At 45.5% G+C, this 72,089-nt stretch overlaps 1 long non-coding RNA gene across 1 annotated transcript; it reads left to right on the forward strand.

Annotated features, from left to right (window-relative positions):
- The first annotated feature begins 17,655 nt into the window (after positions 1-17,655).
- LOC128342535 (uncharacterized) lies at positions 17,656-47,923 on the forward strand. Its single transcript, XR_008315055.1, has 6 exons — positions 17,656-17,903; positions 19,005-19,150; positions 41,826-41,938; positions 45,984-46,096; positions 46,653-46,683; positions 47,573-47,923. It is a non-coding gene; the product is annotated as an uncharacterized LOC128342535 (long non-coding RNA).
- The last annotated feature ends 24,166 nt before the right edge of the window (positions 47,924-72,089 follow it).

The raw sequence follows: 72,089 nt of genomic DNA on the forward strand, positions 1-72,089 counted from the left end.
GATTCAGACCCACCTGGTGGCAATTCTCAAGCAGTCACCTTGGAAACATGCAGGCTAATGCTGGGGTTGCAGTTAGTCATGCTCACACAGAAGCGTCACAACAAGGCTATTCACATGACAATTTATACACACAGCTGCCTGAAAACATTTTTAGGTGAATGACTGTACATGCCATCATTTTACAAATCAACAACAGATCTGGACCCCTTGAAAATGAAGAATAACCGACTGTGTGCACTAAGCATCAGATATGCATGTGTGTACATATATAGATCAACATGTACACTGGACACACATTCTACATGTGTCGAACATTATTTATTTATTTATTTATTTTATTAAAACTTTTATACCGCCCTTCCAAAAGGCTCAGGGCGGTTTACATTAAAGCACCATTAAAATCAATTAATAATTAAACAAAAATTATAAAACATAAAACAATGATTAACAATTAAAAACATCATAAAATAACAATTAAATAATCAGAACAATTTAAAACAAGTTTTAAAAAGCTGAGAAAGCCTGGTTGAAGAGATGTGTTTTCAGGTGTTTTCTGAAAATTGCCAGAGATGGGGAGGATCGTATCTCAGCAGGGAGCGCATTCCACAATCAACCTGAGAAACCACCTCAACCTGAGAAACCAAGGAGAGACGTTGATCCAGAAGTACTCCCAGACATAATGGATTGGATTCTGAGGTCTGTATGTGTAAGTGAAATGAAGGCATTTCTGTTTGCATATGGTGTGTGTGTGTGTGTGTGTGTATGTATACACAATCCCTCTTCTCTCTGAAACCCCCTGCACCTTCCCCCCAAATCTGTTCCTGAGGACTGGGGCCCCTTTCTTCTCAGGATGGCATGTGGCATGGGAAGATGCAGCAGATAGGAAGGTTTGGCTAAAATTGTCCTTTCCCCTTTGGATAAATAATAGTGCCTACTGTTTGTGGAACAAATACTTAACATCCAACCTGGGGGTAGGCAACCTTGGCTCTCCAGCTGTTGTTGAACCACAACCCCCATCATCCCTAGACAAAAGAAATTGTAACTGGGGATGATGGAAGTTATAGTTCAACAGCTGGAGAGTCAAGGTTGCCTACTCCTGACCCAAAGTGAGGACAGGGCTATTTTATGGGCTGATGCCTCTGTGTGGGTAGTGGTCACAGATTCTACCATGTTGGTAACCCTAAAAAGCACACTAAGGCACTTCACTTTTATAGCACATAATCAGTGGGAACCACCAGATGGGGTTAGGTGGGGAGAGCGGGCTTAGCCGGCTCCCCCTGCAGACGAGAGCCCACAGAGCCCTGGGAGGCTGGATCAGGGGCCATACATCCCCCGGAAGTTCCAGCATGCCCTGCGTGAGTGCTGGGAGGCTGCTTTTTAGCCTCCTGGTTGGGGGTCTACTCATGAGTTGCTGCAGCACGGAGCCACACCATGGCAACACATGATCCGGAAGTCCGGGTTAGCGGAGCGCTCGCTCCTCTAATCTGGCCTTAGGGGAGGGTAACCTTAGTGGGTTACCCGCTTTGGTGAGACCGGGCTCGGCTGCGAGCCCAGTGATTCTCACACACGGGCAAAATCGGGCAAGGCTCCCTTAGCCCGATTTCGCCCGATCGTGAGAATTGCCTCGATGAGGTGATTATCATGATTACCAGGGTGTGTGGACAGGTAGGTGGGTGTGGGGCAGGCAGGGTCAACCTTCCCTTCCCCAGAGATGAGCAAGGGGGAGTTGGTGGGAGAGTGCCCTGTGCTCCCACACGGGCAGCCCCGATCCATGAAGCTCCATGTAGCACGGAGCAGGGCAGAGGGATCATGGCCTGGAACTTGTTCTGGCTCTGGACATCCCACAATACACTGTGCGGCACTCACAGTGCAAGGGGGATTCCCGCGTCAGATGGGCGCTCTATGCACATGTCACTGTCTCTCCTTGGGCTGAACTCAGGGTTAAGGGTAAGAGAGCATCCTGAACATCAGCTAACCCCCGGGGTATTTAGGAGGGTTAGGTAGGCGAGACGTGGATCCACAAGGATCCCACTGCATCTCATGACCAGTCTAACCCAGGCTGGATTAGGCTGGTCATGAGAACGGTCTCAATGAAGTTTTCCGTGATCATTCTTCATAAGGCAATTACTAATAAGGATCTGTACTGGGACTTTAGACAGCAGGTGGGGCAGCACATATCTGAATATTCTCTCTTGTTTAAAAGAAAAAGAAAAAAACACCCCTCAAAACTCCCTAGCATACCAAGGGAAGAATCTAAACCCCTCCCCAACACCACCACCACCACCATATTTAGTAGGTGATTGGGATTCTCTCTCTCTCTCTCTCTCTCTCTCTCTCTCTCTCTCTCTCTCTCTCTCTCTCTCTCTCTCTCTCCCCTTCCATAGTGTACAGACATGCAATTTTCCACCTGCAGCCTGATTTCGGAGAGTCCAGGCGGGGCTTTACCCCTTGACTCTGCTGGCCCCCACGTGAATACATGGGAGAGAAGCGCTGCTGCTACAATCTGCCTGCAATATTAGGAACAGGTTTCCTCGGGCAGTGGCAGAGTGTGGTGTCCAGAGCAAAACAGCCAGTTTGAATACACATAAGGCTACATTAATTCTGTGTTGTTGACACAAAAGTAACATTGAAAGGCTGAGGTCAGTCTTGTTAACCAAATGAGCCCGAGATTGTGGTATCGTTCCCTTCCAATGGTGTTTGCATCGCCCCCAAGGGGAAACGGTGCTTGCCGGTTGTTTATCTGTATTCTATGATGCCGTGTCCTGCAGGGCATATTAAAGCCCATGAAATAATGATGAAGCAGAGGGGTAATTAAAAGCCACAGTGACATTGATCTGCTGAAATTTCAGAGGGAGATCAGGGCACACAGGGAGACTATCCATCTTACCTCATGCAGGGCCAGCTTGATTGGCCTACTGAGTATTGAAGATGGCTAAGTTCCTCACCTGTGGCCAAGAGGGCTCCCAGTGCAGCAGACCTACTGGTTTAAGAGCTTTGCAAAACAGGAGGTTTAGGGACCTAGTGTGGCCACAGCTGTTTCTCTCTGTCCTGGCAGATCAGGGAAAACCATTTAAAGGCACAGAACTTTTTCAGTGTGCACACAAGAAACTAATGGGAAATGGCATGGGCTGAGATGATGCACAGCTGTATGCTGCCGTTGTGACCATCTCAGGGCTGTTGGGGACTCATAAGACAGCCCTGATTGCTTGTGCAATCAGCGCTACCACCGTTATTTCCATTCGCAACAATGGGAATAACTGGCTGCGCTGACTGCGCAACTGCTTGTTTTCAGCAGCACTGACTTATGAGTCTGCCTTACGAGTCTGCCACAGCCCAGCGTGATGTGCAGACATACCATGCCATAGGAAGCTGCCTTATATTGAGTCAGACCATTGGCCCATCTAGTTCAGTATTGTCTACACCAGGGATACTCAATGTTGGGTCCCCAGATGTTGTTGGACTTCAGCTCCCATAATCCCCCAGCCCCAGTGGCCTTTGGTTAGGGATTATGGGAGTTGAAGTCCAATAACATCTGGGGACCCAATGCTGAGAATCCCTGGTCTACACAGACTGGCAGCAGTATCTCCAAGGTTACAAGCAGGAGTCTCTCTCAGCCCTATCTTGGAGATGCCAGGGAGGCAACCTTCTGCATGCAAGTGTGCAGGTGCTCTTCCTGAGGCAGGGGTGGGCAAACATGACCCTCCAGCTGTTTTTGGACTACAACTTCCATACTCCCTAGCCACAGTGGCTTATGGGAATCATAGTTCAGCAACAGCTGGAGAGCCAAGTTTGCCTAGCCCTGCCCTAAGGGGAATATCTTACAGGCTCACACATGTAGTCTCCTATTCAAATGCAAACCAGGGTGGACCCCACTTAGCAAAGGGGACAATTCATGCTTGCTACCATGGGAAATGACTTGACTAGCAAGCCAGAAGTTGCTGGTTCGAATCCCCGCTGGTATGTTTCCCAGACTATGGGAAACACCTATATCGGGCAGTAGCGATGTAGGAAGATGCTGAAAGGCATCATCTCATACTGCGTGGGAGATGGCAATGGCAAACCCCTCCTGTACTCTACCAAAGACAACCACGGGGATCTGTGGTTGCCAGGAGTTGTCACCAACTTGACGGCACACTTTACCTTGATCACAAGACCAGCTCTCTCCCCCCCCCCCCCGCCCACTGTACATCATGTTAGCCATTATATCTTCTAGTCAGATCTATCTATCCAGCTCACACTTATAGGCAAATGTGGCAGAATTGGTCACTGAATGTGCATCAGCCTAAAGGCCAGTGCTGCTCCATTCATAGGAACCCTGTTTCCTAGGAAGTAATAGTACTGATATAATCAACATGCTGTTGGTGCAAGTCTCCCATGATGGCAACTCTCCCGTGACTATCTTGGAAATATACAGGGCAGCTACTGAGTTCCTGGTCAGGCTCTGCTCACAGGAATGAATGTGTCATTTGTGTGACTAGCATTTTCTAGGACATGCTTTGTTATTAGTGGTATTACTAGACACTTGAGCCTGATTCAGACATTATGCTGTACGAGTGTACAGATGTCTGTACACTTGTACATATGTTTGTGTGAATGACTAAACCTGTGTTGATTTAAAAAGTGAACCTGGATACAGACCCTTCAAATGCATGGTTCAGATAGGCCCCATACTTCTGTACCTCTGATCAGCATAATCATGTGAATGACTGTATCTGTGTACATATCTGTTCTTGTGTACACTGTACACTCAAGCTTATGTGCACTTGTCCAAAAATATGTGAGGTCTATCAATGGATACTAGTCGGAGGGCTATAGGCCACCTCCAGCCTCAAAGGCAGGATGCCTCTGAGTACCAGTTGCAGGGGAGTAACAGCAGGAGATCGAGCATGCCCTCAACTCCTGCCTGTAGGCTTCCAGCAGCATCTGGTGGGCCACTATGTGAAACAGGATGCTGGACTAGATGGGCCTTGGGCCCGATCCAGCAGGGCTGTTCTTATGTTCTTAAGTGAATGCAATGGTGTAGAGAGGGCAGTGGTGGCCTGTGTTTGAGCCACCCTCCAGCTCTCACTCCCTGCCCACCAGGCAGAAACCCAGTGGCACCCCTTCTTCGCCACCCCATGCATGTGTGTGGCAGCATCCTCATTGACTGAGCAGCCCAGTGTAGGCTACCCTGCCCCCGCCACTCAGCTAGCCACTATGCATGTTCGTTGGCCATTTGAGTGGTCAGCAATGCAGTTGAGTGCCATGCTGACCACTCAGCTGGCCGCCGCACGTGCTCAGTGGCCCGGTGGCAGTGGGGGAAGGGTAGCCTACTCCAGATTGCTCTGTCAGGGAGGCTGTCACTGCTGGTGCATGGGGGAGGGGCACCATTGGGTGACAGGGGCAGGGGAGAAGGGGCACCATGTGGCAACCCCACTGGCAGCTATGCATGGGTTCTTGGAATTATTACAATTATAGCTCCACCCCTGTGTGAGTAGGTCTTTAGTTGCTTTTGCTTGTATACTTATTTGAAAATATGCGACACTTTTTTTTTTTAAGGAGAGGGCAAAGGGAGAAGGATCACAATTTGCTTTATGAAGAAACACATATTACAGATAGTAGGTAGCTGACCACCAGCACGGTCAACAGCAGAGCAATGAGGGAGTAATAGACCTTCCTTTTGTGTGTGTGGGGCGGGTGTGTGTGTGATACTTTTTTTTAAAATGTCATTTCCCTTACTTACAGGGCAGCCCAAGAAGTCAAATGCTCTCTGCTCCCCAATCACCCCTTTCTCACCTGCCCCCCACCACCTAACTTGGTGGCAGTGCATGAAGGGCCGTTCCATTATTGGAAAAGTGGGGAGTGGGAGCGGAAATGTGGAGGAGAAGGCTGCCATGGGCTAGAAGATCTCCTCAGTTGGGATACCCTCTTCTCCACACTCTTCCACTCTGTTAGCCCTCCTTTTCAGATTCAATGCTCTAAGAATGGAGTAGCAGCACGGCATCGCCGTGACAATGTCAGGGCAGTTGAGCGAGGCAACAGCTCCCCACCCCTGGTAATCCACTGCCTGAGAAAACCACCTTGGTCCAACTCCTTATAAAAATAGGCCTTACGTATACATTATTTAATGATATAACTGATATATGTAGCATGTACCCATTCTGTTGCAATGGCCTAAGGCAGATTATAACTATTAAAAGGTGACTGTGGGGGGGGGGGACCCTACAAATTAGGGGTTTGAGCAAACTGAGCAAAGAGGCATCCTTTAAAGTGGTGATTCTCTTAGCAGGAAAAGAGCAACTGTTCCAGTGGCTGTTGCTGGTGTGATTTTATGTTTCTTTTTCAATTGTGCGCCCTCTTGGGACAGGGAACCAACCTTCCTTCCTTCCTTCCTTCCTTCCTATTGTTGCAATTGAAAACTTCAGTTGAAAAGCAATACGTTGATATTCGCAACAGTAGTATCTTTCACAGTCAGTCTGATTTGCCATGTGAATCCTACTGACAGAGTCTAACCTTGGTCATTGCTGGAACGTATGAGGGGTGCATGAGGAGAGAGGGTAGACATATTGCCTTTTCAATCACTTAAGTGTCTTGGGCCCAAGTTGTTAGAAGTCTGATAAGTTTGCTTACATTGTGTCCAGAAGGTAATAGGTAGTTAATGCAGATGCTGGGACACAGCTGTAGTGTCCCTGAGAATATGAAGACATGAATAGGAGAGCATTAGGGGTTGACAGGCCACAGTCTGGACTTCCTGGCAGTTTCTCTAAAGCCCCGTTCGGAATAACAAGGTTTGAGTTTGAGTTTGTGATCATATGAAAGAATAAAACTCCAGTTTCATCATCCAACTGTGGCTCCATTTTCACTCCCAAGCCTGAATTTCATCCCTCGGTTTGTAGTGAGTTTCACTGCTGAAACCTGAGGTTGGGAAGCATGTGTCATCTGAATTCTGCCGCACACTAGAACCTGGGTTTGGGGTGCAAGCTCCTGCCACCACCATGAGAGTCCGGCTCAGAGCCGATGCCCTGCCCTCTGCCATTCCCTTGCTCCTTCTGCTGCTGCTTGGCAACAGTGATGCCGTGTCCCTGAAATGCCTCCATTTAAAGGGATGGAACGGCATTGGGGAAAGCACACTGTAAATAAAAGGATAATAGACATACATGCAGGGAGTCCTTTCACTGACCTAATACCTGATCTAGCCCCATTCCTGAGACTCTCAGATTTTATCAATGGAGTGCAGTTGATTTGGTCTTAATGTACAAAAATTGGGTGGGGTAGGGGAACCAGACTGAGGGACATGCCTGAGAATCCCCAGGGAAGATACCGGATGCCAGACCATGGAATGGCTGGGGCTGCTTGTCTGATACTCCAGGAACAGATCTTATGAGTTTCCTGGGAGCCGGACATGTATATTAAGGCAGAATGGATCCTGGGGTTTGGTTCACTTCAACCAAGGGCACCAGCAGGCTTGCAAACCTGCACAGAGAAAGAGCCAACACACTCTTGTCCTCGTGCCAGCCTGCCGGCCAGGGGAGTTAACCTTCTCATAAGAAGGCAAGTCCACATGGAGAAAACAGAAACATGAACGCGTTTCAGCTCTCCATTTGACTTCACTTTCATGAGGCAAACATTCCAACTGGGCGGGGGGCATGTTGTGGGCCTCCCAGCACCACCGATTAACAATAGAACTCAATAGAACTCATACTCTGCACCTTCCCCCTTGCACCCAATCCTTCTAGACTTAAAGGTAGGGCCAATTAGGGTGTTCAAGTGGTTCCAGGTTGAATGGGCAAACAAGGAGAGCCCGGGGATGAATCCTACATCCCAGGCTAATCAGTAGTGGCTGGGCCTAACGGTGAGTGAATGCAAACCAACCACTGTGGGGCACCCTGGGACGGGACACCCATGGATTAGAATGGTCCCTGGCTAGCCTAGTGACTCTGAGCAGTAAAACCAAGCCTGGAGATGTGTTGCAGGGAGACCAGGCTTTTTAAAGGGGCACTGATATTCTCAGTTCCTAGCAGCCACCGGGACCGGGAAGGATGTTGCCGAGGAACCCTTCCTGGGGCTTTGGTGTAACTGTCAACCAGGGCCGGGCAATAAAAGCCCTCTAGCCTGCATGTGTGTCTCTTTGAGCAGGCTCTCTCATGAGAGAGTGGTCCACTCTGGAGCAGGATCCATCTTTATTGCACAAGAAGAATTTAATCCTCCTCTAGATGGATGGTTCTTCTCATGAGGATTGACCAAGACCAAGCATGTTTGTACTATGTCTGTGCAAACAGGATCAACTTCAAACCTGAGACTGCTGGAAATCGTTCAAGATTACTTAGGATTTGCTCCTTCAATTTTTGGTAGTATTGCTCTATTTTTTGTACAAGTTGATACGGGAAGAGGGGCTCAGCCCCTTGTACTGGGTGCAAACTAGGGGTGTGCACAGAACCGGCTGGTCTGGTTCGAATCAAAACTGGGCCCGGACCAGGCCAGTTCGGTCCGACACCCCCTCAACCTGGGGGGTTGCAAGCTTATTTTATTTTTTCAAACTTACCCCCTCCTGGGGAATTATTGGAGGTGGTGTTGGGGGCTGCCACACTGGGGGGAAAGGCCCAAATGGGCCGAAGAATGGCAGAATGGGCCGGTTTTGGAACTAAGGGAAGCTGGCAGGGGGAGGGGGATTTTTTTTTAAAGCTCACAACCTCTCCCCCCGACTGAACCGAACTGGGGGAGGGTCGAGGGGGTGCCAGACTGAACTGGCTTGGCCGGGTTCGGTTTGGATTTGAACCAAACCTGACCAGCCGGTTCCGTGCACACCCCTAGTTTGCACCCAGGAGAAGGGGCTGAGCCCCTCTTCTCCTATCAACTTGTACAAAAAAATAGAGCAATACTTCCAAAAATGGAAGGGGCAAATCCTAAGTAATCTCGAACTATTTTTAGTAGTCTCATCCTATCCATCCATATATAAGCATTCATGCACTGGATGGGCGTCTGGCAGGAGGAGAAATATAGAAATCCCTGGAGAAATGGGGAGGGAGGGAGGTAAATCTCCTGATGTATCTGCTGGAAAATAGGCTGCCCTGGGAGTGCCACAAATGGCCATTGCTGGTAACAAAACTCACTCTGTGAACATATGAGAAAGATTAGAGGGAATCCGTGTGCAGCCTATCTTTAACCATACAAATGGGAAGAGAGGGGCCCAATTCTCTCTTCCTGGGGGAGAGAATAAGGGGGCCAGAGGACCCTTCCTCTCCAAATGAAGTAGTGCGAATTGGGTAAGGAGAGTCTCTGCCCTGCCGAGGGCGGGCAAAATGTCTCTGCCCTGCAGAGAGTGGGCAAACACTATCAAAAAGGCATGATCATGCTGATCATTCCCCCTCTAACATCACAGCCAATGGTTGCAGCTTCACTCGCGTGCTGACGCCTTGCTCACAGTCTGGCGACAAGACAGAAATGGAGTTTGCTGGGATGCAGCTTGGGATGCAGCCTGTGCAGACTATGAAGAGAGAGGGGGCCCTATGCCCTGAAAACGGAGGTTGCCAAATGTAAATCAATCAGTAAATCATCTGTGGTAGGGTTGCACATTTTGTATTTTTTGTTTCGATTTGTACCAAATCCGAATCAACCCCATTTTGTATTTTGTCCGAAATTAAGCCTTCTGACTCACCCCAGGTTTGTTTTGTATCTGAATTAATCTGAATCTGAATCCGAATTAATTCCAATTTTAAAAATGGGTCACATGGTCAAAAGAGTGGTGGGGGTTATAGTATTTGGCAAAGGGCTGGTTTTTAAAGAATTAATGAAGTTATGCGTCTTTCAGATTTTCCTCGTAGGGTATAATGGAGGTTTCTGCAGTCCCATAACTCCACTTGAGGGGCACTGGGGTGGCCCAGAGCAAGTGGCGGTGTAGTGCACATAGGGCGCCAACCACCCACATGGGTTGCCAACCCATGAAGTACAGGGTTTTGTTGTTCTAGAGGTGTTCTGAGAGTAGATTCTCTAGTAGCATATGAGAGTGGATTCATGGTTTTTCATTAAAAATCTCATTTGCTACCAGAGAATCTAAACTCAACACCTCAGAAACAACAAAGCCCAGTACCCCAATGGGTTAGCAATCCAGGGGGGTGGTTGGCACCCTCTGTGCACTACACCACCATTCGCTTTGGGCCATCCCAGTGTCTCCCAGGTGGAGTTATGGGGCTGCTGAAACCTCCATTATTCCCTATGGGGAAAAAATCTTAAAGACATGTAATCCTCAAAAATTCCTAAGAAATCAGGCCTTTGCCCTATTTGGAATCTGGGTGCACCACCCTTGGGGCACTGCCACTCAACCCACTGTTTTGCCCCTGAAGCCCCACATAAACAAGTTGAAAGAGTGAAGAGAATGATGAACAATGACACTTAATTTTTGGGTACAGTTATTTGAGAATTTTGCAGCAGGTGTGAGCCTTTCCCTGTGGTGCTAGCACAGCAGCACAACCCATTTGTGGATTCAAGCAATCTTTCAATAAAAACACTCCCTCCCCATGGAACAGTGAACACAGGTCATTTGTGATAGCAAGGCAGACCAATGAGCCAGAGTGGTGTAGTGGTTAGAGTGCTGGACTAGGACTGAGGAGACCCAAGTTCAAATCCCCATTCAGCCACGGTACTAGCTGGGTGACTCTGGGCCAGTCACGTCTCTCAGCCTAACCTACTTCACAGAGGAGAAACCTAAGTATGTAGTACACCACTCTGGGCTCCTTGGAGGAAGAGCGGGATATAAAATGTAAAAAAATAAAATAAAATAAAATAAAATAAAATAAAATAAAACTGCCTTGGTACTATGGAACAGCTTCAAATGTTCATTTAACCAAAGTGGAGTGAGCCGTAGCCCAAACAAATCAGCCTACTGCTCAGAATTGTTGAGATTTATCATCACTGCATTTAAGGAAGTGCAAAACAATGGATCATGGTTACAAGAAAGAGAGAAGCAACTAAGATTCTTCGGGATGTCAATAGATTGACAAGGATATTCCCCACCCCCTCGTTTTGTCTCCTGTAGTCCCATGTGGATGACCTGTCCCTAGCAATGGCAAAAGTTGTGAACCACTGGCTTAGACATCATATCCCACCAAATTACATTGTGGCCTAAATTACATTACACTGCTCAACTTGAGCAACAAAATGTAGACACCACTATCACTCATAAAAATCAGAAGAAAAACAAAATAGCTCTTCAAAAGAGCCCTGCACAAGTCAAGAGATTCTTTCTAAACCGTTGGAAAGAAAAAACCGGTGTAATTTCAGAATTTTCCTAACCAGCTTCTCGAAAAGCTTCTCCACACAATTTATACCATGGCTTTTAGCAAGAGCTTTGCTATTTAGCAAGAGCTTTGCAATTGCATTGAGCTCCCAAAGATATTTGGGTATTTCTGTCTCAAAATGCTGTCTTCCAAATCCCTTTGCAAGGTCAGTTTGCATTTCAATCACACTGAATACAACACATACTTAACTAAACTATTCATGCTCAACAGCTTTTTGCATATCTTATCTTCTGCTAATCACTCAGTGCCTCAGCTGGGGAGGAGAGAGTCAGAGAAGTCAATTTCAATTGAAATGCTTTTCCAAAGAACAAAGCATTCTGTCCGAAACACAGTCATTTCGATTTGGAAACAAAAATCTCTGTTTTTTTAATTCTTGATTTTGTTTTGGTTACAAAACCTCCTAAATTGCCATTTTCGGGCACAGAACGTTTTGTACCTGAATCGAAATGCACAAGCCTAATCTGTGGCATGATTCCTGGCTTCACACATTAACCACAGCTTCATCTACTTTAGATTTCCTGCTATGTCAGAATGAGGTCTAACACTGCAAATGAATATGCAGCGTGGCTTCTCCCATCACACTTATCTCCTTCCCATCAGCCTCTCTTTCCTTCATCTTGTTGGAACAAACAGGACTTTCATCTTGGCTCAAAGCGTGTGGGAGGATGAAGGAGCTAGCAGGCAGAAACTCTAGCTCTGATACTGATAGAGAGACGGGTAAGATCTTGTGACCTGATGTCCTTGGGACCCTAAGGAAGTTAGCTCCCCTCTGCAGGGGCTCATGACTTATATCTTCGAAGAAAATACACCCAAATTATATTTCTTCTTGTTATTTTTTTTTAATCAGCCACAGCATAGGAAAGGTGGATTCAGGAGCGTCCCCATCCTGACTCTTCCCTTGTGGGGTGAATATCCCCTCTCTATCTCCATCCCCCACTCATTACATCCAAGCCCAAATTCCTGGGCTGCCTTCCTTCAACTCCTCTGGAGTCACCTAGCTGTCTTGGCCTGAATGGCTCAGGTCCTCTTTTCAGCCTCCTCTCACACAGATGCAACTCCTTTCCATCAATTCTCTTCCATGACTCCTCTCACCCCTCCTCTCCTCACCTTCCCTGAGGTGCAGCAGCCTGTGTATCCATGACCTGCTTGGCCTCCACTGCACAGGCTATACCCTGTCATGATGAGATTTGAGCCTCTCACCTGGCAACTAGAATTGGTGCCTGGAATATAACTTTCAGATACCAGATCTGGTGCTTCATCGGGACATAGGAAGCTGCCATAAGGCCATAGGTCCATCTAGCTCAGTATTGTCTACACAGACTGGCAGCGGCTTCTCCTAGGTTGCAGGCAGGAATCTCTCTCAGCCCTATCTGGGAGATGCTGCCAGGGATGGAACCTGGAACCTTCTGCTCTTCCCAGAGTGGTGGCTCCATCCCCTAAGGGGAATATCTTACAGTGCTCACACATCAAGTCTCCCATTCATATGTAACCAGGGTGGACCCTGCTTAACTAAGGGGACAAGTCATGCTTGTGCTACCACAAGACTAGCTCTCCTCTTCATTTTGGGTGGCACCATGTATGAGTCTTTGTGAGATACCCTGGCCTCTAAAACGGGTTTGAACAGTCTCAAACCTTCCTTGGGTCTATTGGCCCTTGATATACACCTGGTGATATTGACATTGTGCTTCCATGCAATTCTTGCATATGCAGAAATAATCTGGAAAGTTACACCACTGCTAACTGGACAAAATGGCATATTTTGAAATGGCTTCCTTATATTTAGCAAAGGAATAGGAACTGTGCCTTTTCAGTCCAGTATAGTTCCCCTCCTAGTGGCTGGTGTCTAACCCTAACCCTTGTATTTATTTCCGGGATTTTGAGCTCCCTTAGGACAGGGGACCATCTTTCCATTCCTTTTGTGCTACGTAAATCGCTTTGAGAACTTTTTCTTTTGTTGAAAAGAGCCGTATAAATCATTTTCTAAATAAGTAACAGCATATCTTTTCTACAAAGTGCCGCTTTGTAAATGAAGAACACCTCATCTATTTGGAATGGATTGAAGAGTTCAGAACCAGCTTTGTTCCCCTTCCTTTTGTTTATTTTCCATTTTTGAAAAATTGTTAGGTAGGTTGATTAGGTCAGTTATTTGTTTTTACATTTATATCCCACTATTCCTCCAAGGCGCATGTGCACATGTGCCCTCCTCCAGGGTACATGGTTTTAAGTTTATCCTCACAACAACCCTGTGAAGTAGGTTAGGCTGAGAGATAGGTGACTTGCCCAGAGTCACCCAGTAGATTTCATGGCTGAGTGGGGATTTGAACTTGGGTCTCCTCGGTCCTATGCATTTGGGATACTAATATCCTACCTTTCTAGTTCTAAACCATGAGTTATCCAAGGCGCCTAACACAATTTTAAAATCACAGTAAAAGAAATAATAATAGGGTCATTTGCATGACCCATGACGCTGAGGCTTGGGAGGGTTGGGCTGAGGGGAAGGCAAGCGCCTGCCTGCCTTCCCCCACACGATCAGAGCTGCTCCCGGGTTCTGAAGTGCCACACGCCACACGACCAGCACATACGCACTCTGGGAGTGGCGAGGGTGAGGGGGGAAAGCAGGCTGGGTCCTCCTACATCCCACAATGCACCACGTGAGCAGCACAGTGCATTGGGGGGTTTCCCCACTGCTGGGTGCTCCTTTCCCCTGACTCTGTGGTTGCTTAGGCTGCTGGCAGCCCGAGTGCCCACATGACTGAGTGGTGAAGAAGGAGGGTGCACACACATGAGCCCACCTTCCTCACTTTTAGCCCAGGTTTAAAACCCGGGCTACCCGGCTGAGGAGCGCCAAAATCAGGTGCTCTATGACCAGCTCTACCCAGTTAGGGCTGCACTAACTTGGGTAGACCTGGCCGTGGGAACAACCTCACTAAGCTGCAAGCAGAATACACACAATGGTGTCCACAGTTTCCCTTTCTCCAGAACACTTTCCCTCCCTCTTGCTTTGTAGGTAGACTGTGTTCCAGAGGAGGGGCAACTGTGGATGCCACCTACAGCAGCAGATAAAGTTACAAAAAAACCATAAATCATAACAGAAAAGGGTGAGCCAGCAAAACTCAAACGTTCAGGCCAAAGATTTTTCAGATTGTGGTTTTCAGATTGCAGTGGAATGCCAAGAAGGAGTGGCGGGGGGTGGGGGGAGGCAACGAGATCTCTTGAGGCAGAGAGTTCCAAGGGGTTGGTGCTGAAACGTATGCCCTCAGGCATTCCCGCCAACCAGGACTTGGATGGGGGTGGGCCACACGAGAAGGCCTGTCATTATGACCTTAGTGAATGTGCAGAAGCATACAGGAGGAGGCAGTGCTTTCATGATCCTCCTCCAAAGCTATTTAGAGCCATCATTGTGGTGTGCTTTTTTAATCTTTGCATTCACCAAAGTGGTAGCCAAATTTATTTATGGGGCGATGACACAAAAATCCCACCATAAGTTTGATCTTATGGTAGTTTTAGTCTTCCCTGTATGTATTGTTAAATTTATTCCACTTTTTGTAATTCTGCATGGCTGTGCTATTGTCACCTTTGTTTTTGTTTGGCCTATGGCTGCAGTAAAAGAACTACTAAAAAAAAATAAAAATCCTTGCATTCGTGACTTTTTGCTCTCCATCAGTAGGAGGAACCACTTTCTACAGCGACAAATGTTTATATGAACAACTTGGGCTTGCCAAAATGACAGTGTTAAAAAATCAGACTTCGGTTTTGCCTACTTCCTTTTGGGTAAACAAGTGTTCTTCATTGGAGGGCCTGGGGGTCTGTGGAATCCCTCATCAACCCTCAGTGTGGCTCCCTGTCTGATTGTTCATTTGGCCTCTGTGAAGCTTTGGCCAAAGCTGAATACTCTGCACAGTCCCCCTGGCACCGTGGGGATACAACCATTTCACCGTGCCGGGCTGTGCATTCTTTCCCAGCACTGATGGTGCTCCTCTAAGGGAAATGGAGCCCTCTTGAGCCCCTGCACAATCATGGAAGGTGCACACAGAATGCCGGGAAATGTAGTCCTTCCCGGTGCCTTTCCCCTAGAGCTCTTAAGAGAGGACACTTTTTCCAAAGTTCAGTCTTGTGTGGAGGTCAGCACAGTAGGAAATGGCTCTCACCTTGAAGGTTTTTTGCCAGTGTGACTCCCTCTTGAAAAATAGTGAAGATCACTGAGGGAAACAGTGACTACTGATGAAGAAAACACATATATTTTTTGTACAAACACATGACAAATATAAGGAGAGCAAACTCATATAACCTTTCCAGGTATCCAGTACTGAACAAGGGGAAGGGAAGAGTCACAACTACTTTTCTCCAGTCCAGTGATAGGGTGCCTCAGTCTCCTTGAGTCTTCTCAGCCTTCGTCTTTGTATTTAAATAATGCAAATTTGAAAGGGAAAGAATTCCCCCTTCCTGCCTCTCCCCCACCCCCACTGTGATGCCATTGCATAATTATCTGGGCTGGTTGAAAGAATGAAACCCAGTTCAAAATGTATGAGTTCATTTTTATGTTCTACTGAGAAAATTTATTCAGTGTGACTGCTCAGTAGCGAGTGCAGTAAAACACCTTAATCCCTGGTTGAAGAAAGGTAATACCTTGACAGATGTGTGCCTCCTACTTTCCTTGCGGCCATGTTTCAACAACAAACCTTTATTTCTGCTTCTCGGCTGTAGCAGGGAAAAAAAATGAGAGGAGCAATAAAGCAGTCAGACAAATCTCTGGAGCCAGGCAGCAATGCAATAGTAATGACAGATTTTTAATGTGGCGGGAGAGATTGACAGGGAAATGTCTTCAGAGCAAAAGCACGCCAGATGGAATGAAAACGGTTTATTGGAGTATGGAGGTGCTACTGAACCAGATAGAGGGCGGGCTTAAGGTGGGTGTTTTCTCCAATTCAAGTAAACAAAAACAACAACCCGAAATCGCCTTATTTGGCCACTGTTAAAAAATAAAATAAAATAAAAGGGGGCTCTGTTGTCTCCACAAAACTTGCCAGAACTTTGCAAACTAAAACTTTAACAAAAGCCACAAGTTTTGAGTTTGCCAGTGCTGGGCAAAATGGCCAAGAGGTTTTGTGGGGGCTTATTTGTATATAGACCAGAAAGATATTTTAGAGTGGGGAAAGAGACTAAAATGACCAAAATCTATCAAATCTAGGGAAAATCAGAATTTTACAAAATCCATTCAGAAGTTCAATTAATGCTTCCAGAGTTAGGTTTAAAAAATATTTTTTTTAAAAAATCATAGTTGCATATCTTCACATCTTTTCAAGTAAAGTAAGGCCACATTTACAATCAGTCTAACTAGATTGATCCTAACAACTCAAATGAAGGTACAGCACTGTAATATTTTATGTCATAAATACATGACCCCATATGGAAATTAGAGGGATGGGAAGTGCGTGAGTGAGTGGGGGAGGAACAAAAATATATATTTAAAAACTGAAACTGTTTTAGTGGGTAGGTGTTTTAATACCTATGAACAGGAAGCTATCAAATACAAAATGCAACAAGGAAAACAAAAGATTATTGAGGCATGCCTTCTTGGTTTCTTTCAAAAGATACTGTGTTTTAATAGTAGTCATGATTAGTTCATATTCCATTGTATTTAACTTTAACTTGGGATGATAGCAGATGTTTACCTTCAGATTTTAAGAATGAGTTCATAGAAAGAAAGCTCTGTTCCTTCTCATTCTCATTTCTGAAATTAGCATAACACATTTACCTGAGGAAATGTAGAAAACAATAACAACAAAAAAGATACATGACTTTTCTTAACTTGACCACCAATTGTATACAAAAGTTTTCCTCCAGTTTTTGTGAGTTGGTTTCGTTTTGCTGAAAAATCTTGCAAAGTAAAAAGTTATAGTATTTGTCCTTAACTACTGTAATTGTACTATATATTCTCCAGTACAATTTGTAGGAAGGTAGGGGTAAGTGGGGGGAGAAGGAGGTGGAGGGTGGAAGCTGGAGGAAAGTCTGCAGTTTTTCCCCACGTCATTTCATCTGATATCTACAGCACTAGGATAACAAAGCTTTAGGCAAAATGGTTAACACTGACAGGAAAAGTAATTGGCAAAGCCTGGTGACAATCACTTTTTTTATTTTAAAGATTTACTGATTGTTTCTTCCAAAAAAAATAAAAAATGAAGGGGCTCACAATTTTATTAGCAGGTGTCTCTGCTGTAATATTCTATTTAACCCTACCTTGCTATTTAGTGTCCTATTATGCTGTAGGAAATAAAGTTTGCACCTTTTTCTGTACTGAGTTTGTTTTAAACAAAATGCTGAGTGCTGTTTTGCTGTGTGCTTTTGCTCACCATTATTTGGCAAAGAAACTCACATACAAGCTGATAAGCAAGATGCAAGACTGGAGAACAGAAATTAAAAACCACCTTAAATGAATATAGATCCTCCTTCATTCTCTCTCTCTCTCTTTCTCTCTCTCTCAGGGAAAGAATAGCAGCCTTAAAAAAAAACCCAGTATGTTTGTTGTTAACTTGCATTCTTTATTTGTTCAGTTAAAGAGTCTGTTTTTGTTGCATTCAGAAAGTCAGAATTCATCTGTGGCTTAAATCTGTGCATATTCTTCTGATAGCGGTGAGTAGTTAAAAAATGTTTTGGACTTTTCTCTATAGGTGTTGTTTAAATGGTGGAGACCATTGCATTCTTCCAAAGTTTTTGCGGCTTATTATTTTAAGGTTTCTGTGAAAAGCATGCATCTAGAGAAACTGAACGTAAGGTATGCATTCAAAATCAAGCTAATGGTTTAATTCTAAAACTGTATGAGACCGTATGCTTGCCAGTCTATCCTTAAACCATTTTACTGCACCTAGCAAGTTATGGAATATTAATCTCTGTTCAGAGACCTGGGCAATATCCAGAGACTCTCTGACAAGTTTCAACGGCTGCCTCAATGCAGAATGCCATTTGCTTTACACAGTTTCGACAAAGAATTTATCTTCTTCTGTACTCATGCTTTTTTAAAAACACTGCTTGTAAGTGCACTGGATTCTTTATAGTATTAGAATATCACATGCTTCACAGATTCTCCTTCAGATTTACTAGTCTTAATACTTAGTGTTTTCAGTCCAGAAGATGCTAAATCCAAACTTTCTACCTCAAAGTGTGTCCATTGGTCACTTACAAATTATTTTTTAGCCCTAAAATCATATCAAGTATATCAGCAAGCCTTCATGCACCCCCACACTGTGGAATTTTGATAATGTATGTCCTAACCGCTTAATTGATTGATTAGCTTACTGCCGCTTTCTGAGACACCAAATTTATCTTTAATAGCCGGAGTCAGGCACGGCAGGCAATCGGGGGGGTGGGGGGTGTCCCTTGGCGTCGATTTGCTCTTAACTGGAAAGTCATTACCACTTAATACATGTAGATTGTGTTGAAAGAAAATTATGTGTAATGAAATGAGGGAAAAATTAGTGGAGTGTTATGGGCGAAAGCAGATGTTACAGAGGAATTATGCTAGCAGAGATAATCACCTTCGCTAGCATTGTGTGTGCTGGGGTGTTAACTTGGGGAGAGGGTTGGTGAGTGAGCTAAATAAATGTATTGATTTACACGGATTTGCTCCTCCAAGCTACAATCTTCAGTCAGTGGCACACACTCAACCTCAAGCAACACTCATGCTTCTTATTTTGTGACTCTCTCCCCCCACCCAATTCTCCCCATTATGTGCAGATACCCTTGCTTGAAAAATGAGGAGAAAGAAGCTGTTGATTTGCTCAGGATCATGGAGACAAGAAGTATCCAAGGGCAGTGAACTGAAGCCCCTGCTAAGATCTGGATACTGCATCCTTCTGTCAACAAAGCAGGCAGTGTTAAAGGTACCTGTCCAATTTGGGAAGCTATAACATGGAGAGAATGGAATGGTATTGAAAAGGCAGGTTTTGGGGAAAGTGAGGAATTATAGCACAGGAATGAATCAAGAAGCAAAGAAATCACCCTGTTTGATTTAAGGAAAGAAAGCTGCTCCTTCCCTTTTCAAGAAAACTGTGATTTCCAATAATTTCAAAATTTTACAAAAATTCAATGCAACATTTTGCAATTGGAAAGTATTATTTATTCTTATAGGTGTTACCAGAGTTTTAACACTACTGCCAAACCAAATTTGAATCTGAAGACATTGATTCATTTATTTTTAGAGTTAGGTCTCTATATTCTGTGGAAGGTTTATTTGCACAAAGAATCATTTCTTTATTGCTTTTTTCCTAATAAAATAAAGTTGCCCCAGGAAGATATTACTTTGTAGATTTGACTATAAAAGCTACTGATAATTGGGCCTTTCCGACATATTATTATGCACCTTTGCCTTTCTAATGAAGCTTTTGCCACTAGGTTTTGTTGGTTAATTACAATAATACACACACCCCTTTCAAGATTCCTAGTCTCTTATTCCCAGTATTCTTGTAGGTTAGCAAGAAGGCTGTCAATTCACTTGTCAGTATATTAATGAGTCAAAGAAATGCAGCCAGCCAGCAATGAATCAATTGGAAAACTATGATAAATGCTTCAATAATTAAGGGAATAATTAAATTGCCGAATGTAGGATGGTTCTAAATGAAACAGCTTTTGTAATGGTGTCATATTGTTGTTTATAAAATACAAAGAAGAGCTGCCATTTAAACAATGCTGTGGGCCTCCTACTTAAAATTATCTGTCTTATCTTTCTTCACTGAATGTGGCCTCATTCCTGCACACAAATCTACATCCTCAAAGATCTCTTTGCACAAAGCTGGGCACACGATAACAGCCTGTAGGTAAAAGCAGGTGTATAAACATGGCTGATTTTTTTTTCTAACTAGCATTATATCCAATGTTAAATCAATCTATGAGATCACCTCCCCATTTTACCATGGCGATTTGCTGTGGCTACATTAATGTTTTCTGCAACAAGCTGTGAATGACAGTCTGCATCCTTTAAAACCAGTATACATTCACCGAGAAGTCCTGATTGGCTCACCATGCCCCAACAGGGTGTTTAAGGTTGCATGCCTGCTTTTTACATTTTATATCCCTGCTGAGAAAAATACTGGGGTAACACTGTCTCCTTCTGGATGGAGCAACACAAGTGTAGCCACAGCAGACTCAACTGTTACATAAAATGTGGAGCCATTTTGAAGCTGTGAAGGATCTTGCGAATATACTTCCCTATCCCCACTTATGGTCAAAACTATTCTGCCATCAGAACACCTAGCAGTTGGGGTCATCACTCCCTGAAAGCTGTCCTTGGATTGGCAGCTTGGCAATATTTTGGAGTAACTTAGTCACCCAGTATTATGTGTTTAACTGGTTGGTCTACAAATCTTCATAAAGAGGGGAATGAGCTCTGTGGGGCATTATGATGTAGTGGAAACCCCAATGGAGAGTTAAATCTTCATAGTGGCCATTTATAACTTTTCTGTATAACAATTCAGGGAAGTTGGCTTGAGGATGTTTTATTTAAAGGTGAGATGAAAATGCAATGAATTTTATCTATGCTTTGTCCATTTAAATGTAAACCAAAATTTTCCAGGAAGACAAATTCAGCACTGGATTTCCCAGCGTGTAGAAAATCCAGGATTGATTGTATGATGGATTCCTTCAGTAATTTTATGTGGTGTAATGATCCCTTCTTTATGCACACTTGTATTTGTCTTATTTATGCATTTGGCCCTCTTTTTATAAATATTTTATAAAGTTAAATAATGGATCGGGGGACTGTGCCCTGTCCTGTCTTATGAGCACTTCCAAAGTTAAGTTTTCATACTTGCATCTGTATGTAGGGAACTGGGTGGAAATGGCTGGAGATTTGTGTCTTTGGAAAACTGGAAGGGGATCAGACACTAGTCTCAGAGGCCACACTTGCAAAATTTCATGCAATGATTTCTAGAGTTTGTGCAACTCATACTTTCACCTCACTTTTCCATCATTAAAAAGATGTACATCTTCAGCCATTTACTAGTTAGTTCCCTCCGTATTTTTTAAAAATACAGGTAAGTAAATATAAGATAAAATTTCCTTAAGGTGGATGGGACACACAGAGAATAAAAACACAAGCATTTGAAATAGCTAGTAGAGATGTGTATGAAATGGATTTTGCGTTCTGTCCCAAACTCAAAACAAAATGTAAGTGGCCGAAATGTTTTGATGAAATAACCATTTTGAGTGTTTCAGCCATAGGGAACAATGGGGAAACTTGTCCACTTGCCCATTTCTTTTGTGGGTTGGGTGGTAGGTAGCACCCATCATGCCCCACACAACCTGCTTTGGTGTCCCTAGCAGCTACCCATGGAGAACAATGTGGTGTTTCAAGTTTCCCCATTGTTCTCTATGGCCAGAAAAAGCTGCACTCACAGAGTGCACACACAAATTTTGAATTCATTTTGAAATTCCCTCCTTTTGTGTCCCCCTCCCTCCTCTCTCCCCCCAGCCAATGAGGGCACAGTTGCCCATGACAACACTTGATCTGTATGATAACAAGCCAACCAAAAAGCAATGAGATTACAAGCCAATCAGAAGCCAGTGCCAGAAAACCAATCAGCAAGGGGAAAACAGGCCTCCAAAATGCCACTCGGAACGTTTTGATTGAAACGGTGTTGGTTCTGTTCAGAGCTCAAAACCGGCCATTTTTCTAGAGGATGTAAACAAGCTCAAAACACTTAAAATGTCCTGTTTCGAGTTGGAACGTTTTGCTCTCAGAACATTCTGCACATCCTGAATAGCTAGTGTTGAGCCAAAGGGGGAGTGTGGCATGTGATTGTCTCCAAAGCTGTTGCTGGCTGCAAAAGGTGGCTCCCTCTTGGCGATTTTTCATGGGGATGTGAAGGGGGGAAATGTTCACTCATTTAGAGTGAGGAAGCATCACCATCATTCTGGACTGAATTTCTGATGTGGTCTCTTAACAAAATTTGATTGGCTATGCACACATCCCATTCAGAAACATTTGCTCTCAGACTAAATTTGCTTTGTGATATAAAGACAGCAAGGCAATAAAAACACAGACAATGACTTGTGGGGAAAAGGGCTGGATCTTTATTTAACATATTCAGACTGAATACTGCTGTAGGTCTAAGCTCCACCCCATGAAGAATTACAGTCACTAACTCAAGCCGGAGGTCAGATGGAAGTGTCCTTCCTAAAGACCTAGCTCAGAAAGGACTTGGGACCCTGCTCTTCCTCTCCAACCCCCAAAGGGAGTCATGGCATTTCAGAGATTTCACCCTCCTGAAGCCATTCAGCCTTTGAGGTGGGCAGGGACACCAAAATAGGGAGGGCACTCAATCATAGCACTCATTCCAAACCATTATGGTCTGATTGACCATACCCCTTACTGAAAGATGCAGATGCTCACCAGCAATATATCCCTACAGCTATCCCCTGCTCACATTCAGTCTGCCCACTGTGACCTAGCTAGGGAGGACAGGATGGAGTAGGCAAAAAGTGGGGGGGGGGGAGGGAGAGACCAATCAGTTGGGACACAAAGAATTCCTACTCTGCCCCCAATAGGATGACCAGCAATGCTCATTCTGTCCGCTTGGATGGAAGATAAAACCCAATGCACGATGAGGTGCAGGGAAGGGAGAGGTGCAAACAGCCCTGCTGGCCACCTTTCTCCCTGCCCCTAAGGCGCCTTAGCCCACCCGCAGCCTTATGCCTCTTATAATCAGGTGGCAAAATCACCTTCCCACCATGAGACTGGGGAATAGCATTATTGTCACATAGATTAAAATGATTGACACACAGTTTCATGATGGTATTGGGACATCCTCAAGCTGGCAGCATAATCCTGAATTGGTGGGATTTACATGGTCACTGTGAAGAAGACTCTTAAAAGCGGGGGAGGGGCACAAAAGAAGCTGCTGATCAAGCAGTGAACAGCCCTAGAACATGAGTAAAAGAGGTGAGTGTGCATGCAAGTGCTTTGGGGAATATCCTGGACAGCCCTAGAAAGAACACCTAGCAATTGAGTAGCCATTAGACACTGCTCTCAGCCTTGCAATTTAAAAGGATCCTTGGGTAGATTGCAAACCTACAGAGAAGTCTACAGAGAATGCAGAGAAGTCTCTGGCTATTTACACTTCATTGGTGATGGAAGTATTGAACTGCCCACACTTCTAGAACAGACTGGCTTGCTGCTGAGAACAGAGGGTTGGGTACTTAGTGGTACCCAATTTTCCATATTTGTTTTCTTGGAAGAAACCTGTTTCATCCCCACTGTTACATCACGAGGCAGAAGAAATCACAGAAGGAGATAACAGCAGTGGTGAAAAGAGATAACATTCCTCTTGCATTTCTTTCCACCAGAACAGGGTTTCCCTTCTACTAAACTTAAAAAACAAAAAACAAAACAAAAAAACCACGGAAACAAAACTGCCTTAAACATTTCCTGTATTTTTTTGACATTCATTCACTTTGCTCAGACTCCTTTTCAAGCTGCTTGTTTTCTGTGCAAATTGACCCAACTGAGCTAATGTCCGCTTTGGGATTATTTTAATGAAAAGCGGTATAGAAATGGAACAATAAATAAATAAAAATGTCACAGAGGTTCACAAGCAGTCACTTTAGAAATGGCATATGCTAACAGTTGTGGGAACTGAGTTTCAGACATACACCTATGCAAAATTATTATACTCTGTGGGAAATAGTTAGCAGGCAACCTAATCAGAAAGACTGGATGTTGAATATTTATTGAGAAGTGTTCCAAACCAACCAAAGGCATTGAGATGAAATTGTGGGTCTGAAGAACTAAGAAATTTGGAAACTGCCTTGTCCTGAGTCAGACCATTGGTCCATCTAGCTCAGTATTGTCTACACTGGCTGGCAGCAACTCTCCAAGATTTGAGGCAGGAGTCTTTCTCAGCACCACCTGGAGATACTACAGATTGAACACATGACCTTCTGTAGGCACAGCAGATGCTCCATCACTGAGCTACAGCCCCATCCTTTCTGTGATGACTAACTATCAAAATAAAGGGACCTTCCCTGATTATTAAAATGATGCTATACGCCTGTCGGGAGTTCCTCCCCTTCCCCGTGAGACAGGATTGTGTACCCAGCCAAACGGCAGGGTGCCAAGGGAAGCCGGGGGCTCCAAATGCCAAGGCCACCCCAGCAATTACCTCTCAGGAGTCAGGGAGGGCTCGGAGAGACGTGCAACAGCTGCTGGGGGATGGGCGGGGACAGCCCAGGAGACGAAGCTTGGTGGAGAGGGAATAGCCACGATATTAACTCCACAGCTGCAAACAGGTGCAGGGATGTTAAGGAAGGGGGTGGAGTTAGAGAAAGTCCCTTTTGGGAGCCAGGGTTTGGCTGGCCATGACACCAGCACAGCCAGGGAGGATGGAGCAGGTTGGAACAGGGAAGGAGTTTCTGAAATGCAGGACTCTATTTAAGCCAGGGGCTGCTGATGAGGAGATAAGCCGAGATGGGCTTGTTGGTCTGACTGTCTCCCGGAGGGGAGCTCAGACCTTTTTGCTCCCGCTGATAGGAGAAGAAGGGAGTGAATGAACTTCACTCCTTCCCCAGCTCTGAGGTTGTGATCACGCCTAGAATTTAGTGTTGGAGAGCAGAAAGTTTGCCTTGGAGAATTCCTCCCCACCAGGAATGCTGACAACGCCCACTAGCCCCAGTAGTATCCCTCCCAAAATAGAAAGGGGCTGGTGTGCGGTGGGAGTAAAGAATAGCCTTCAGCTGTTTCCTATGTAGCCTTCAGAAAAATAATAAAACAGAACTGTAAGTTTAAATTCACAGAGGTCATTCACACAATCAAAAGCGGAGGCTACCCCAATTTCGCCCCAGCGTATGAACCACCGGGCTCGGCTGCGAGCCCGGTGGTTCCTAGGCGGGTAACCCGCCTAACCACCCCTGCCCTAAATCCAGGTTTGCAGAGCGAGCACTCCGCAAAACTGGTTTTAAAGATCATGAGTAGCCATGGTGTGGCTCTGCGCCGCAGTTACTCACGAGTAGACCCCTGGAGGGGAGGTGAAAAGTCACCTCCCGGCTCCAGGGGTCTCCCCAGTATGCCCTGCGTGCTCACGCAGGGCATACTGTAGTTTCTGGGGGCCGTGTGGCCCCCAGAGCTCCCCAGCCCCCGCCAGCTCCATCATGGAGCCGGCAATCATGTTGGAGGCTGATCCGGCCACCCAGGACTCCCTCCCTGATTGTCTGCGGGGAGAGCAGGCTTAGCCCGCTCTCCCCACTCTGCTGCACAAACCGGATCTCACTAATCGTGAGACCTGGCTCACTGTGTTCTACCCGGGTCTGGGAGCTGTGTGTGCTCCCAGTTCTCGGTTGTGTGGAAGCAAGGTAAGAGGAAAACTTGGATAGAAGCGATTGTGTGCAGGAAAAGCTACCCAGAGGTTCCCCTACCTTGCTTCCACACAATCACGTCTACCTAGGTTTTTCTCCTGCCTTGCTTCCACACAACCAGTAACTGGGAGCACACAAAGAGCTGGGCCTCACGATCAGGGATACCCAGGGGGTATTCTGACGATCAGCAAAAATAGGGCTAGCCTCCACTAGCCTGATTTTTGTTGATCGTCAGAACCATCGGGCTCGCAGCCGAGCCTCGTGGTTCTGGAACGGCTAACCTGCTCCTGTAGCCCACCACTTAGCCCGGGTTTCCGGAGTGAGCGCTCTGCTAACCCAGGCTATCTGCTTGTGAGTAGCTGCAGCGTGGCTCCACACCACGGCTACTCATGAGTAGACCCCAGACCGGGGGGCAAAAAGCCGCCTCTTGGCTCGGGGGTCTCCCCAGTATGCCCTGCGCTCTCACGCAGGACATACTGGGGCTTCCGGGGGCTGTGCAGCCCCCAGCTCTCCAGCTCCCGCCAGCTCCATCTCAGAGCTGGCAATCGTGTGGGTAGCCGAGCCGGCTGCCCAGGGCTCCCTCATGAGCGGGGAGAGCGGGCTTAGCCCACTGTTCCTGCTCACAGCCCCAAACCGGGTCTCACGGATCATGAAACCCGGTCCCTGGTTTAGCAGGGTGAGTGGGGAGAGCAGGCTAGGCCCACTCTCCCCACTCACCAGCAGGGAGGGAGCTCTGGGCAGCCGGATCGGCTGCCCACATGATTGCCAGCTCCGAGATGGAGCCAGCGGGGGCTAGGGGGAGCGGGGGGCCGATCGACCCCCAGAAGGTCCAGCATGCCCTGTGCGAGTGCGCAGGGCATGCTGGTGAGACCCCCAGAGCTGGGAGGAGGCTTTTTGCCTCCCCTCCGGGGGCTTCCTCATAAGTAACCACAGCGCGAAGCCATGCTGCAGCTACTCATGATTATTAAAACCAGGTTTGCAGAGCGCTCGTTCTGCAAACCTGGTTTAAGGGCAGGGGTACTTAGGCAGGTTACCCGCCTTGGAACCACTGGGCTCGCAGCCGAGCCTGGTGGTTCACACGATGGGGCAAAATCGGGCTAGCCTTCGCTAGCCCGATTTTGCCCCATCGTGTGAAGAGCCTCACAGCTCCCCAACCTGGGTAGTACATCATTTTTTATCTCACTGACAGTGTAATCCAGTGCTTGCCTGCTCAGAAGGAAGTCCCATTAACTTGAGTGCAACTTACTCCCAGGTAGGTTGACATAGAATTGCCGCTTAAACCTTTAATCATATCCATTTTCTGATTAATTATTGGAGTTGAGATGAACAGACTCGGAGCTGTACACAGGGTTGCCAGCTTTTCAGTCATCCTCTACAACTGTGTTACTGATAGTGGCTTGATCTGCAGACATCATAAGATCAATGTTTACCTGCATACCACCAATCACAAAGAGTGATTGTATGGCCGGGCCATACAACTTGTACTTCCATGACATTCCAGATGAGTTGCCAGCCTGCTGGCTTCCCTGCACATTCGTGGAGGAGGCTGTCTCATGGAGCCCATTAGTTGCATGCACTGGCCTGCTGTGGTTTGCATATTGAGAAATACCAATATCTTTGCAGCCAAAGTGCTTTCTGCAGGAAAGGTGTCCTATTCTACCAACACAAACGAGTAATAACTGTACTTTTATCATGCTGAAAAGGAGAATGTCTGGAAATGATTGTTTGTGGAGAATTCCATGAGCAGGACATAAATGCCAGCTTATTCATTGCAAATCGTTCCCTTTGACCTGAAATCTGCATGGGATGAGAATAAGTGGTGCCATTTCTTCAGTACGTTGCAATTTTACAGTTCTAAAGAATACTATAGGAGGATATTACTGGGCAGGTCTGAACAGTGTGCAAAGGACATTACATATATTTAGCAGATCATCTTCCCATCTCGTTTTGCTTGCCCAGAAGGATAACTGTATTAGTCTGTTGCAGCAAAAACAGCAAAGAGTCTTGTGGCATCTGGAGAACTAGCAGATTCATTGTGTCATAAGCTTTTGTAGACTAGAGCTCACATCATCAGATCCAAATCTAACCAAGTGGGCTCTAGTCCACAAAAATACAATAAATCTATTATCCTTTAAGGCAGGATTTCTTAACCTTAGATCCCCAGATGTTGTTGTATGACAGACCCCATCATTCTTAGCCTGATTTTTCCCGATCATGAGAACCACCAGACTCGGCTGCGAGCCCGGTGGTTCTCGAGCGGTTAACCCGTTCAAACACCCCTGCCCTTAGCCTGGGTTTGTGGAGCGAGCGCTCTGCAAAACCGGGCTCTCTGGTCATGAGTAGCTGCAGCGCGGCTCCGTGCCGTGGCTACTCGCACGTAGACCCCCGGAGGAGATGCAAAAAGCTGCCTCCTAACTTCGGGGGTCTCCCCATTATGCCCTGCATGCTCGCACAGGGCATACTGGGGCTTCTGGGGGCCGCGTGGTCCCTGAGCTCCTCAGCCCCCGCCGGCTCCGTCACGGAGCCAGCAATCATGTGGAGCCAGCAATCATCTGCAGGAAGAGCGGGCTGCGGGGAGAGCGGGAATGTCATGGAAGCCTGCAGTTTGGGAAAAAGCGGGTCTCACGGATCGTGAGACCCACCTCATGGAATTGTAGTGCAACAACATCTGAGGACCCAAGGTTAAAAACTGCACTTTAGGGTATCTAAAAGTCAAAAACCATCATAGAGCACACCACAATCAATATGGTTAAACAATAATACAGCAAAGAGGCACTTCACACGATTGGTGTGAAGTGCCTGAAGGGGTTCTGCAGGGAGAGCGGGCTTAGCCCACCCTGAATCAGCTACCCACACGACTGCGGGCTCCATCATGGAGCTGACAGGGGCAGTGGGGATCGGGGACTGTGTGACCCCCGGAGGTTCCAGGATGCCCCGCGCAAGCACACTGGGCATCCTGGAGAGACCTCCAAATCTGGAGGCTTCTTGCACACTGTTTGTGCACTGTCGCAGCACATGATCAGAAAACCCGGGTTAGTGGATTGCTCGTTCTGCTAACCTGGGCTAAGGGGAGGACTACTTTGGCGGGCTAGCCACCAGAGAACCACTGGGCTCACCTGCGAGCCCACTGGTTCTCACTATGGGGGGAAACTGGTTCTCACTATGGGGGCTTGGCTTCTTTAGCCCAGTTTCCCCTCCTCATGAGAACAGCCTCAATAACTCCCAACCCAAAATTCAGTATTTAAAACAGGATCTAAAAATAAAAAGCCTAGGTTTAATAAGAGACCCAGCATGGCATAGTGATTACAGCCTTCAACAAGGTCTGGGGAGACTCAAGTTCAAATCTCAATTCAGTCATGAAACTCACTGAGGTGCTTCACACGATGGGGCTATTCTGACAATTGGCAAAAATTGGGCTAGGAAGGCCTAGCCTGATTTTCCCCGATCGTCAGAACCACCAGGTTCGGCTGGGAGCCCAGTGGTTCTTACGGTCACCAAAAATCGGGCTAGTTTCTGCTAGCCCGATTTTTGCTTATCATGAGAAGCACCCCTAAGTGTATCTGGGCCAGTCACGTATCTCTCAGCCTAACCTACTCTACCTCACTCTACCTTGTTTTGGGGTTAAACACAAACCTGTAGACTTCTCCCCTTGGAGGACGAGTGGGATATTCATGTAAAAATAAATAAATAAATGACCAGTTCTGGTCATCCTTCTCCATAAAATAAGATCTTCAGAGAACATATTTGGTTCCCTTTCTCCAAGAATGGTTCCCACCAGCACACCAGCTTTAACCAGGTGAATGGACACTTGGCCACAACCACCACCCGGCCATCCAGGAGCAAAGCTGGCTTCAGAAATATTCCCAAATTGCAAACTTAACTTTTTTGGGGGGGTGGGGGCAACACCTTCCAGAACTGGCTGTAGCTCTACCCCAGGTATGGCAGCACTACTGATTAGAAGCACTTCTCGCTTGTCTGGATTAAGCCTCAGTTTTATCTGTGACAGAGAAATCAAACCATGGAAGAAGTTCAGCAGCAGATAGATATCTGGCTCTATTCTTCCTTGTTTATATTTATTTGTTATTTCTCTGTGTAAACCACCCTTAGCCATTTTTGGAAGGGCGGCATTGGGGCCAAAGGCCAGGGCCTCCACACCCCCTGGGGGCCTCCAAATCTTTTTGAGTCAGTCCCAGGGTGTGTGGTTGCATTAAAATGTGTTGAAAATAGTGGCGGCGGCGGGAGTGGGGGGAGCTCCAAAGGCCTTTAGATCCAGGCTCCAAAATTACTTAGGTGCACCTCTGGAGACAAGAAGGAAAACTGTGAGCTGGGTGAGAGGCTGGAAAATCTTTCACAGATCCTGTAGCCCTCACAGTTTGACTTGAACATTATCTTAAGAGAACTTTCAGCTCCGCTTTAGCATATGGAGCATTGCAGAGAAAATGTACTTCACCTTTGTGGTTTGATTGATGCTCTTTGGCCACCTCTTCCATCCCACCAGTAATACGTGAAGTGCCTGACTCTGTGGGCCACTTAGATGACACGCGTTCTTTTTGTGCTAGCACTGCAGTTTCCAAAGGACTACTGATGTGGGAAATGTCCATAATCCATCTGGCTCATGTGATGTGGAACTTCAGATATAAGTGATCATATAATATGGCAGCAGATATCATGTTAATCATCAAGGTTGTACACACAACCTTTTGCTGGACCAGGGTGGGCGGGCTGGGGGAAGGCAGAAGAGTACCTCCCTCCCCGCAAGACGATCCAGCAGTGCTTCCAGTGGTGAGGTTTGCATGCCCACATGACTGGCACTGCCATGAGCCACATGATGTTCTGGAGGCTGAGAAAATGCATCCCGACCTCCAGATATCCCACAATGCACTGCACAATGAGCACAGTGCAATGAGGGAGTCTCCCATGTTTTGAGCACTCTAGGCACCTGGTAGGGGTGTGCACCAAACTGGCTGGACGAGTTCAGTTCAATTCTGAACTGGACCCAAACAGGACCGGGCAATTTTTATATGTATGTGGGGTGTTGGGCTCCACTGAGGTTCCCCCTCCCCCTGCCAGCCTTGACCCAGGCCATGCAGAGGCCCATTGTGCATGCGCGGCAGCCTCCAAAATAGCTGTAATGAGGGGGAAAGGCCCAGAAAGAGCTGAAGAATCCCAAACAGGGCAGTCTTTGCCATGAGGAAGGTTGGGGGGGGCTTCACAGATCCCCCCCCCGGCCTTGGAGAAGCACCCCCAGAAGGAGTAAGTACTATTTTAAAAAAAAATGACTCACAAACCACCTGAACAGCCGGGGAGGGGGTTTGGTCTGGAGTCAGACCGAACAGGGGGTGGTTCGGTTCTACCCTGAACTATAGAACCAAATCGGTTCGATGTCAAACACATTCAGTGTTGAACCAGTTTGCATGTCTGTAGCACCTGGGTAAAAGGGCATGCTCACACCCTTTTTACCCAGGTAAAAGGTCAGGTAATATTCCCGGGCTATCCAAGGAGGAAGTCCTGGGAGCAACCTTTGGGGAGGTCTGACCCCAGAAAGTGTTTTTCCTTTCCCTCCCCAAATATGTAGATGAGGAGCTGCTTCTCAAGCTTTCCCTCTGTCTACACCTGTGCAAGAGGATTAGGCTGATTAACTCTCTATAACTGTCCATACTGTCCTTTCCCTGAATGTTCCCTGGGAATACTTGGAGGCACTGTTGTAGGCAACCAGTAGTCATTTGGTCAGGTGCCAACCCTGCCATTGCAGAGCCCTGATTGGTAGTAGTCTGAGCAGTAAGCTCAGGGTGTGATGCCAGGGCATGCATGTGTCAGAACCTTTGCCCATGAATACAGTGCTGCTTCAGAGTATGCAATGCATAGGTCAACCCTTTTCTTTCCACCCCTATATTAATATGTTGCATTCAGTTTCAGGATAATCATTATTATCTCCAGGAGAGCATAATGGTTTCTCCGTAGCATATGCACTTTATGTTTGTGGTAAATTTTGTGATTCAAAATTATAGGCTTGTGGAATAGTTTATTATTATAACCATTCAGTGGCGAGAAACTGTCAACTATTGTAATGTGTCAATGCTATGGGTAAGTGGTTAGATTCTGCTTGGTATATATCAAGCTGTACGTAACCTGTTTTGTTTTGTTTTTAATTTAGACTTTTAACCCATTCTTTATCCAAGGGCTTGGAAGAGGAGCAGCATTTAGGAACAGTTATATACATTAAATTATTCAAGTTTTAAAAGCATTGGTTTCCCTGAAAAACTCACAGGCAGAGTACGATGGAGTCACTTCGCAGACTGTAGGAAGAGGTTGTCCGTCACTACCCAATATAAATCTCAGTGGCTAGTTCTAGACCACCATTTATGATGTTTGCTTGGCAGGGGAAAGAAAAGTTCATGTAACCACAAAAACGACTTTGAATCATTAAACTAGGTTTAGGTATAGATAAAGTGTGCCACAGAGCACTGTGGTTGTCTTTGGTAAAATACAGGAGGGGTTTACCATTGCCATCTTCCATGCAGTATGAGATGATGCCTTTCAGCATCTTCCTATATCGCTGCTGCCCGATATAGGTGTTTCCCATAGTCTGAGTAACATACCAGCGAGGATTTGAACCGGCAACCTCTGGCTTGCTAATCAAGTCACTTTCCCGCTGTGCCATTAGGTGGCTTTTACTTACTGGTTAAAGTAATGGTATAACATTTGCACATCTCAACATGTATACAAACTCAAAGCCTAGTCTCTTATACAAGGATATCTACACAATAAAAGAAGGTTAGAATCAAAATTTTGGAAGGGCGGTATAGAAATTGAATAAATAAATAATAAAATACATTGAGAAGATCGATGAGAGAGAGAGAGAGAGAGAGAGAGAGAGAGAGAGAGAGAGAGAGATTCTAACATTCTTCTGATGTGAACCTGAACATGTACCCATTTCCAAGGCAAAAAAGAAAAGAGATAGGCAAAAAAGTCATACACAGAAAAGAAACCTTACAGAATAAGAGCAACATTATGAAACTTCTATAAGTGGATGAACAAAACTGAAATAAATGAAAATCAAAATGAAATGAAATTGAAAAAGAGGGAAACAAATTAAGAATGAAAAATCAAAACCCAAACCAGGTTTATATTTAAGAACTAGATTGAATTTCAGTTCCTTTTAAGAAGAGTTGTAGATAATGGTAGCTTCCCTGCAGGAGAAGGTGGTGGAGGGCCCCATATCCAGACCAGGAGCCGGGACTCACAATCAGTGAGACTCGGTTTTGGAGAGTGTGCAGGGAGAGTGGGCTAAGCCCACTCTCCCCGCACATGAGCAGGGAGGGAGCCCTGGGTGGCCGGATTGGCTGCCCACACAATTTCTGGCTCAGTGATGGAGCCAGTGGGGGCTGGGGAGCTCAGGGGCTGCGTGGCCCCCGGAAGCTCCAGTATGCCCTGCGCGAGTGCGCAGGGCATACTGGGGAGACCCCCAGAGCCGGGAGGTAGCTTTTCACCTCCCCTCCAGGGGGCTACTAATGAGTAAGCACAGCGCGGAGCTGTGCTGTGGCTACTCACAATCTTTAAAATCCCGTTCCGCAAACCTGGTTTTAGGGCAGGGGTAGTTAGGCAAGTTACCTGCCTAGGAGCCACCGGTCTCACAGCTGAACCCGGTGGGTCACACGACGGGGCGAAATCGGGCTAGCCCGATTTTGCCCCACTGTGTGAATAGCCTCCAGGACTCCTAATGGAAGTAAAGGGTAAAAGCTTCCCTAGCAGTCCTAATCCTGATCGTGATATTAATATTAATATATTATTTTTAAAAGCGAACATGCAGGGTAAATGAGATCTCCAAGATAGGGCTGAGAGAGATTCCGGCCTGCAATCGTGGAGAAGCCTCTGCCAGTCCGTGAAGGTAAAGATGACACATCTAATCAGGGCCATGGTTTGCTATTCCACCTGAACAGTCTTGCGTGTTCCCTCAAACCACAGGAAACCACAGTTTCATTACAGTTTCCAGTTCTGCTTCGAGGGCAAGGGTAAACCATTGTTGGCTGGCTCCAGTGTGCCAACAAAGTATCGAGTGGCTGAAAAAAGGAGGGAATTAGAGTGAATGACAGGAGCAGAAGAGGGAGGAGGGAGCCATGGCTTGGTGTTATATACATGAGTTCAGCCTAGTAATGTTTCAGCAGCGACAATTTAACTGCTAGTCTGTCTATAGGAACATAGGAAGCTGCCATAGACTGAGGTGCTTCACATGACATGTGTGAAGCGCCTGAGGGGGTTCTTTGGGGAGAGCCGGCTTAGCCTGCTCTCCCCGCCGACAAGCAGCCTCTGGTAGCTGGGTGGCTGGATCAGCCGCCCACACGACTGCTGGCTCCGTCATGGAGCCAGCAGGGGCCTCAGGGATCGGGGGCTGTGTGGCGCCCGGAAGTCCCAGAATGCCTTGCGTGAGTGAAGCTTCCTGCTTGCAGCCTCCTGGCTGGGGGTCTACTCATGTATCTCTGAGCACCACGGTGACACACAAGCAACGAAATGAGGTTAATGTGTTCCATTAACCTCATTTAAGGGGAGGGTGGTTTAGGCGGGCTAGCCGCCTTGGGAGCACCAGGCTTGCCTGCGAGCCCGGTGGTTCCCACAACCACTGGAAAGCGGGCTAAGCTCCCTTAGCCCACTTTCCAGTGATCATGGGAATAGCTTCACTGAGTCAAGACAATTGGTCTATCTAGCTTGGTATTGTCTTCACAGGCTGGCAGAGGCTTCTCCAAGGTTGCAGGCAGGGATCTCTCTCAGCCCTATCTTGGAGAAGCCAGGGAGGGAACTTGGAACCTTCTGCTCTTCCCAGAGTGGCTCCATCCTGAGGGGAATATCTTACAGTGATCACACTTCCAGTTTCCCATTCATATGCAACCGGGGTGGACCTTGTTTAGCTAAGGGGACAAGTCATGTTTGCTATCACAAGACCAGCTATAGAATTAGGCTGCTCATCTTTGATCCACCCATTAAACCTAACTGATTACATTTGAACCTTTAGTCTCATGAACAATGGGATTAAAGGTAAAGTGTGTTGTTGAGTCGGTGTCGACTCCTGGTCTGTGGTTGTCTTTGGTAGAATACAGGAGGGGTTTACCATTGCTTCCTCTCACTCAGTATGTGATGATGCCTTTCAGCATCTTCCCACATTGCTGCCACAAAATATAGGTGTTTCCCATAATCTGGGAAACATATAGGAATATAAATCCATGTTCCTAATGGGGCAATCTTGAAATTAATCAAACTAGCATATTTGACCATGCTTTGTTCTACTGGTCGTCCCCCCCTCCCCCTGGGATGTGCACGGAACCGGCTGCCCAGTTCAGTTCAAGTCCGGACTGGACTCGAACAAGACCGGGCCAGATCAGTCTGGCACACACACCCCACCCCAGTTCGGTCTAGGGGGGTTCGCAGAATATATATATATATATATATATATATATATATATATATATATATATATAAATTTAAACTAAAAACATTTTTATGTCACTTACCCTCTCTGGGGGAGTTGTTGGAGGTGGTGGGGGTTGGAGGTGGTGGGGGTGGGGTCAATTGCGGAGGTTCCCCTTCCCCTTGCTGGTCTTCCTTGCAGCCCAAACCTGCCATCTGCAGAGGCCAATTGCGCAGGCGCTGCAGCCTCCAAAATGGCCACTGTGCTGGAAGGGCAAGGTCCAAATGGGCCGAAGAGCCGGTTTTGGCTTCAAGGAAGGCCAGCAAGGGGAGGGGGAACCTCTGTGGATGCCCCCACCACCTCCAACAACTCCCCCGGGTGACATTAAAAAAAATTAGTAAAAAAAAAAAAATGGCCGCGAACCCCTGAACAGTCGGGGGGGGGGGTTCAGTCTGGGGTCGTGGTTCGGTTTGACCCCAGACCTTCTAACTGAACCGGCTTGATGTTGAACTGGCTTGATGTTGAGCCGGTTTGGACTCCCTCCCCCACTGGCTTCAGAACTAAAGTCACTGGCCTCCTGCATGTGCTAAGTGCAAGTTATATACTCTACATCTGGTAAATTGCAGCAAAGCCTGAAACCTTGCTGATATATATTTTTAAAGAAGCCTATAATAAAGTCCTAAACAACTTCAATATCCTTACCCAAACATCATTTACATTACTTTTGTGGTGCAGTTCCTGTTCCCACATTATCCCTATTCACACATTATATTGAACACTCATAGAACGAGTGTACCATGTACATTGGTACAGATCTGTACACAGCTACAGTTATTTACATGCTATGTTGACCACAGGTTCAACATAATGTATGTTCAACATAATGGTACACTTCCTATCTGTACCATGTATTTGAGAAGCCTGTACCCAGGTTCACTTTTAAATGAACACAGGTATGCTCATATAACATAATGAGACTGTTCACACAAGCAGCCCTACCCAGTCTTGGGCAGCCCAACACAGGACAGCAATTTTTGCTGATATCCCCTGCCTCCAGAAATGCTCTGTGAGTTCTGAAAATATGTCCCTGAAGGTAGTACAGCCTTCAGGGACATATTTTTGGAAGGCACTGCACGTCTGAAAGCAGAGGAGATCAGCAAAAATAGTTCACTTCACTTGCATGTGTGGAGAAGCCTCCAGCTGTATTAGGAGCAGCCTCCTGCTGTGAGAATGCAGCTCTTGCTGTATTCTTGCTTTGGTGATGGAACACAAATTCCATGTTTTTGGCACTGGCTTCCGATTGTCTTGTAATCTCCTTGTTTCTTGGTTGGCTTGTTATTGTACAAATCAAGTTTATTTGTATGATAACAAGCCAACCAAGAAGCAAGGAGATCACAAGCCAATCGGAAGCCAGTACCAAAACCAATCAGCAAAGGAAAAACATCCCTCCAAAATGGCGCTTGGAACACTCAGAGTACTCAAAATGTTTTGAGCCCGTTCCATCTTAACAACCGCCTTGACCAGGGAATTCAGATGTTCTGACAGAACGTTCTGGGAATTTGCATTCTCTTCTGATCTTGGAACAGAATGCAAATCCTGTTCCATCCCTAGTCCAAACCACTCACACAGGCTTCTCTTGGAAAACTGAAACTGTTTCCCCAGGTTGTTGTTTTTTCTTCACATGGCCTTTCTTATCCTGATGCTTCCTGGCTTGGCCCTTAAAGAGCCAAACCGAGAGACAACCCCCAACAGGAGCTATCAAGTCCTATGGGACAAAATAAAGAGGCTGCAAGAACAGACCAGTTTTATTGTAATTTACTTTCTCTTAAAGAACACAATTGCTCCATTCATTTCTATGGGGAATGAAAAAATTAACCAGCAGTGTGCTCACGCTCAGAGGATGTCTGGTATGTCTGTACCACAGAAGCCAAAACTGGTTTCTATGTAAATGATAAGCTTTCACTATGATCACAGAGAAGCATACAAGGATTCGGATACTTCTATAGGTTGTATAAGTGAAGGCTGCATATGACATTTATGCTACGGAGAATGACATTCCTGGGCAAGCTTCTTCCCAGCTTCCCCAGTCTAGCTATTTGGGCTTTAGGAGTTCCAGGGTAAAGCTAGCATCACTCCTGAGTAACATCAGCAGAGACTGCTACCAGGAGGACCACCAATATTATTACTAGCTGCAATAAAAAAATGCTTCTTAAAATGTTTTTTCCACCTAATTGTCAAAACTGAATAATATTATCAGCTTTTTTATCCTTTGAGTATTTCTCTAATAAGAAAGCAGAGAGATGCACAGCAAATAAAAGCAGAAGATTTGAGGATGCAAAGCAATCATGCAAAATGACTTTCATATCAGTTCGATAAGCAGCTGAAATTTAATAACTACATCTCTCCTATGGTGCAGATGAAAGTTTAATACTTTATGCTTTTGCTTCCTTTTTTTCCTGCATGATGCTCATTCAGAACCATAACTTTCCCTTTTATAGTCTATGAGGGAGGGGGGAGGAGGTTAGGTACAGTGGATTAATCAAGGCTCTGGAGACACAGGCCAAATTCCAGCCGAGTCTAGAGAAAAATGATTTTTTCCCCCTTAGCAAGCCACAGGAAAAGAATACTGGCTATCATAAAGAAAATGAAGGGATATCCTGGATACAAGTCCGATACATCTTTAGGGATGTACAGAACCCCCTTGAGAAATGCCAGGAATCTTATCACATCTTGTTTAGCTTTGCTTGAAATTCTTCATGTTTCGCCCAAGAGGAGCCTCTAAATTTGCTTCCAACTCAATTGTATGGTACATTTCAGTGATAACCTGAGGATCTGCTTGTAAGGTTGCCACCTTTTTTTAAACTGGCCCTGCTCTAGTGCTTTTAGCAGAAGCCTAACTCTTAGGCAGGGGTCCACAAATTTAGGGTCATTAGCCAGCCATTATATGTGCTAGCCACCAACTCCCTCTCATTCCCCAAATCCTTTCTGCCACACATGTGGAGGGCTTAGGAGAGAAGTGGGTCCTTCTGTCATTTGCCCTGAGATATGAAAAGGATAAGAAACAGTGGGAGCCCACTCCTACTGTTCAGAAATGATTCCTGCTGTACTATATATGTCCTGTCTCTTTAAGATTAGGTTGCATTTGGTTGGGTGTGGCTTAGCTTTCTGTTTTTTAAGGGCAAGCTGCCCAGGGTTTGTTGCAGTCTTGTCTGAATAAAGAAGACTTCTGAACCTACACTGGCTGTTGCTTACCTTCTCAGAATTGCACTGGAGATGAGTCCTCTGGGGAGGAGATCTGTGTGGTGCTGAGGTCCTGCTCGCCAGAAGGTCAGGGCATTCGCCACTGGGAAGTGGATTTGCAGATGCCTATTCGTAGGGCTGAAACAGATGGAGCCCTGTTTTCACTATGGCACTGAAAAAGGAAATAATAAACGATATAATTAATAAATACTCTCATATCTGCTGCTAAAGGCAGGCCTAGTGGGTGGCCCTCAAACGGGAAAAGAAATGATCCACCCATTTTCTTTTCTTTTAGTCTGGTGTTGCCAGACAACTGAGGGGAAAAGCCTTTCCCCCCACTCTGTTCCCCTGCCCCTGCAACTTATCTATTTATATTTCTGAAATATTTTCTAGATGTTTCCATTGTCATGGGTGGCCCCAGGAGTCAGCCATGTTGGGCTTTGTCTGGGGGCCCACAGCTCACCCCCAAAGCCCAGGACTCACATGGGGAATGTTGGGAGGATGCATTTGCACTGCAAGTCTCAGGGACAGGTGGACCTTGCTATGCGGTACAGCTATCCGTGGTTCCCTGTACCTGCAGTCTGAAAATAGGCACCTGACTCAGCATACACGGGTAAAGAAAGGGTTAATGTCTGCATATCCTCAGTTCCTAGATGGCTGGAAGTGACCCCCCCGAGGTCATTTCTGAACATTATTTTGTTTAAAGGAGCCATTTTGTGGCTCTTCTGTTTTTTAAAAAAGGTGTTAACACAATTTTTAAATTAAAATCCTTGAAATTGGGCATGGGGGGGGGATGCACATCACTGGATATCATGATACGATGCTTTTTTTGCTCGTATATCTGCCATTGTTCACTGTTTTGTTCCCCTTTTTTGCCCTGCAGGAACCTAAGCCCCCAATCCCCATAGACTCAATTCCTCATTATCCACAGTTTTGTTATCCATGGAAAACAGCAGGAACGGAGCCCCCGCAGATAATGGTGCACTTGCACGGCTACTTTGTCTCACCCACCTTCCCATCTGCAAATGGGAATTGTCCCAGAGAGGTTCCTGCATGCAGACGCAGAATGGATGAGAGAAAGTCAAAGAGTGCAGGAGACTTATGGAATTGTTGCCTCCTTCCACCCTACCCTCAGGCAATGGAACTTTCTCCCAGAACCCCTTGCAATGACACTGGCAGCCTTGGGGGTGGGGAAGTTCCTTCATTGAGGCAGATGAGACAGGAGGAGGACTTGCCTTTGAGAAATTCAGTGTCTCTTCCACTTCCGAGGGTGAGGGAGAGGAAGGGTTGTTGCCACCACCACTTCATCCTGCTGCTCCCCATTTCCCAAGGTGGGGGCGGGGGTTGGGAGGAGCCGCCAACCTGCCAGCAGCCACCTACCCACTCCCTCTCTCCTCATTCAGGTACACTTGTGGGGAGGATGCAGCAGTAGGGGTTGGAACAGGGGAGCAGGAGTAGAACTATTAGGAAGAAGGGTGAATGCAAGAGGGGCGATGGGCCCAGTTTGGGGCATTGCCCCATGGTCCCTCCAACTGGGTGCTGCCACTGCATGCATTCTGGGCAGGGAAGCTTGATGGTTGAAACGGCAATGTATGGGCAGCCAGGTGCATTGCGAAATTTAACATGGCTACCCAATGCAGACTGGTGAAGGCTGGAAGTGTGGGCAGGCAGGCAGCAGTACAAGGAGGTACTGTAGGGGTGAGGAGCTGCCTCTCAAATGGCACTGGCCAACTTGCTCTCTGCTCATGGAACAGCAATGAGGAGAAGGCTGCTCCGTGCTGGGGGAGTGGGCAGAAGCTGCCGGGCAACAGCAGCGGCAGTAAAAGCCGATCTCAGCAGAAAATATAGGAAGGCCTCCATCAGGTACAGATGAACACCGTTATCCGGGGGCTTCTGTTCCACAGAGGAACCAGAGATATCGGAACCATGGATATGTGGGGCATTACAGCAAAGGGAATGGTGGGGGGTAGGTTCATAAAGGCTGGGGGAAAGGGCAAAAATGGGGGGAAATCATGAAAGAAAGTCTCTGCCATACTCTGTGGGTCTCTAGCCTTCCAGGAATGCCCCTGCCCCCAGACCCAAATTGGTCACTTGTCTGTGAAAAATCACAGGAAAAAATGGCTTTTAAAGAATTCCACATATGCCGGGGCTGGGTGCCTATTTTGAGACCGTGGATATGCAGAACCACGAATGGCAGTGCCACAAGTAGCACGATCCACCTATACATCCCTCTCCGACACCCTCAGTTCTCACTGTCACCCACCAAACCGCCATCATCCTGCCCACAAGAGGCTGCTTGTGCTATTACCACTGCCGGTCGAAAGTGAGCCTTTCAAAAGCCATAGAAGGGGATGGGGCTGTAGCTCAGTGGTGGAGCATCGGCTTGCATGCAAAAGGCCCCAGGTCCAATGCCTGACATCTCCAGGTAGGGCTGGGAAAGACTCCTGCCTGAAACCTTGGAGAAGCTGCTGCCAGTCAGTGTAGACCATACTGAGCTAGATGGACCAATGGTCTGACTCAATATAAGACAACTTCCTATGTTCCACTCCAGCACCCACCTATCTGCCACTATGGCAAGGAGGAGAGATCATCATGGGGAAAGAGAGTTGGTGTCTCTCAATCTGGGTCTAACCAGTCTTGTCGGGGTTGAGGAGTTCCATCCTCGTTTTACAGAACTCCCCCTATCACGCCCATCTTTCCCCACCCCCTGCCAAATTGTGAGCAGTTGCTTCTCAAGCTTTCCGTCTGCACCTTTCCCTGAGTCTCGTTGTCTGTATTTTTGGTCATGTGAATTGACTGAGAATTGAGAGTGTCGGTTCCCCACATGCTTAATTCCTGGAATGCTTAACTCGTTGAAAGAAGAGTGTTGCCAGCATACTTTCCTTGACTATATATATGCAATCTGTAGTTTGTGGCTTGGCTTACTTTCTTGAGATATCTGCTCTGCGTGCTGATCATTTCTTGCTTTTGGGCTGTGGCAGCGTCGTAGTCAGTCCATCTTTGGTGGCCTGATATTTGTGGATGGTATCACTTGGCAGCAGGGGACTTGTAAGCCCACACAGCCCTTTATATGGAGATAACACTTTCTTTGTGGGCTCTACCCCCCTAGTGTGCCCAGGCGCTGCCTCGAGTCCTGCCCCTGGGCCTTGCCCAGGTTTATGAATTTTGTATTTCAACAGCTGGCAATCCTAGATGGGCTGCTTTGATTTGCCTAACAGGAGGACTGGCACAGTTGCTAATCTTTCTGAATCTCATTTTCGTCCCTAAAATTTCACCTGAGCAGGGACCTTCAAAATGTTCATATTTCCAGAGTAAAAGTTGATGATAACTCTTATTGACCTGTGACTTCAGTTCAGCCTTGCTAACCAAGCCAAGAGAACTGCTTGCCTTAAGCTGAGTCAAAGATAGAAGAGAGCCTCTGTATTTTGGAGGTGACTGATTTGTTCCAAAGAGCGGAAGCATCTCTTGATGGTCTCTTCTTTAACAGTGCCCCCTACTGAAATGAACTGGGTATCTTTTATCCCACTAAGGTTATGATGTTACATAAGGATTTTTTTTTTTTAATTTAACAGAAACAAGATTCGGATTCAAGATGTAGGCAAGACTTTACATTTAGACATAAAGAAAGAAGTGCATTGATGGAACAGCTTCAATAATTTTCCCCGATATGTTGCAGACAAAATTCGTAAGAAAGAAAACACTTTTTTGATCTAAATGTATCATTTTAATAGAAAACAATTGTAGATGTTACCGTGAAATAATAAATCAGTTAAATCAGGGAGACCTCATACATCATATCATGCAAAATTTAAGTCCAATTGCTACCCAGGTAATGATTATAGATTCTTCGGCTATGTCTTGGCTTTGTAAATCTTTCATGCTTCTAGGAAGTTTGTGATCATTTTATTTACTTTACTGAATACTGTTTGATTTGAAAATACTGTTTCAAACCTTTTGGCCAGAAAATAATAATAATAATAATACCTCCGACTTCAGGAGCTGAACCCAGCAGAAACTGGTGTTACTCTTCATAAAATAACTGAGTTTACGCAAAAAAGTGATTTCTGCAAGAGTCCTCTCCCCCATGTGCCCCCCCCCCGAGTATGTACATTTTATTTAAAATTACTGACTCAGAAGGCAAGGTAGGGGGAAAAATCACCTCCAACAACTTCCTGTAATTGCAAATTATTGTGAGGGAAACAGAAGGAAAAGATTTTGAAATTATGAGCCATTATGCTCTAGAAAGAGAGAGAGAGAGAGGAGGAGAGGAGGAGGAGAGGGAGAGACTGAGAAAGAGAGAGAGAGAGAGAGGGAAAGGAAGGCAGTGGGGGAAAAAGACATCTCGGCTTCATGAAACACAGCTGACAAGCTCGACTAAATTACCCCCGGACCATTACAAAAATCACTTAATTGCCATCCATTTTGTTAGGTCAATTGACTCTAATTGAAAAAATAACAAAAAGCTTATTATGCTGCAAATGCGGCCGTGGAAAATGAGTCTTCTGTTACGAGGAAACAATAATTCTAAATTTCAGCTGCTGCTAACACTACAAAGTTCAATGTTTTCTTCTGATAGAATCTACTGTGTGGCAGAAAGCAGAATATGTTTCTGCCTGATTGATATTTCTTTTAATTCCACGTTCCCATGTCATGCCGCTATACATATACTATTTTGTTTTCTCACGTAGTTTATCACATTTCCTTCCCTTTGTGTGCCAAGATCCATGCTAGCTTATTTCCTGGGGATTGTTTGTGTACTATTAGGCTAGCGAGCTGCAGTTTTGCCTCCTACTGACCTCTTAACAACTTTGCTTCCAGTATTTTGGAAACTGCATTCCACCACTGATTCCCTCACACCTACCCTTGAAACAACAGAACTGTTGACACCTTGAAAGAATGCTTCCTTTATCCCTTCACTTCAGATGTGTATTCTTTAATTTGCAGAAAGCTGAGCCCCACACAATATCTGAGATATAATAAAGCATCTTCAATGGAAGAGGGGGAAATATTGCGGCCAGCTCTTGAATAGCATATAGTACTATAATTAAAGCTCCAGCCCATGGATGTAGGTGAAGGATTATTTCATATGGGTACCTTTTCTTTTCCAGGATGGTTAACAGGAGTTTGTGCCATTTCACCAAGATAAACCATCTGGAGCGCTCTTATTGTCCGAGTTACAGAACTGAATGGTGGAGATTTATAATGGGGCCAAGTTGAGAATTACTTAGAGAAGTAATTATTTCCTGTCCATAGAACCAGCAAGGGGCGGCTGTAGCCTTTTGTTGCATGGCCTCACTATGGAGAGGTAGGGAAATTGCGTGAAGTTCTAAGTAGCCCCAGTGTGCGATTAGATAGTTGCATACAGCCCTATTTGCACACAACATTTGCCTTTTGCATTGTCCTCTGAACATTCATCAGTTTCATCCTTCCAGAAACAGCCGCCTTACTGGGACAGAGGGCTGAGAAGTTCTGTCACACATACCTCATGAGCCTTTGTTCAGCCAGTGCACCCCACTCCCCAGTGTTGAAGGCAGAAGGAAGATTTAACAAAACTGAAATTGGGACTTGCCGTTCCCACCCCTAGCACTGCTGTATGCAGTACACACAGCACTGATTTAAGTACCAATGATTTGGTGCACAAGCATGCTGTCTTTGCACAGGGTGTTGCCATTACATGCTCATCATATGGTACTTATCATTTTCAATATAATCCTTATATCGCTTACCCCCCAAAGGGATGCATTAATTATATACTGGATTTTGGTGTTCTTTCTTTTGGGAGGTCCACTGACGTGTATAATCAATGGAATATTCTTTTGGTATTTACCAGGAGCTTATCAAAGTCCCGGACACTCTGCTGAATTTAAGAGCAATTACATTGTTTGAAATGTATTGTTTTGATTTTTACAGGTGTTTGGAAGGAAAGGGGTAGGGGTGGAAGTACCATAAAGGAAATCTTGGGTTTTTATTTAAGACATCTATGAAAACCCAAAGATAGTTTGTGTACCATTAGGCCCTTCAGATAGATGTGAAAAGGGAATGCAAAACACATATAATAAAATCGACACGAAAAACATCTAAAAGATAAAGGCTTTCTTTTTTAGTCATCTTAAAATCCTGCAAGATTAATGGATCGAGGGGCTTTGCAAAGCAGTAAGACTATGAAATTGTGTTTAGAAGAAATGTCTGTAGTTTCCCCTCAGAAATAAGTAACAAATATTGAGTTGGGAGATGGGCGAGAATTAAACAAAACAGACTTCCGATCCCCCCCCCCACACACACACACTTTTTGTCAAATATGTTTTTTAAAAGATAATTAACTTCTGCAACGGCCCCCAAAAGACAGAATATTTAGTTGATAGCATCTTGAAAGGAACTGCAAACTGCAACACTATCAGGGAAAAGTAAAAAGAGGCTTCACATACTAGATAGAACCCATTTCTTTCAAATGAGGAAAGCCCTACAGAGAGGAATAAAAGTGAGGAATGGTGAATTCTGTAACACTTGCCAGACCAATGAGCTTCATCAATTAATCACAGCAAAATAATCACCACCTACATTAAAGAATAATACATGAAAAGGACAGGGCATAGCTTTAACTTATTCAGAAAGGGCTGGCTCCCTAATCCCTCTGAGTCTTGACATGTTAACTGGGTAGCGACTAATTAGATGTCAAAAATTCATAAGCACTCTTTAATATTGCATATATCTGCAGCAGACATTTCAATATGAGAGCTGTATACACAGAGAAGTCACTATAGCATTAAAACGCAGCAGGGTGGGAGGAATGAAAGGAAAACAATAAAAACAATGGCCCTTAAAAACCCCAGAGAATGCCTCCTTTGGAAGTGTGTGCTTTCTTATTCAGAGAAGGTATCACCTTAATAAGAATTATAGGCAAAAAGAAAAAAAAAAGATTTCCCCGTTCCATGCTGTGTGGACGAAAAGAGGCAGAAAAGACTGACTTATCAAAAGAACTGCCAGGTAAATAGGAATTTACTATGCATGCACAATGAATATTACACAGTGCCTTGACACAGGGCGATAATGAAAGACGTGCTATTGTGGTATCCATCGGGGGAATTTCCCCCCCCTTCATTCTTCCTTCCCTTGTCTCTCTTGAGCAAAGAAGCAGTGATGTTCCTTGGCAGCTGCCTCCTGTTTCAAGCCATTTCATATAATACAGGAAGAACCTGAAGTTTGGTGTATTAAGTAACTGAGTTAGTTTTCTCTTCTCGGTTTGGCAATCTATGCATTGCTTGTGCATAAGCATATATTTCAAATACAGTATACTATATTTTGCATGTGGGGGGTGGGAGCCCTTCTTAAAAAATCTGTCTGGGAAAAAATTACAGGAGTGTGATTTATGTGAGAAGGTTGCCAGCTTTTTTTTAAAAAAAAGATGCATTATATCATGCACTGTTTTATGACTCAAATCCTTTAATTGTTGCTCTCAGGAATGAAATTGGGCTCTCCAATTTGCAATACAGAATTATCATTTTCTTTTTTTACTCACAGCATTCGTTGCATCGGGGAGGGTGCAAGTGTTTTGTGTGTGTGTGTGTGTGTGTGTGTGTGTATATATATATATATATATATATATATATATATATATATATATATTCACACACACACACACCTTTTTTCCCCTCTCTTTTTTTGCAAAAGGGGGGAAGAAGTTAGATTTATTTTACACTTGCAGTTGCGCTAATGAGTTTCCCATTTGGCAGGCACTGCAACTGAATGAAACACATGGGGAAAATAGTTTGGATCCTCACAGCCGGATCCTAACCACCTTTTCTTATGACTATGATCTATTAACCTCCATGGGACTTCCTTTCAGGTAAACTGCTTTAGAATCTTTGTCTTAACTATGATGTTTAAATGTGCTGTTACTGCAAATTAAACATGTCACTTTTAAAATATTGCATCCTAAGACAATATATTGAAATCGACCTCCCATCTGAAAAGGCTGTTTATTACATCTGAGTGGAGTAGCAGCTTATTGAGACAATGAGGCTCTAATTGTATAGCCGTGGTGTATGTGTAATAATGAGGTGCGCACATATCAGCTGATTAGTGCCTTCATATTCAGACATTCCTCCATGTGATGTCAAATCACTAAATGATGTATCACAGGAATGACAATGAGATGTGATTTAATGATCCCCGACTGCATTAAAACCAATGGTCAATCTTCATCTGGTTATACGAGGCCATTGATTTGAAATTCACCACATTAACTCTCCCCAAAATACCTTTTTATGATCAATATTGAAATCAGAAAGTACCAAATGCATTTGTTCATACTGAGCTTATTCACATATTGTCCTTCTGGTAAGAAATATGTTTGGGAGGATTTCTGTTTGTCTAACTCACCTGTGCTTACCATCCTCCAGTGAAGCTCCTTGAGAACCAGCCTGTGAAAAGGTACACACAGACTATATTAAGAGTTTCCAATCATTTCCCATCATTTTTCCCCACTGTGAAGGCTTTTAAACTGCATCTCTTTATGACTGTTTAATAGTAATGCAAATATTAATGTGATACCACTAAAGTCTCCCCACAAAGGGGCTTGCTTTGCCAATTAGAAAGCATTCATAGAGACTGTACATACATTCTGCAATCTGCCTTTGCTATTTTGCAATGGTAGGATCTGAATAATTTTGAGCTGAGTTTAATTGGTTCTTGCCAAATTTTCAGAACAGCATGCTTTTTATACCCTCATCTTTTGACCCCTTCGACTTATTTTCTTGCTTTGGAAATATATCCTTTTGTGGGAGGGGAGTGACATCAGATTCCAAATTTGCAAATGCAGGTTTTCATAAGATTAGCTGTTTTGCATGTTAAATAAAACTTGTTTTTCCTGTTTAAAAAAAAAAATCCCCCCAAGATTCATAAATATTGCAAAGTCTTTTAAAAGAGGCTCTTTAAAATTGGCCCTTGCTAGTTCTGTAGTTTTTGGTTGTGTGTGTGTGTGTGTGTGTGTGTGTGTGTGTGTGTGTGTGAAATCAGAAGCATACTTCTTATCCATATTCCAGTCTGTTTCATGAATTATTCTTAAACCCCAATATTTATAAAATGAAAGATTTGCTGTAAAACAGTGATGGCAAAGAAGTTCATTTTAAGGACAAATGCACTTTGGGGCCTAGACTGCATTTCTCCTAATTCAGTGAGCATTTGTGTGTGTGTGTGTGTGTGTGTGTGTGTGTGTGTGTGTGTGTGTGTGTGTGTGTGATATTAAAATGTAAATTAAAAGCAGGGGCTGGTTCTAGTGTTAAGAACTAATTTACATTATTTTCCCCCATTTAAATCACAGTGTCCTTTCTTCTGCTATTGGTCAGGACCCATCTTCCAGTGAGCCCCAGTGTAGTGGTGGATTAGAAGAAGGTGACACTCCACTCTTCCTGCCACCTGCTCATCAAGCCTTGTGCTACCAAACTGGCAGTAGTGGCATGGGTGTCAGTGTAGCCACTGCTGACACTACCACCACCTCAGACTCTCGTCTCTGACCTCTCCTCCTAGCAAACTGCTTCTAGCTTTTCCACCTTCCCTGCAGGGGGCGCCGAGTGGAGCAACAGAAAGCATGTACTCAAACTTCCTGTCACTCAGGTCTGTTTTTTCAAAAGGTAGGAAAAACAAATAAATGGCTCTCTAGGCCGAGAGGATAGATCAGAGTGTCAGTGACTTTCATGCTTCCATCAGGAAAGGTATGCAGGGAGAAGGGAAAGGTCTGTGGTTGCTCCCTGGCATGCTTCACCCAGTGGGAAAGGAGGAATGTTGGGATATAGGTGAGGTGAGGAAGAAAAAGGAGGGTACATACAGTGGGGTTTGGGTGGGGGAAAGAAAGAGGATGAGCTACTTGGATTGGGTTCAGTGTTCCCTGTAATGGGGATCCCCAGATGTTGTTGTCCGAAACTCCCATAATCACCAGCTCTACCGCCCTTTGGCTAGGGATTATGGGAGTTGCAATCAACAACATTTCGGAATCCTTCTTACAGGGAACCCTGTTTGGTCTGAGAAGGATGGGGGAGGAAACATTGCTCCCTGAAGTGCTTCATGCTCCAAAGGAAAGGAGGACCATCAGGGCTTCGGCGATGGAGGAGGAAAGAGGAAGAACACTGAGTTGTGCGGGACAAAAAGTTGTACCCCACTATGCTCCACATGCTGGGGGAGAGGAGACACATCAGGCTTGGATTGGGGAGGGTTCTGCCTCAGGCAGATGCCTCACCTACAGGTACATCTGAAATGGGAAGACTAAATGTTCACAAACATAAAGACAGCAAACAAACACACACACACACATACACACACACACACACACACACACACACACACACACACACACACACCTTGTCTTCCCAATAAACATTCCAGGGACAAAAGTTGGGATAAACTGGTATTTTCTCAGGACCATCCCAGATATTTTGCAACATATATCCCAAATACTTTCCCACCTATGGCTTAGTTCTTTATTAAATAATAATGAAATAATAATTAATGAAGTAATTTTTTAAAAACAGGGATAAAGAATAACACCAAGCAAACCCTTTACATGTGGGGTAAAGGTTGAGGTTTGTCAGAGATTGTGCTCCCAAGCAGTTTTCAAGCTGGCACACCCCTCTCTTTAGCAATAAATCTCTAGCAGAGGTTTCCCCTGGTGGCTCTTTTTCTTTTTTTGGTCCATCATACTTATCCCATCATATCCCAGTGTGCTTTGCAGTGAATGTTGGTTCTTTCATTCATTCTTTCACATTACCTAGAGGCTCATGCTGGGCAACTTGCATTATGAAATCATACTCCCTTTAAGCTTGCTTAACTTTATTTGGATATCACATATATTGTGTTGTACCAATGTGGAACTAAATGGAAGCTGGCTTATATGTTATGCCTATGATGTGGACACTGCTTGGAATGGGGTCTATGTGGTTCCTTTCCCACACAGCCCTCAAACATATAGCAGCTTTCTCCATGTGATTTACTTCTGATATATCTCATAAAGCCTGTGCATGCCTATGTTGGATGACCAGTTGTTCTTACCAGTTGCCAGTTGCCGGGGAGTAACAGCAGGAGAGAGGGCATGCCCTCAACTCCTGCCTATAGGCTCCCAGTGGCATCTGGTGGGCCACTGTGTGAAACAGGATGCTGGACTAGATAGGTCTTGGGCCTGACCCAGCAGGGCTGTTCTTATGACTTCCTAGCAAAAACTAGAGCCAAAGTAGAAAATCTCCATGTGATGTATCAGAACCAGGGTCGTAATGATTAGTCTATTAATCTATTTAAAACTTTAAGGGTGTCCATGATAAATCATGAGCTGCCTTATACAGTCAAACCACTGGTCCATCTAGCTCAGAACTGTTGACACTGCCTGGAAGCAGCTCTCCAAGATGTCAAACAAAGGTATTTCCATCCATACCTGGAGTGGCCACAGATTGAAACTGAGACCTTCTGCATGCAAAGTGTGCTTTTCCACTGAGCTACAGCCCCATCCTCTTAAGCATGCAAAAGTGCAACGGGAGAATAGGGATGTGCACAGAACCGGTTTGGAGGTCCTTTATGGGCCTCCAAACCGGTTTGAAGAACCAGCGGTTCCTTCAGTTCGAAGGCAGTGGGGGTGCCACTTTAAGAGCAGGGGAGGGTTCACTTACTTCTCCCGCCATTTCCCCGCTGCTGGCATCCTTCAGTAAGCCAACTGATCGGGGTGGCAGCCTACCTCCTTGCTGCCCCATTGCCCCTGTTGGCCAGATATGGCCAGACGTCCCCAGTGCGCTAGTGCGCACAGGGATGTCTGGGACTTCCGCCATATCCGGCCAAAGGGGGTATTGGGGTGGCAGCCCTGATCAGCTGGCTTACTGAAGGACGCCAGTGGGGGGAAAGTGGTGGGAGGGGTAAATGCACCCTCCCTCACTCTTAAAGCGGCACCCCCACAGCCTTCGAACCGCCCTGCCACGGTTCTGTGCACATCCCTAGAAGAGAACAGTCTAACAGAACTTCCCAACTAACTGCACCGGGGAAGTAAGGAAGCGAGAATTTTTGACATCTCTTTTCCACAAGGAAAATATGTCCCTGAGGGCTGGCAAACCCTCAGGGAAATATTTTTGGGTGGCACAGAAGGCTTCATGGGGAATGGGAGGGCATCAAAAATTGCTGCTCCTTTGCTGCACCAGTGCAGTTACTTGGAAAGTTCTGGTAAGCTGCTTTTTCACTGCACCGGTGTATCTGTACTCTGTAGGTCACCCTTTGTCAGCTGACTTTTATGATGTTTTAAAATATTTTTAATATAATAACATAACACATCTGGATGTTAACAACCTAAGGATGGCAGATGTCACCTTTGAAGAGACATCTTGTGAGGAGCTCCAAAAGGATCTCTCCAAAATGGGTGAGTGGGCGACAAAGTGGCAAATGTGGTTCAGTGTTGGCAAGTGTAAGGTGATGCATATTGGTACAAAAAAAACCCATCTTCAAGTATACGCTGATGGGATCTGAGCTGTCAGTAAGTGACCAGGAGAGGGATCTTGGGGTCATGGTGGACACATTGAAAGTGCTGACTCAATGTGCGGCAGCTATGAAAAAGGCCAATTCCATGCTAGGTATCATTAGGAAGGGGATTGAAAATAAAATGGCTAATATTATAATGCCCTTATAGAAAATGATGGTGCGGCCACACTTGGAGTACTGCATACAATTCTGGTCACCACATCTAAAAAAGGACATTGTAGAACTGGAAGAGGTGCAGAAGAGGGCAACCAAGATGATCAGGGGCCAAGAGCACCTTTCGTATGAGGCAAGGCTACAACACCTGGGGCTTTTTAGTTTAGAAAAAAGACGACTGTAGGGAGACATGATAGAGGTCTATAAAATCATGCATGGGGTGAAGAGAGTGGATAGAGAGAAATTCTTCTCTCTCACACACAACACTAGAACCAGGGGTCATCCCATGAAATTGATTGCCAGGAAATCTAGGACCAACAAACAGAAGTACTTTATCACACAATGCACAATCCACTTGTGGAACTCTCTGCCACAGGATGTGGTGACAGCCAACAACCTGGATGGCTTTAAGAAGGGTTTGGATAACTTCATGGAGGAGAGGTCTATCAACGGCTGCTAGTTGGAGGGCTATAGACCACCTCCTGCCTCAAAGGCAGGATGCCTCTGAGTACCAGTTGCAGGGGAGTAACAGCAGGAGAGAGGGCATGCCCTCAACTCCTGCCTGTGGCTTCCAGAGGCATCTGGTGGGCCACTGTGCGAAACAGGATGCTGGACTAGATGGGCCTTGGGCCTGATCCAGCAGGGCTGTTCTTATGTTATGTTCTCTTACACATGAGAGGGAATGCCTGCCCTCTTCTAAGGTGGGGCCTGAATGTGACACATTTGGGCCAAAATCTAAAAACTATGGAAGCAGGCATTTTCTTCAGAAGAATTAGTTGTTCATATGCAAATATATGCAGATTCAAAAGATTAATTAATTGATTAATCAGTTAAAATATATACCATTTATGAGCTATGATGTCTTTGATTGACAACCCTAATTAGAACTACATGGAGAATATTCAGTGTCAGAATGGCTTTTCAGAGGTTGGGATATGGTTTACTGAATTACACTGAAAACTTTGGGGAGGCTATGGGAGCATTGACAGGCAGATGATTCCCACCCACCCCCAATAAATAGGGTATTATTATTCTGTTTTGAAATAATGAAGTACAAAATAACATAAAACCATAAGATTTAATAAAGTCAATTTAAATTACAGTACATTAACCCAATTTGTAAGTAATGTGACTCTGTGTCTGTGTATGTGTGTGTAGGGTCCCAAGAAGCTGTTCCAGTGGTTACAGTGTGAGGCATCTTGCCACCCTGTTAGCGCCTCAAATATCTGCCACCTGAGCTGCCTGCCTCATCTCACCTTATGAAAAGGCTGCTCCTGTTTCAGGGCATGAACCTCTCTCCACCTCTGATACACACAGCCATATATAACTGGATCCCAGTTAGATACACACAGCCATATCTAACTGGATAGAGTGCATGGATAGAATGCATGTGAGGAGGCCTCCCACTCTCTGTGTCATGGTCATGTTTATGGCTGAGCAAGACAATAAGCTCGTCCTCCAACAAGGTACGTACAAGCCAGAGCTTTGATCTACAGTGGTTCCATGGAGCAAGTGCGGGGGCCACACAGTCACAGTTCTGCTGCAGCTGATATTGGAATGGGGAACAGCTCTTATTGCAGGAGGTTTCAGAGAGGGGGAGGTGGGTAAACCAACACAACCAGCAGAGCTTGAAGAAGTCACTGGATTTATTGAACTGATGGCCAGTTGCACTGCAGCTAGCTTACTCATCACCCCTCCCATTGCCCAGCGTCCTCCTGGATGTAACTTGCCCCTACCTTTAGGCACTGATCATTGATGGGAACCCAAGAGCAGCTTCAGGCTCTGTGCTCCAAGCAAGGAGGAAGGGGTGGGTGGATCGACAGATTTAATATCTACTGATAGAGTTCCAAGGGTAGCCATAGCTAAATTCTTGTCTGCTGCTGTAAGAATGCGGAAGCAACCTGTAAGTTGATATAGATGGTAGGGCTGTGTTTTGGGTGGTGGTTGTGGTTACTTTGGATCATTTGATCTTTTGTACACATTAATTCTATGGCTGGTATTCTACTGCCATTTCTTGTGTTGCAGACATGATTGTTTGCTTTATTTCTTGCTATTCTGTTCTATTGACTGCAATAAATTGACTGACTGACTGACTGGCTTTATATATTTATTTTGCACATTTGTATATCGCCAAACCTTGCGTCTCATGATGGTTTACATACAAATTAAAACAACAAAAACACATTAAAACCATAAAGTAATTAAACCAGTTAAAATAACAATAAACAACAGTTAAAACCAACTTACAGCTAGCTGACGGCTTGATTAAGCAAATGTGTCTTAAGAGCTCTTCTAAAGATTGCAAGGCTCTTACCCCAGCAGGGAACAGGTTCCAAAGCCTCAGGGTGACTGTAGAGAAGGCCCGACCCTGAGTCGCCACCAGATGAGCCAGTGACAACTGTAGGCGGACCTCCCCAGAAGATCTGAGGATGATCTCATGAAGAAAAGAAATTCTCTTAAATATCCTGGGCCCAAGTCATTTATCATATCCTGTAAAACACAGACAAGGACAGATATTAAAAGACATTGGATGAACAAAAAACAAAATTTGCAACCGGTAGAGTTTTCAGCGCTGGGGTGGTGGAAAATTGTTGAGAAAAACCAAGAGGAACAAATGAAATGGGCAGAATGCACCACGAAAAGGACAAATAACAGATGGACAAGCATAATTCAAAAGCAAAAGCAAATGCCAAATATTAGAAGGAACAACAAAGTTGGCTAACATATTGGCACAGAAGCAAAATAGATGCAGAAGACCAGCACAATTATATAAAGTTCTTCCAGAGGGGAGAGAAGATAGGCATTTGGGTGCTGTGCTAAGAAAGCAGGAAAGTTAGCGGGTAGTTATTATTTTAGATGAAATAAATAACATGGGGTTTTTTTGGGGGGGGGGTTAAAAGGAAACCCCAGCCTGCCCCTTTCTGTGTATCAGCTTTAGCTGCAGTGTTGGTACAAGTGACTACTTGCACGGTTGCATCAAAGGTATGGTCATGTTCCTGGTGTATAGGGAAAGGCATGTATGGTTCTAGCCCACTTGCCAGAAGACTCCTAAACCTTCCCTTAGTGGTTTAGATGAGCCAGAAATGGGAAAGACTAAATAAGGCCTGGGTGCCAAGAACCCCAAAGTTGACTGCTGCACCAGTGTGATAGGGTTGGGTCAGAGCCTGCCTCTGCCTCTAGAACCTTGATCCTAGATCTTATGAGCACAACTAACCTGGAGATCATGACACACTGTCTAAGCCAGAATTCCCCCATCATGACTCACTGGTGATTTTTCTAAGGGTCAAATTACACATTAGGCTTGTTCCCAAGATGATTATTAGAGTAGGACAAATGTCATACTGAGTTTGGGAGCTCTGCTGGCTCCCATTTTGAGATCATGTGCTCTTAGAAAGCAAGGCCAAAGTGGAAGGAAGTGACCATCTGGAAGAGAGGAGCTGGGTTGGAATGCACCTTCCTGGCCAGCTCTCATACCGAGCATTTTACTGAGATAAGAGGAAAGGCCCTCTGACCCAGCCCCCCTCTCCTAGATGATCACTTCTTCCCCTTTTGACCTTGCTTTTTAGGAGCTCACGATCACAAAATGGGAACCAGCAGCGCTCCCGAATTAGGGCATTCGTCCTATCCTAATAATCATCCTGTGAACAAGTCTACTGTTTTTGCAAGTAGGTGCTGCTTGCTTGTTCAGTGTTAAACAGCAACTGGATCAGGCCTCCCTGCAGATTGGGACCAAAACGGGCATGAGGCTTTAGCCCTCCCTCACCACATCCCCAAACTAGATCCCTCCCCCAGTGCCTGCCAAGGATGGGGGGGTTCTCATTGAGAGCTTTCCCCCCTTTGGAAAATAGCAGCCACAGGAGACCAATCAAGATTTGATCCATGGTAGGGAGTAGATCTAAAACCTCCCTTCCCCTGCCATGGTACCATTCTCAGCTGCTCCTCGCCCCCGCTCTTCACTGATATTTGTCAAGAAAAACATATTCCATTGGTGACTGTGTGTCATCCAGCTGCCCAGAAATTTGTGGTGAGAAAGCAAGCACAGGTTGCTGCCTTTCTCTTCTGGACTATCAACAAGTAATCATTAATAGCCCAGAACTATTCCCTGATCCAGTTGCTATTTAACACTGAACTATTCTGGGCTATTAAGAAGCAATTTCCTTAACAAAGGGAGGGGTGTGTGTGTAGTGGAACTTAAAAGAAATTTGCAGCAGATCAGTGGAAGAGGGAAGTACGGAATATTTAATGTTTGCAGCAGAACATCTCTGGCCCAATTGAGGAACAGACAGAAGACCTCTTCGGGAAAGGGGGGGCTCTGTCCTCATGTGAAAATGAGTACCCAAAATCTTTTATTAGTTCATTCTTTCTCTGAACTAAGGTCTCATCTTCAAGAAGACAAGAAAGCTTAGAGACCTTCTGAACCCCCAAGGTAACCTTCCATGAACCCCCTTCCTTTTCCCACAGCAATGTGGTGTCAATATATCTCTGAGTCTCTAAAGATAATGCTGCAATTATACACATCAGCATTTATGGTTACCAGCAATGGAGGCTCCTCATTTGGAGCAGAGGGGGTATTGGCCCCCTCCTTGGGGCTAGCACCCCCCCCCCTTCTCTCACCAAACATATCATATCTTCCTCTCTGCCATTCTCTCTGTATCTCTAGTTTGAGTGCTGCTCTTGAATTTCTGCTGCTGGCCAATAGATGGCACTGGCTCTTGCTATTTCCCCCCTAAATCCTTTGTAAAGCCATTTCCTCACTCTTAGGGTGTTCTGTTGGATCCATTGCCCCCAAATGAAGTAATTACCATGCTACCCAAATTGCATATTTAGTGCCCCAGTCCAATCAGGGTGTGCCTTTGTTTTCTTCCCCCCACTACCTAAGGGTGGGCAGGTGCTAGCCCTGCCCCCAGCCAATCAAAGTTAGAATAGCTTACAGGCACCTATTCTGACCAATGGCCATCAAACAAAGTCAGCACAGTAATCTTGCTTTCCTCTGATCATTCTAGACAGGCCTTTTGGAGATCTGTTCATAATGGGAGCACTCAGTATGCAAATAAATAGAATTCAGAACAGATAGGAGCCCTAGTTCCCTTTCTCCAGCCTAGTTCCCTTTCTCCAGCCTCCCCTTCTCCAGAGGGAAGCCAGCCCAGGCAAAGAAGCAGGCAGCCCCCCCGCCCCCGGCCTTCGCTCTTGTTTTGGGACTTAAGCAAAGCCCCTTGCTAGTTCCCTTATCTTTCTCTTACTCTCTCATCTCTCCTGCGGGCAAAAGAGAGACAGGAGGTTATGGCTTCCAAATAAAACAAGGCATTTTAACTGAAATTACTAACTGGAGAACTTCAAACTTATCATGTTTGAAATGTGTGTGTCTTTTATGTAGAAATATTTGGTTTTATTTTTTAAGGATTCTGAGATTATTGTTTTCCAGCTTGGAAGTCAGGCCAGTCCAAAATAGTCAAGTTGCTCCATACTCTAGAATCCTTATACTTTTGTTTGTTGTTGCTTAATTATTATTATTAAGCTAGTAATACTACTAACAATATTACTTTTTTTGTTAATAGTATGGAAAGGAGAAGTCCTCAGCATAAGTTCTTTGAAGGTTTGTGATTTATATGGTTTAATTTTCAAATCTGATAAAGGAGTCTCTCAGGTAAACGTTGCATAGAACTGCAGCCAATTCTATATAGTTTATTCCAAGTAAAGCCTTGATGAACTCATTGGGGCTTACTCCCAAGTAACTGATGTGTGCATAGGATTGCGGTCCAAGGACATATCCCAGAAATGTTTATATTGTGAGAAAGGCAGAAATAAGGATATAATATATATATATATATATATATATATATATATATATATATATATACACCCATCCATATGTGTGAGAAGAAAGAAGACTTGGCTCTGTGTGTGGCCAAATACATTGTGGTATTTTCAAGCAGTGTGAAACATGTCTTAAGTATGTGCTACCTGCAAATAGGTGCTCAAGATTCAAAACCTCCCCTGCCCCGTCTACAAAGCTGAACTTCTTAGCCTAATCTTGCATGGCGTGAGGAGGAGAGGGCTCAGATTCCAAGGAGGGGGAGACTTTGAGGCAATGCTGATAAAAGAAGAGATGGAGCTACTGAGGCGAAAAAGAGGCATGGGGACGAGAGAGAGCGCATTGCTACTTTCCACACTGACACCTACAATTAACCGCTCTAAGGGCAGAATTCCTTTACTCAGCCAACCAAGGGGCAAATTTAGCACTGAATCAGCACTAAATAGCCAGCTGCTAAGTGCTGGTGTGAGTAATGGAGATTTTGGTTGAGACAAGTAAACAACTTTACAGATGGAGAAAACCATGGGCTGGTTCTTTCTAACTTAGGTTGGAACTGCCTACTATTAGCCCTGCCTATGGTTACCTCGCATCCCTTTCCTCCCCTCTGCCCCTCCCGTCCCAAGAGGCATCAGCTGCCACTGGTTACCAGAAGCCTAAGCCAGAAACCATTGGACAGACTCATTGGGCGTTGCCATATATAGTTACAGAGGTGCTCTTACCTCTAGACTCCAGGCAGAAGTCCAGGGCCTCCACATCTCCTAGGGGCCCCCAAATCCCCTTTAGTCTGTCCTGGGTGGTGTGGTCATCACACCGCGCTGCCGACCCGTGCTGTGCCAGGTGGCCAAGCATGACTGTGACCTGTGCCAGGCGGCCAGACATGACCTCTGCCTTAGAGACAGAGGAGGGAGTGGGGAAAGAAATATGTGGGATGGAAATATGTTTATGTTGTGTGTTGAAATGTTTCTGCTAATGCATATTTGCATAAATATACTTGTTTTATATTCTTACATTCTCGTGAGTTTGCTGTTTGTGCCCTCAAGAACCCATGTGTTAAAAATACTGTGGACCGGGCCTCACGATCCGTGAGACCTGGTTTGGGGCTGTGAGCGGGAAGAGCGGGCTAAGCCCACTCTCCCCTCTCACGAGCGGGGAGGGAGCCCTGGGTGGCCAGATTGGCCGCCCACACGATTGGCGGCTCCAAGACAGAGCCAGTGGGGGCTGGGGAGCTTGGGGGCCGCGTGGCCTCCGGAAGCCCCCGTATGCCCTGCGCGAGCGTGCAGGGCATACTGGGGAGAACTCCGGAGCCGGGAGGTGGCTTTTCGCCTCCCAGTCGGGGGTCTACTCACAAGTAGCTGTGGTGCGGAGCCACACTGCAGCTACACACGAGCAGATAGTCTGGGTTTGCGGAGCGCTCGCTCCGCAAACCCGGGCTAAGTGGTGGGTTACAGGAGCGGGTTAGCCGCTCCAGAACCACCAGGCTCGGCTGTGAGCCCAGTGGTTCTTACGATTGGAGAAAATCGGGCTAGCGGAGGCTAGCCCGATTTTCTTCAATCGTGTGAATAACCCCTGTGTGTGTCACAGTGTGTGTGTGTGTAGGGGGGGTGATGCTTAACTTGCTTGTGGGCTCCAAAGGCCTTTAGGTCCAGGCTCCAAAATTACCTCGGTGCACCTCTGTATCATATGGTTGCAGCATTGGGAGCCCTCTTCACTGTTGCCAGGTCAGGGAATGGAAGGAGGTAAATGGCAAGGAGAACTTACAGCAGGTGAGTCCATTATGAGCTGGGCCTGAACCTCAAAAAGGTCTAAAATGTTGCTCATAATAACTTATGACCTCCTCTTCCTTTCTCTTCTTATCCTCACTTCCGGTACATAAGCTTCCTCCTTCCCTTAGAGGGACAGGAACCTTTTAGACAGTGTCTCTGTATAACTCACTGCAGGATCTGGGCCCAATTCATAATGGGCTTAGGCAGAGAATTCCTTCAGTTTGCCTTTCTAAACCCAATTTCTCTTGTGAGATTCAGTTCTAATAATTGCTGTTATCTTCTTGTTTCTGAAAAATCTAACAAAGCAATATTATTTGTAAATGTTTAGGGGTTTTAAAACAGAGATTAAAACTTCTGTTGCGGCCATTAGATCATGTGATGTATAAATTGGTTAACTCTTTCAACAAGCAGCTACATGAACATTAACATAAAAATACAGGGTCCCCTTTTCTTCCCGCTTCACTCTTTAAGCTTTCTTAATGTTACAGGAGATGAGGACGGAATATAGCAAGTGAGTAATAATATGTGGTACCTAAGAGATCAGCTCTTTTTTAAAAAAAAATGCAGCAGATTTCCCACTGACCCTGTCAACAACTATGAGAAGCTAATTTGCTAGCTCAATGGCTCATCATTGGTTCAGTTTACATGGAGCTGACAAAGGTCAACCATGTAAAGAAAGTATTTGGTTTCAGTACCTAGATCAAAGAGCAGCAATACTTTCTATGATTCTATGATTGATTTAATGTAAATCCATCTAATTGCATAACTAAATGGAACAGAGCTAGATGCCCCTGTCACTCACTTGCAGTTACACTAGAGAGTCATTATGTTGGCTGAATAAAAGCAGCCCTGACCTGTTTGGGCCATGTATAATATAAACACAACACTGGACAAGCAATTTTGCTGTTTTGAGTCACATGTTCCCATTTGGATTCTGCTGGTTGGGGTTAAGAGATGCTTTTTCTGACTATCAGGAGAGTTTCAGGCCTCAGCTGTGCTGCCAGGGGTCAGTGTTCCTGGTCTGGTTGCCATGGGGAAGGGATGAGGGGAAAAGCTGGACGGTGTGTTTTCTTCCATCTCATTGCACAGCATGCTGTTTTAACACAGGGCATCTTGACAGGAAGTGGCTGTGAGGAAGCCCACACAGATTCCAGTTCATATATTGCAATTGGTGTTATGGTGGGGTGAGTGAATGCAACCTAAGGGACGGGGAAATCTCAGAAGATCATCATGTACACACTCATTGGCTTGCAGTAGACAAAAATCCACATGTAAAAGACATTGTCAGACAAGAACAAAAGATGTGCTTGGATGTTTGGCTGGAACTCTTTGACATTTGATGAGGCTACAGGTGTTCCGTTTTTGAATTGTTCTATTAGGGAGCACCGCAAAGCTCAGGTGGGGACTCTCACCAGCAGGGCATGAAAGGTGAAAGTCTTCCCCTGTTGGCCATCAGACTGAAAATTTTATTTATTTATTACCTTTATATATGCCCAAAAGGGATCCTCATGACAGAGTATATACAAAAGTACAAACAATAAAACCACAGTTAAAACCAGACAATTAAAACAGTTTAAAACAGCAATAGAAACAGGGGAAAAAAACCCTTACAGTTAACTAGAGATGTGCATGAATGGCTTGTGCATGGGCTGGCAGGGTGAGGAGTGGTTCCCTTTAGGGGTGAGCAGGGAACCGACTGGCCCAGTTCAGTTTCAGTCCAAACCAGAACCGAACCAGGGTTTGGTTTGGTCTGGGGTGGGGGGGATTCGTGAATTTTTTCCCTCAACACCCTCCCTTTTTAATCACTTACCCCCTACGGGGGACTTCCTCTAGTTGGTGGTGGTGGGGTGTGGGGGGGCTCCCAATCCCCCCGCCATCCTCCTTGCCACCCTCTTCGGCCTATTCGGGCCTTCCCCTTTCAGTGTGGTGGCCATTTTGGAGGCTGCCGTGCCTGCCCAACGGGCCTCTGCCTGGCCTGGGTCATCCCAGCACCTGTTTGCACACCACTAGTTCCCTTAAGGCAGGTAAGGGAACAAACCTACCTGCTTGTTCCCACTCTGCCACTTTCCCGCCAGCAGCACTCACCCTCGCAAAGGCCGTGCAGGGCTGTGGCGCTCCTCTCTGCAGCCTCCACAAGGCATCAGCAATCACATGGCCACTGTGCGTGCACACCAGTCCTTTGTGTGGTCAGCAACACTATGCCATGTGCCGATGCTGTGCAGAGGCTGCAGGGAACAGCGCAGCAGCCCCGCATGGCCATTGCTAGGGGGAGTGCCGCTGGCGGAAAAGTGGTGGGGTGGGGATGAGCAGGTAAGGAGCTCCTTAAGGGAACCCTTCCCCACCCCGTCAAGTTGGTTCAAATGCTGGCGCCCAAGCCAATTCTGCACTTCCTAGAAGAGGCACCAAACCGGCTCGTGCAGTTCCCTATAGCGAACCATTCGTTACAGCTAAATATTTGTTTGAATGCCTTGCAGTAAAATGTTTCAAGTGTAGTCCTGTCTAGATCTGGTTTCCTTTGGTGTAGAAAGCATTGGACATTTTGGGTAGCCCTATTCACATGTTATATTCAACACTTGTACAATGAGTGTTCATTATACACCGGTACAGATCTGTATGCAGGTAGAGATCCACACATTATGATGAACACATGTACACCAGTGCACTTTCTATCTGTGCCATGCATTTGAAGGGCCTGTATCCAGGTTCCCTTTTTAAATGAACGCAGGTACAGTCATTTGCATAGACTCATGTACCCTGGTACAGACATCTTTACCCTCATACAAGATGAAGTCTAAGCAGAACTGGTGTCTTTGTAATATTTTGTTTATCTGCAAATAAATATCAGGTGGAAATGGGCAACATGTGCACTCTGAAAAGGCAGAAGTTCCACCACCTCACATCAGATCCCCACAGAGAGAGGAAAGCCTTAAATTCCATAAGGAACCCTTTAACTCACGCTGCTAAAAACTGCCTCTCTGTTCTACACTGCTTCTTCTGTTTACACACAAACACACACACACACACACACACACTTATACAGGCAAATTATCCATGGGTTCAACACTCGCAGTTTCGCATATCCGTGGTCATGGAATAGGCCCCCAAACTCAGCATACACGGAAAAATATGCGATGGAACTCGTGTATCCGTGGGTCGGGGTGGAGGCGGAGGTATCTTTTTAAACTGCTGCTGCACAATGGGGATGGCTTTGGAGGAGGTCGCAGTGGTGGGGATGGTGGCAGAAGCAGCAGAGACTCCTTCTTCCTCCCTGGTACCTTTTAAAACACCACTGCTTCTGCCTCCACCACCATCCCTGCCCCTGTGGCTGCCTCTGAAGCCATCCCTCTGAAGCCATCCCTTTTAAAATGTACCCCACCACATCCGGGAACCTAACTGCCCAATCCCCATGGCCCCAGTGAACCAATATTTGCGGATTCCATATCCGCGGTTGTCGAGCGGAATGGAACCCCCACAAATATCCAGGTTTTGCTGTACCAACTTGCGAGGGTGGGTCACCTCCCAAGTAGGGATGTTCACAGAACCTTTGAGCACTCCATTCTAGGAGCACCAAACCAGTTCCGTGGAATGGCGTTTGAACCTGTTCGGAGGGCAGGGGAGCTCCTTTAAGGGGTAGGAGAGGAGCTGTCTACCTGCCAGCCCCTGCCCCCCACTCCCCCCCCCCAGGGCTCTCGTAAAAGGTGGGTGTGCGGGACTGCAGTGTCCCTCCCTGTGCCCCGGTCAGCATCACAATGGAAGTGGCCGACGCGCATGCGCATGACACACACGCATACGCGCATCAGCCACTTCTGTTTCAATGCTGACAGGGGTGCAGGCTGGGATGCTACAATCCCATGTGTCCAATTTTTATGAGAGCGCCAGTGAGGGGGGGAAGCGGCGGGGCAGGGCTGGTAGGTTGGCAGTGCCTCCCTTGCTCCTTAAAGGAACCTCCCTCCCTCCAGGGAGTGCACAGAACTGGTTCCATGCATATCCCTACTCCCAAGCGCTGTACCTTAACTGCTTGGGTGCGGTGTGCCCATCCCACTGGCCCTGACGCAGAACCTAGGAAATTTTTTCATATGCAACTTAAAATGGCATGACAGTATCACACTCTTGCATCTTGCATATAACCATAAAATGAGCTGTTGCTGCTAGCTAATTCTCTCTCTCTCTCTCTCTCTCTCTCTCTCACACACACACACACACACTCACACACACACACACACACACAGGCCCTCCCCTGAGACCCTGGAGATCAGCTGCCTGTCAGAGGAGACAATACAGGGTTAGAAGGACCAATGGCTAACTCAGTATTTTTGAAATCAGAAGTTGGCAATCCTATTTTTTTTTTTTAGTAGAAGGCATAATTTAAAAACTTGTAACAATGAAAAGCATGCAAGAATGTTGCATGCATTCACTCAAAAGAATTTCATAAGTCTTACTATTGACCAGATTATTTGCTCTAAAATCCAAAACAGTAAGAAAGGAAATGTGCAAAAGACAAGAAATGGACAACAGCATTTTATTTTCCATCCCCAATTTTTGGGATGCCCTTTGAACCTATGTGAGGCTGTTCTCACATGCACCCTATCCCAGGCTGGGGAAGCACAGCATGGGTTAGGCTGCATGGGAGAAGCACTGGGATTAGGCCCAATTCTGGCAGGGCAGCACCCCCTAGCCCAGCTTTTTAACCTGGCTATTAGCCAGGGTTAAAGGCTTGAGCAAGCCCATAGCTTGTTTTCCGGTTCATGTATTTGCTGGAGCTGTGTTGAGCATCCATCTCCTGGGGGAATCCTCTTATGTACTGTGCATGTTGCACAGTGCATTGTGGAATATCCAGAGGTTGGGACACATCATTCTGTCCCCCAGAGGTCCATACAACATGGATTGTCTGGGTTCACAGTCCGTGCTCCCAGCAACATTTCAGCTATTGTCTGCGGGGAGAAGGTGAGTTGGACCAGCCTTCACCCTGCCCACCCACTCACCTACCCACCCACTCACCTGGTCATGTATGAATGGCCTCTGTGAATTCTATGGACCATTAGCCTGCCAAATATTTCCCCTTTTTGGCTCATTGTTTGGAAACAAAGAAAATTGTATTCCACTCTCTACAGGAGGAAGAAAAGGAGAAGGGGAAATCCTTTTCCAGACAAAAGCAAGTTCTTTTGTTGTAAAAATATCTAACATCTTTGGAAAAGATATTTCCTAATAAAGATCAGCCAGATAGTTGAGTGTTTTGGTATGGAAATAGTTAAGCCCTATTGAGAATGCCAGACATACCTATATTCATTCCTTTTTGAATAAAGTGACAAATTCCCATTCTTGGTCACTGGAGCACAAAATTAGCCCTGTGCTGCAGTGAAAGGTCAACATGGAAAGAAATAAACAAGACGTGAGAGGTCATGACCTGCGTATGGAACAACAGAAATGGCTAAATAAAAAGTTAATTCTACTGTATACTGTGTTTTCCCTTCTACTTTCCCTATAGAATATTCACAGAATACAAAATTATTTGTGACAACGTTTAAGACGCGTTCTCAAAAATCATTTTATCAACTTAAGTATTATGGCAACATTCACATGTAACACAGAACTGGAGTTGAAGGGGCCAGAGGTTACCGGACTGTTACGTCCAAGTCCAGGGCAGACCTGCCCCCCAGAACTCTAGTTCCATTGGGGCTACGATCTGAGGTTTCACTCTCTGAACTGCAGTTTATACGCTCAAGTTGTAGTGAGTTTTGCCCCTCCAACCTTAGGTTTTACACAATCTGTGTGCGAATGTAGAAATGCAGGAAGCTCCTCCCTCAACCCAGCTGTCATAGACTGTGTGGGTTGTCCTTCATGAAAGAAGGAAGCCTGCACAGCTAGTTCCCATCCTCTCTGCAGTCAGAAAGACTGCAGTCAGAGAGACTATGGCAGTCTCTCTATGGAGGCCTCCACCACTTGCCCTCCCAACTGCCCCTCATAACTGGATGAACCTGCCTTCAATCCCTCCTGACAACTGATGCATCCCACACCCCCACTAATTGGACCTCCGCCCTGCCATATCAGGCTGCTCCCACCTTTATCCCCCTCATCTGTGCCTCTGTCTGTTGCTGTCTCCTCGCTCACTTGCCCCCCGCCCTTCCCCTGGCCCCTCTAGCCCAGCTCCTTGGCCCCACAGCGTCTCGGCTGGCTGCTCATCAGGCTGCTCTGCCAGACTGCTTGCCCCACCTGGGGTGTCTCTGGCCTCGGCCGCCGAGGGAATGTCAGAGTTGATAAGGCTGGCTGGGGCCTCTTGCCGGACAGAGCACTTTATTATGTCCGAATTTGGACAGGAGAGCAGGGCGGAGGGGAGCAGAACTGCAGGTCCATTGGACCCCGCGGTTCTGCATCACGTGCGAATGCAGCCACTGTATTCAGAATGTGATAAGCCAGTGATTTCTAAACTTTGCCCTGTTAAGGATTTGGAGAAAATTATTTCATGTTTCTTCTTGGAAAGAAACCTGAAATTCTCTTTCAGATTCCACTTTGGAGAAATTTCGGTTTGAAACCCAGCTCTGGTTCATATATTTTGCTGATCTTGAATTCAATCCCCAACAGATCCTGGGTTCAATCCCTGGCATCTCCAGGCAGGGAAAGGAAAGACTCCTGGCTGAAACCTTGGAGAGCTGCTACCAGTCAGTACAGACAATATTGAGCTAGAAGGACCAAGTCAGTATAAAGCAGCTTCCTATGTTCCTGCTGTGTGTTAGCATAGTGGTGGAATACATGCGCTCTCCATGTCAGCATCCAAAGCATGGGGCCCCACATTGCCTGATTTAGCCCCACTTTCTGAGAGGAAAAACCACACAAACTAGGCTTCCATGAGATCATAGGAACATAGGAAGCTACCATATACTGAGTCAGACCATTAGTCTATCTAGCTCAGTATTGTCTACACAGACTGGCAGCGGCTTCTCCAAGGTTGCAGGCAGGAATCTCTCTCAGCCCTATCTTGGAGAAGCCAGGGAGGAAACTTGAAACCTTCTGCTCTTCCCAGAGCGGCTCCATCCCCTGAAGGGAATATCTTACAGTGCTCACACTTCTAGTCTCCCATTCAAATGCAACCAGGGCAGACCCTGCTAACCTAAGAGGACAAGTCATGCTTGCTACCACAGGACCAGATCTCAACCAGCTCTCACCAACCACTCCCAATGAAGGCTCAGTCCACACTGGAGAAGATCTGTTGGGTGGAGGACCATAGTTCCTAGCTCACATGCTTTGCATGCAGAAGGTATCAGGTTCAGCCTTGGAGTGTAACAGACATCTCAAGGTGTGCTGTTCTTCAGGTTTTCGGTCATGTAGCATGTTATTCTTATTTCAGCCATTGAGTTGTATTCTTTTAGTCTGGAAGGGATGTTTGTCTACTGCTTGCCCTCTTTTCCCTCAGAGGATTTGCTTGTACTCTTGGCCTCATATGCTACGCATTAACCATAGCAGCAGCATTTTCCAGTCGTTTGCCAACTGGCACTCTGCATTTCAGCAGGTTGAGAGACTGCATTAGGCCAACAGTAGAAAACAGTTGTCCAGATGACTTAACCATAAAACCTCAGATTTATAAACACTACTAGGAGCATTCCCAGGACATGCTAAGGCTCTGTCTCACATGTCTGGAGGCCTCCGAGCATAGATAAAGAGGCCTGGCATGGCTGGGCTTCCCTGGGCATGGTTGAAGTAAAATGTGGAATACATTCTGGCTTCTTCCAGAGTTGACCAGGATTTTGCAAGCAAGGAATGAAATGTGGCAAAATTCCACCACATCATTTTATAGAAAAACCAATGGCTTCAGTTCTTCCCACCATGCCAGAAGCATAGCTATAATTGAACGGGGCGGGGTGGGGGGGAATCAATGTCTCTGGGCCCATGACGGAGGAGGGAGGGAGCATAATGGCTGGCAGATAGCCCTCTCCTTGCTCTCCCCTCCCACCTGCCTGACTCATTGGCAAGCTGCTGGCTCCTGGTTGTGTTGGGGGTATTTACTTATATAGCAGAGTATTTCAGTCACTAACTCCCATTACAGTAGAAGTTCACAGGGTCTCAGAGTCAACAGCTTGTAAATGATAAGCATGGATATTCAAGTAAGGTTAAACTAATCTACTTTAATCAGAAGTACATAATGATAGGAAAGACCTATATCTAACTGCTGGCTACATGGTGGTCAGAGAAAGACCTATAGAAGCATGGTTCTCAGAGAGTGAGAGGGAGCTAGAAGCATTCTGAGGAAGAGGAGGAGGAGGAGGGAGGAGGAGGAGGTCATCACTCCCAGGAAGTTCCTGAGTACGTTCTATCAATAGAGTGGTCATAATGCAGAGATAAACAGGAAAGAGAAGGAGACCCGAACTGACTATCTCTACTCCCAATGCCCCATTCGGGTTACTGATGCAAAAGGTTGATGTTGTCTGGAGCTGGATCTTCAACAGATTGGAGTGTGCAATATTATTTGAATAGGAGAGAAAGGACATGCCAGAGATGTTTTATTTTCCGCCATCTTAGCATAGTTCTTCTGGAGCAAAGACAGTGAAGTGGAGGTGAGGTGGAGAAGAAGAAGAAGATCAGGGGGCGGGGCATCTCCACTTCTTGCCCCATGGTCCACTTTGCTATGCCCTTGCACCATGCATACAGATGCATATGCGGAAGTGTTACTTGTTGATACATCCATGTTTCTGGCTATAACTGCAATTGACAATACTTACACATGCATCTGTATATACAAACCCCACATAACTTGAACATAAATCTGCCCTCAGCCTTTGTTTCTTATACATGGAGTTGTAGCTGCTTCTGCTGAACGTCTTTTACAACCAATGTGCTGATCCTGACTTTGGGAAGTGGGGCAAAGCCTGTTGACTTGCCCCTTCTGTAAGGAAACCCATGTAACCACCTTTCCTATGGTTGAGGCATGTTTGTGCTGATCTCCATGGCATATGTGGGAAAAGGTCCAAGAAGATGATGCACACAGAATCAGGAACAGACTCTACCCTGACAGTTAGATCTGTGCAGCATCCTTAACATGGGAGAGTAGCATCTGTAGCCACAAATGTGTTGTTGGATCCCAGGAGTGGGAGGAAAGGATGCTTTGTTACCTCATGCTGGCATTTGGGATCATTTTGCTTGATCCTGTAAGCCACATGGGACCACAATATTTATAGGGATGTGCACGGAGCCGGTTTTCTTTCAAGCCACCCCAGGTGGCTCGGTAAAGCCCTTTACTTGTAAAGGGGATCCTTGCTGGATTCCTCTTTACAAATATACCCCTTGAGCCCATCAAGCTGGCTCACAAGATGAATTTTCAAGCTGGGCTTGGCTCAGCTTGAACTCGGACCATCTTCCTCCTTTATGGGTCCAGTTCAGTTTGAGTGTGAGCCTTCGAGCCAAGCCAGCTCAGACTTGAGCCTGGCTTGATTCGAGTCAGCTCACATGCACCTAAGCATTAGTTGATATAACAAGTTGTGGCCATCTGCTAAGATGTTGATCTGTTGGATTTATGTTGATTAAATACACAGTAGGGGTGATTAAGTCAAAACCCATTACAGTCTACTTCTTTTCAATAGGAGATACTGACTACTCAGTATTGAATTATATTGAATATTCAATATTGAATTATATTGAATATTCAATGTTGAATTATTTTGAATACTGAATATTCAAAAAATATTCCAAAAATGGGAATACAAAAATAACGCTGGCACACCTCAGGTCACTTTGATTTTAGTACAGTATCTCCTATTAAGACTGTGTACAAATTAATCATTATTAGTGAGCCCTTTGAAGCTGATTGTGAGAACTCAAAATCTCAATCCTGGTCAGACTTCTCTGGTTAACCAGAGATTAACCAGGATTCAGTTCTGGTTATCTTTCATGGTTAAATGCTCATTAACACAGTAGTTTGGTCAGAATTGCCCTGAAGTTCTTGGTTCTTATAATCAGCTCCACAGGGCTCACTAATAATGATTAATTTGTACACAGTCTTAATAGGAGATACTGTACTAAAATCAAAGTGACCTGAGGTGTGCCAGGGTTATTTTTGTGTTCCCTTTTTTTCTACTGATAGAAAGAAGTGAAATGAGGACTGAGAAAATACCAAAGTCACAGTCACTGTCACAGGGCAACATACATTCAAGCTTCCCCTTAAATAAAGTCAATTCCATCTTAGCCTGCCCATTATTTTTCTCATTTTTCCTCAACTGAAACAATATAATTTGAATAGGCAAAGAAACAAGTTTTTCACAAGTGATGCCAAAACTGCTTTTGAATTTCCTGCTTCTGTATAGCAATTTAAAACAACAACATCTAGAATGAATATTTGGTTTCAAAATGGACCCACTTCTGTTTACACTGACAATATTCGCAAGTTATACACTCCAGGAGAAAATTCATTCATAGTGTTAATTGAGAAAACACCTCTGCAGCACAATCATATATAAACTCTCACTGTATTCAGTGTGAAGTCCTTCTGTGTTCAATGGGGTTTATTGCCAAGTAGCAGTACATAGGATTGCAGCCCTGGTTGTATAATGGGTTTAAGTTTGACTGAGGACAAACAATGAGGACATTCACATGTGCATGCAAAATTGGGCCAAGGGAGATCTCCTAACCCCAATGTCCTGATTGTGTGTCAGCCACGGTTGCTTGCAGCCACAGCTATCAAACTCAGAGAAGGGAGGGGGGATACCCACCACTCACCGGGTGCATTTTTGGTGCTCTGGGGGCCTGGTTGATGTGGGTGGCATGTCTCGGCACCCCAAACCTTGGAGCTGGAGGTGGTGCTTGTCTGGGCAGATGATCCACCTTCCCAAGGAAGGCAGACTGCTTGTGTGTGGGGAGGTAAGTGCTTTCGGGCTTCCACCCCGCAAACCAGGTAGCCCTTTCTCACTGGTCGTGAGAAAGGGCTCAGTGATTGTTTTCTAAGAGTTGAGAATAGTCTGGAAGATGAATCACTGTTCATGGTTTGTAAACTCATCCCCGTTCCTCCTCTGGTAAACAGCTTTTATGGGTGTTTGTATTGTTTCAAACACCTGCAAAACAATTTTCCCGGAGGCGGTCATAGGAGAAAAGGAGTGTGTATGTATACCATGAAAGGCAATGACTTGCCTAAACCACATTATTTTTTAAAAAACAAACAAACTATTATTAGTGTTGTAGAATCCAAGGGAAAGAGTTGTGGTATGGAAGGACAAGGCAGTGGAGTGGAATCAGGAATATTAATAATTTAATGGAATAGATATTGAGCCCTTTCTCACGAGCTGCCGGGTTTGCGGGGAGGAAGCCCTAAGGAGCTTACCTCCACACACACGAGCAGTTTGCTGTCCTTGGGTGGGTAGATCGCCCACCCAGAAGAGCACTGGCTCCTGCTCAGTCGGGATGCTGAGCACCGGCTGCTGTTCATCGCCCCGTGTTCCCCCCTCCCAGAACTCAAATAATGCAAAGTGTGAGTGTGCAGTGTTTTATGGGGATCCCCCCTCCCCTCCCTGAGAGTGCCCCAGTCTGTCAGTCATGGCTGCAAGCAACTGCATCTGACAGATGATTTTTTTAAAAAACCAATGAGGTTAGGAATGTGCTCGCTATCCTAACCTCATTTTAAAGGGAGGCTTTGTAGGCGGGTTAGCCCGATCCCAACCCGATCCAAGGCCACACAGAGGCCAATTGCGCAGGTGCGGTGGCCTCCTAAATGGCCGAAGCGCCAGTGGGGGAAAGTCCCGAATGGGCTGAACTGATTTGCACATCCCTACTTCCCGCCTGTCCCAGATGAAAAAGGTCCCTCAACATCGGTCAAGCTACAAGGGTCCACACACCCCACCAGATGGACTTAGGTATAACTAATCGCCAAGACCCAGAGACTCTAAAGCCTCTGACTCCCTTCTTCTTCTGCTCTCTTTGAATCCAAAACTGTTCTCTAAGCCCGTTTCTCTGGTCGGCCTTGGGTGGATTTAATTCGGATCTCAAGCCAAAATGCCTCTTCGCAAGCTTCAATTTAGTACTATTAATATTGTCAGCCTGGTTAGTGTGGTTAGTTAATAGTGTGTTGCTTGCTAATCAAGATTTCTTTTCTACACCCCGAAACCTTAAAATAAACCTGATTCTATTTTTGTACTTCAATTCTCTGCCAGTCATTTCTAAGACCAAAGCTTTACACAAATTTATTCTGAAAATGAGCTGCTCCATCTAAACTTGCTAGTTTCCCACACAAGACCAAAAGTAGTTAGGGGTGTTTGCCAATTTCCCCAGGAGCAGTACCATTAACACTTCTAAAGGGCCCTCCCAGCACTGAGAAGAGCACAGTACTGGTGGTGTGGAGGTCAGCCCAGTAGGAAAAGTGGCTCTCACATTTGAAGGAGGGTTCTTTTTTCTTTTTTCTTTTTTTGGCCAAAGTGGCCCCTAATTGAAAAATAGTGAACATCACTGCTATAGTCCTATTCACATCTGCCTTGATCTGCATGGGGGCAATCATTCCTCTGTTCTTTGGTCATAGCATATAAATGCTACATTTACAGTATGTGTGGACTCCAAAGCACACCTGTGACCCTACTTTCTCACCCCCCACTCCCCCAGTTATGCCAGGTGAAGATTTTGAGTTGCTGCGTCAGCACATGTTGAGTGGAGCACATGCATAACAATCATGTTACAACCATGATGCAGGCCATCTGGGTCTTGGAGAAGGGCAACCAGAGGTGATCAGAGCCCAGGGGTGGTGAGGGGAATACAGTATTTTCTCAGGGCAAGGTCTGAGGGCCCCAGATACAGCCATCTTGCTGAAGCAAAGCGCATCTGGGTCTGGTCCGTGCCTAGACTGGAGACCACTTGGGTATGCCCTTGTGTTCCTCTACGGAAGATAGGAACATAAGAAGAGCCTTGCTGTGATATATGTAGGATATACATAAATACATAGATGCTTAAACTTTATTGTGACTGTGTTGCACTGTTATGAGTGGGCCTGTGATTTTGTGACATTATTGCTGGGCATTTTATTAGATGGAATTAATCTTTATTTACTCTATGGATTTAATCTTTATTTATGGCATACCTGGATGGTTGCAGTGAGACTGGAAAACATCTTAAAAGGACTATAAACAAGATGCAGAACATAAATGAAATGTGAAATTTTCTTGCAAACTTGGATTTATTATTATTACTCTTATTATTAATGCTATATATTATCTCCACTAATGGTAAAGTGTATTGATTGTACAAACACAGAGGCATTGATACAATAGAAGCTAGCATCAAGGTATCAATTATCAATTAGCAAATTGCTGCTAATAAGGCTGAAAAGTGTGTGTGGGGGGGGAAGTTCATTATGGGAAATAGCTGACACCTTTTCAGTGTTTTGTCAATTGCTGGATTTCTAAAAGTATCTTTTACTGCTTTTCATCATTTCTACCATTTATACATTATATGTATAATTTATACATTATATGTATAAATAATAAAATAGGAGTCTGGGACATAATTACCAAATATGTTAGAGATAAGTTGCTGTTCTTTTAATAATTTGAGGAACAAATATTAATTGCTCAGAATTATTATTATTATTATTATTGCCCTTTTCTGTAGATAACAAGTAAAATTAGCCAACAGTTCAATTATTCTAT

Source organism: Hemicordylus capensis, chromosome 1, assembly GCF_027244095.1.
Source record: "Hemicordylus capensis ecotype Gifberg chromosome 1, rHemCap1.1.pri, whole genome shotgun sequence".
Classification (NCBI taxonomy): domain Eukaryota; kingdom Metazoa; phylum Chordata; class Lepidosauria; order Squamata; family Cordylidae; genus Hemicordylus; species Hemicordylus capensis.